Source organism: Camelus dromedarius, chromosome 5 (assembly GCF_036321535.1).
Source record: "Camelus dromedarius isolate mCamDro1 chromosome 5, mCamDro1.pat, whole genome shotgun sequence".
Classification (NCBI taxonomy): Eukaryota; Metazoa; Chordata; class Mammalia; order Artiodactyla; family Camelidae; genus Camelus; species Camelus dromedarius.
The window spans coordinates 5,840,519-5,895,958 of NC_087440.1; the positions used below are offsets into that span (position 1 = coordinate 5,840,519).

Here is a 55,440-nt window from a genome sequence, read left to right on the forward strand (position 1 = left end):
GTTGCCACAAATGTCAGGGTTTCCTTATATCACATGACCGAATAACATTTCATTGTATTTACAGATATTAGTGGACACCTGTTTCCATATCTTGGCTGCTGTGAATAACGTTGCAGTGAACTTGGGAGTACAGATACTTGTTTGAGATAGTAATTTCATTTCCTTTGATATATATCTAGAAGTGAGATTGCTGGACCACATGGCAGTTCTATTTTTAATTTTTTGAGGAACCTCCATACTGTTTTCCATAGTGGCTGTACCAGTTTACATTCCCACCAACAGGGCACAAGGGCTCCCTTTTCTCCACATTCCCACCAACTTTTGTTAACTCTTGCTTTTTGAGAATAGCCATTCTAACAGGTGTGAGTGAGATCTCATTGTAGTCTTGATTTGGATTTACCAGATGATTAATGATGTTGGACATCTACTCACATATCTGTTAGCCATTTGGATGTCTTCTTTGGAAAATGTCTATTCATGTCTTCTACTCATTTTTAAATTGAATTATTTGGTTTTTTTTTTTTTTTTTTTTTTTTGGCTATTGAGTTGTATGTGTTCCTTGAGTATCAAGATAGATGGTTTACACATATTTTCTCCCAGTCCATAGGTTGCTTTTCCATTTTGTTGATTGCTTCTTTTGCTGTGTAGAAACATTTTAATTTGTTGTAGTCACACTTGTTTATTTTTGTTTTTGTTGCTTGTGCTTTTGGTGTCATATTAAAAAAAATCATTGCCAACACCCATGTCAAGGAGATTTCCCCTATGTTTTCTTCTAGTAGTTTTACAGTTTCAGGTCTTAAATTTAAGTCTTTAATCCCATTTCAAGTAATTTTTGTGAATGGTCTAAGATGGAGGGCCAATTTCATTCTTTTGCAGACAATTATCCACTTTTCCCAACACCATTTATTTATTTATTTATTTAAAATTTATCTTACTGTGTTATAGTCAGTTTACAATGTCATGTCAATTTCCAGTGTAGAGCACAATTTTTCAGCCATACATGAACATACACATATTCATTGTCACATTCTTTTTCACCGTGAGCTACCTCAAGATCTTGTATATATTTCCCTGTGCTATACAGTATAATCTTGTTTATCTATTCTATATATACCCCTGTCAGTATCTACAAATTTCAAACTCCCAGTCTGTCCCTTCCCACTCCCCTCCCCTGGGCAACCACAAGTTTGTATCTGTTCCCAACACCATTATTGACGGGACTATCCTTTCCTCATTGAGCATTTTTGGCTCCCTGGTCAAATATTAGTTGACTGCACATCCTCACACACACACTTTCATCACTATTCCTAAAGGGCCAGTGCTGCTGCTTTGGATCAAAGGAAATGTTAGGTGAAAAGATAAATAGTTCATCATACATTATGCCTATCTCCTTATACCTTTTACTCTATAACATATTTGACTTCTCAATATTTTAATTATAAACATCCCCTTGTGCAGTATAAATTGCATAAAGAGCAAATGTGTGGTTTCCCTTAGCCAGTGCTGGCAACGCAGTCTGATTAACAGCATCTCCCCTAGAAACTGCTTTTCTTCACAAAATGTCCTGGGATTAAATCACAGAAAGAGGTAGGAGTGAAGAATTATTTGGTGCTTCCCATGTTTGTATTTAAACACTCGTCTTCATGTGATAAATAAAAATAATCAAGGTCCTCAAGGAAATAAAAGCAAAGCACAGCAATGTCTTTGTGCTTCGCGCTGCAGGGTAATGATGGGAGAAATACAATATCCTGTGTGCCAGGCGGCCTCCTGAGTATCCAGCACATCCAGCAAAGCCAGATTCCATTCCGATCTCAGGCCCCCTGCGATATTTCTAGGGCGAGTGTCGAACCACAGCACCATCAGGGGAAAGGCCGCTTTCTTCCTTTTTTTTTTTTTTTTTTAATGCAAAAGGTAAATCAGCTGTTGGAAAGAGGATTTTTAAAATTTGTTCATGTACGAACAAGCTTTGGCACCTTCTGCAGCTCCAGAGATGTAAACATAACTTGGAATTTGAATCTGGACAATTCCTAACAGGAGCCATGATTTGGATTTGGCTGAAAATTCTCTGTCTAATTTTCCAGGACAGGCTGATGATGGCTGCTGGCCAGCACTTGGGCCTGGCCTGGCAAGACCTGCTCCTCTCCCCTCCTGTCTCCCTCCCCTTGCTTGGGCCTCTGAAATGCCCACAAGCCAGCAGCTGACGGAGGCGGGTGGGCAGAACAGCCTGGTGCGGACAGGTGGCCCCACCTGTGTCTCAGTTGTGCCAGCTCCAACAACTGGTCACTCGGCTGGGAGGTGGGCAAAGGGGTAGAAAGACAAAAATGAGGGTGGGTGGAGGGGAAGCCACAGTGACAGGGGGAGTTTGGGAGAGGAGTGAGGATGGGACGAAGCCTGTTTAGCTGTGTTAGCAAGAAGGGTTTGGCTCCTCCGAGGGACTTGCTGGATTCCCTCAGCACCAGTGAATCAGGCCTCATGCAGAAGGCAGAGTGAACAATAATTCTCTTTTGAAAATATGGCCACCTAGGTAGTATTCTTAAACCCTCTGATCCTGCAATCCCAAACAGGTTTGAAACCTGATAACCATTACTGACTCCACCAGAGGTAAACAGACCACACACACTCCCAGGCCTGAGGGTGAGCTCCACGCTTACTCCCCTTAGGGGGGCAGAACATCTCAGGGAGCGCTGATTTCAGACAGCCGTGGCCAAGGCCTCCAGGGGAAAGCCAGCAGTCAGGGCAGCATCATAGCCGAGGGACAGACAGGGCTCTTCAGGGTCTTGGCCGGTTGACCCAGCCCTGGAATTCTCCTGTCGCTTCTTCTCAGGTCAGGCCGTCAAGGGCAGGGTAGGACACCTCTGCGGCTCCATGTGATGTTTTACGAGCTCCTCCCCAGCCTCTGTGAGCTGTGACTTCAGGTCCCTGTGACTCACGTGTGACTCTTCTTTGGAGGACTGCCCTGGGCTACTGGACAATTTGCCCACCTGCACAGAGAGCTTGGAAGGCCCGGGCCCTGAGCCCATGGTTCTGGAACCTGGTTCCCTTGTCTCAAGTCAGGACAGAGTCTGAGGCACAACTTACCCTCCGGAGCTCCCCTGCAATATCAGATTGAAGTTACCTCCTGGAGAATTTTGTCTGAGCTCGCACCTGTCAGGGAGGAGATACGATTTTCCCTCTACCCTTCTAGGTTCTTCGCTGAGACCCTACCCCAACTCCCCCTTAATAAAAGATACGTGAACAAGAGAAAAACAATTTAAATTACGTATGCACATGTATACCATGTGGGAGCTTCGCGAAGATGTGAGACACAAAGACGTGAACAGGCCAGAAAACTTTTATACCTTTTAGACAAAAAATAATTAATTTGTGAAGAATTGACAAGACAAAGGGGTTTGGGTTTGAGATAGTAACATGGTGAAGATATAACACAGTTTGTTTAGACAGCCTTCCTGGCCCTAAATTCCCTGCCTCTGGTGATAAGGATGTCCCCCTTCCTCCTGGTACAGGGAGGGTACCTTCCACATGGGAGATTTATCCCTGGCTTTCAGGGAAGAAGGCTGGGGTCAGAATGACCTTCCTGCTTCTGCTGGTTTCTCACTATGCCAAGGGTAGCGTGCCCTGAAACCCATCACATCTTTCCCTGTCCTGTTCCCCCTTCTCTTTATCAGTTTCTTTTGGAAGCCCTTTGGTAATACATCATTTGCACCTGAATTCTCTTGGCATCTGCTTCTGAAAATCCAGGTGTCCCTGAGAAGAGTAGCGCCTTTAAGACATGGACAGGCTGGCTCTGATAATTTAATAAGAGCAGTTCCATTAAAGTGTTTTCCTGGACAAAACTGAGCTGAGGATGGATGACTTTTCAGCCATTCTTTCACCTTCCCAAGAAAGTCTTGTTGGAGTGGGGCAGTAGCTCAGGAGCAGCCAGAGGCTCTGACGGTTTTGTGGGTTGGAGGCTAAAAGAAGACCTTTGCCCAGGGCTGCCTCTGCCCAGGGGTACTGAACACAGGTGGGGTCCCTGCACACAGGAGGGCTCAGTCAGTTATCTGGGGACCACTAGGCCAGCCAGTCAGGGTTCTAGGCTGTGATTTCAAAGCAAAAGAGCTGCCCACTTTTCTGGCTACTTTTAACCATTACTCTGATTCTCTCTATAATGAGAATGCAAACTAGGAGAAGTTCAAGGCTGTATTCTTTTAATGACTTTAGCAATGTTTTACACTCTCTTAAAAGCATAGCCTATCGCAGTAATGAAAAAAAATCCTTTCAAATGGTCTTTTCCTCTAGGCACACAGGTGTTTGGTTCTTAACTACATGATATTGCTCTGTTATATATTTTTAAAAGTGATGTGTAAACAGGCACCATTTAGTGAATATAAAGGGAACCCATTTGACTTGAGCAGGGCAGGAAATATAACCAATTTATACCTTGAGGCGCAAGTGAGAAATGGTAGAAGTTGAAAAGTCTGAATCAGTGAATCAATTCACATTTATTTTAAGTAGCTTGGGACCGAAGCATAAAGAATGTGATGTTAATTTAACTGAAATAAGTACCTGGGGCTGAAAATTCACGGTTTTGTTTTTAAAGTGTGAGGAAATCTAGACTAAGTTAATTGTAAAGCCCTAGGTGGATATGACTGCTTATAATTTTTTTGCTCAATGTGAGGTTGGAAAAAGATAAGGGTGTTAATAGGACGTGAGATCTTTAAAAAAAAACTATTTTAAAAAATTGTTTTAGTGAACACCAGAGAACGTATAATGCATGTGTGATAATCTGAAGAATAGAAATGGCACGTACCCCTGTGTATGCTGCTCTCAGCATTAGAAAGAGATTATACTAACACTTTGGAAGATCCTCTGGATCCTCTCCTCTCTCACATGGCATCCTTTCCTCTCCCTTAAGGCATAACAGGTGTCCTAAACTCTGTATCAGTCATTCCTTTGCTTTTCCTTATGGCTTTACACACATGGATGGAGACTTTAGTAATATATGGTTAAGCTTTGTATGTTGTAGACCTTCAAAGAAATGGAGTCACAATGCGTTTTTCTGTTAGCAGCTTTTTCTTTCTTTCAGCATTGCTTTTGAGACATGTTACCAGCAGTTCATTCATTTTCATTGTACTACATTATTCCACTGTGATTATACCATCATTTTAAATCCGTTTTAGTCTCGGTGGGATTTAAGTTGTTTCTTTTTGCTTTGTTTTGTTTTGTTGGAGGGGAAGATAATTAGGTTTATTTATTTGTTTATTTTAATGGAGGTACTGGGGATTGAACCCAGGACCTCATGCATGCTAGGCACTCACTCTACCACTGAGCTATACCCTCCCCACTGAAGTTGTTTCTGATGTTGTGAAATTACAAATCGGGTTTTTATGAATGCTTTCTTGGTGAACAATTTTTAGCTTCTCTAGGGTAAACCTAGGGGTGGAAATGCTGGGTCCTAGGTATGTGCAACTTTAATTTTGTGGACAACGTGTGGATTCCAGTCAGGTTTAATGTGAGTGACACCTGACAGTGCCTTGACTCAGGTGTGTGGCACTACCTCTTACCTCCTGCTCTGGATGTTCAATTTGGAAATATGGAAGGACTTAGCACCTTCTGGGGCAAGCCTCTGACTGATGGTGGATGAAGCCTATGGATAAAGGCTCGCCCCTCCTCTCTCCACCGTCAACAGTCAGAGATGCATTTCGTCCAGCTTCTCAGTCGAGGACCCAGAGCACCTTCGGCAGCAACACAAATGCATCCTTACCTCACTCTCCATCTTTCCCTGCTTCACTCCCTCTTTCTCTCTTGCCCCAGGGAATCGCACTCTACAACACAACGCTTTGTTTTATCTGGCTGCACTTTCTGGGAAACCCAGGCTAAGATACATTTACCCTCTTATAAACCTTTACAGCTAAGCGCTTTCTTCTGAGGACGCCCGTCAGTTGTGTCTCAACACATCTTGTGGATCTTTTCCGGGGGGCAGAACAGGGGAGCTCTCAGACTTCCTCAATTTTTACTTTTTTGGGCATTGACCTCTGAATTATTTATGTGTGTCTATTTTCAAATGTATAGATTTTAAAAGTTATCTTTTAAAAAATTAATCTCTATCTTAGTTACATTGTGATTAGAGAATGTGTTCTGTTAGGCACTGACTCTTTGCAATTTATTGAGACTTGCTTTATGGCTTACTGCGTGGGCAATTTTTATTCAAAAAGCCTTTTCTTCAGTTTTGTTGTTACAATGTTCTATCTTATTGTCCTCCCCAAATCTTCTATAAAAGCTGATTGCTTTTCTGTGTGTCTAATCTGTCAGTTACTGAGAAAAGGACATTAGTGTCTCCCACTATGATGGCAAGTTTGTCAGTTTCTCTGGGACGGCCAATTTTTGCTGTATATATTTTTTGCTTTATCTGGTCAGCAAAGGTTAGTCAGGCCTAAAAAATGGAGTGGAGGTCAAGAAAATGATGGCGTCAGCATTTCAGATTCTCCTGGGCTGTTTTAAATGGAAAAAATGGGTAAACCTCAGCTGAGCTAGTTCTTTTTAAAGTAAGTAATGGGTGAACAGGTAAGGAAAACCTCATTTGTCTGTAATAAATTGTTCTATATAAATATATGGATTTTCCACACGACTGAAGTTCAGGCCAATTAAATGTCTAACCGTTAAAAATAATTAACTGTTTCCTCTCCCTATCCTTTATTTTGAAAAAATTCAAACCTATATAAATTTGAAAAAATAGTATAATGAAAGCACACAAAACATTTACAACCTTCTTCCAAGTTCACCAATAGAAATGTTTGACATGTCTGCCTCCCCTTCACCCTACATATTTTTTTTAGTTGAACCAATGGAAAGTACATTTCAGACATCGTAACACTTCACCTGTATATGTTTTAGCATGTGTCTCCTAAAAACAAAGATATTTTCTTAAAGAACCACACCATTATGACATCGAGAAATTTAATATTGATTCAACAGAATTACCTAACATATATATATATAAAATCATATTCAAATTTTTCAAGTGTCCTTTGTAGTTGGTTTTCATTTTTAAAAGTTATTAAATTTCCCATTGCATTTGGCTGCCGTGTTTCTTTAGCCCCTTTACATTTTGAACAGCTGCCTCCTCCTACCCTTGTCTTGGTCTTTCAAGACATTGACGTTTTCAGAGTCCAGGCCCCTTGTGCTGTAGAAGGTTCCGTTAGCTGGGTTTGTCAGATTGTTTCCCCATGATTAGATGGAGGTTATTTTTAGCCAGAGTTCTACAGAGGTGATACTTCCCCTGCTTCACATCAGGAAGCACATGATATCTTCCCCTCCTACCAGTTATTGGTGATGCTAATTCTTTGATTAGGTTTATTGAAGTATAATATACATATAGTACCATTCACCTTTTAGTGTAAATGTATACATTAGTTTTGCATAAATTGTATAAAAGGTATACAGTTATGTAACCACCACTTCAATCTGGATACAGAGTTTCCATCATCCCCCAGAGTTCCCTCATGTCCCTTGGACTCCCTCTCTTTCTCCAGCCCCAAATCCTAGCAGTCATAGATCTGATTTCTGTCACTGTAGTTTTGCCTTTTTGTGAATGTAAAATAAATGGAATCATACAGTTTACAGGCTTTTGTGTTTGGCTTCTATCACTTAGCATAATGCTTTTGGGTTTTATCCATGTTGTTGCATGTATCAAGCAGTTTCTTTTTATTGTTGGTTAGCATTTCTTTGTATGGATATAGCAATCACTTTTTATTCCTTAATCAGTTGATGTATATTTGGGCTATTTGTAGCTTTTAGCTATTATGAATAAAGCTGCTGTGAACATTTGTGTGGACTTCTTTATATTTCTCTTGAGTAAATATCCAGGAATGGAACTGCTGTGTTGTCTGGATGAGTGTATGCTTAGCTTTGTGAGGATCTGCCCAACTCTTTCCAAAGTGACAGTACCATTTTCACTCCCACCAGTAATGTATGAGAATTTTAGTTCCGTCACCTCCTGGGCAGTACTTGGTGTTGTCAGTCTTTTAACTTTAGCTATTTTAGTAGCTGTGTAGTAGAATCTCATGGTAGGGTGATGCCAACTTCAATTATGTGGTAAGGTGTTGTCCGTAACGTCTCTCCATTGTAACCATTCCATTCCCTCTTTGTCTTTAGTCAGTAATTTGTAGGTGATACTTAGAGATCATGCACATGTTTTTTTTTCACTTAATGGTTTTGGCGTTTATTGATGAAATTTTCCTGAATCACTTAATGCTTACTAATTATTACACTTGTGATACATTGGCAAAATAGTGATTTCAGGAAATTTCATTATTTTTCTACATTCATTAATGAATATTATTTTGTAAAAGAGAGTTTCTCCCCCCCCCACCCTTTTCCTCTTCCTCTCTATCTCTCTGGTTTCAGCATGTACACAAACAGATGCTTTTTTATATAGTCCATTATAATCCATTACAGTCACTATTAATTTTGATGCTCGCATTGTCCTGGATTTGACCATGGGAGCCTCTCCAAGCTGGCTCCTGTGTCCCTTTGATATGTCACTGGCAGTCTTTGAGCATGATTGTGATTTTGGGAACAAAAAACGTTTCTAGGCTCATCTTACACGTCCCTGGAATCAGCTGTTTTTCCAAGGAGTCCCGGTTCCTTTTAGTGAGGAGTGCTGTTTAAGAAACAAAATCTGGGCATTGTAGCTACTGGAGTGTTATTGTTTCTAAGCCCCTGGAGTGGGCAGACCTGGAATATATACTGTATTTTAAAAAACAATATTGAGTTTATATTGACACCTCCAATTAAATCCATTACCACAATATTCTTCTCAGTTTCACATTTCAAATTTTCCCACAGTGAGAACTTTGGTTCCAAAGATATCAATATATTTATTTATTTGTTCTGCCCTACAAATATTCACAAAATAGTTTCAGAATTTCTAAAACTGGTTGCTTTACTAACAACAAACCTACTGAGTAAATTCAAGGTTTTTTGTAGTTCTTTTTGTCCTCAGGATCTTTTTAACCCAGTCAGATTACATTGTTTTCAATAACTACTTGAATTATTTTTCTCTGGTGTTGTGTTAGCAATTTGATATACAGTTGAATTCATTTGTGTCTATTTAATTTTAAAGCTTGATTCATCCTTTTAAATTTAATTTGATTTTTGAATGTGGAAGATATTTTCTTGGTTTAATAATGTAGGCCGTATCTTATTTTCAACAAGACACCTGATAACTTTCTCCCAATAATTTTATAGGAAGTTATCATCTGATAGGACCATCCCAGCCAAACAATGTTGACTTGTGGGTCAATCCAATTTTGGAGGATCATTTCTCATGACAACCGCAGGGCTGTGATACTGTGAAAATGATTATCAATGTCCTCCCATGAGACAGTGAGCGCCTATGGAACAAAGGCAACAAAGGCAATGTCTCTGAATCCCCAGAATGACCAACAAATCTTAACAAATGACCAAAACATAAAATTTGTTCAATAAATCTTTATTGAATGAACAGAAGGATGAACAAACAGGTGGGTGGAAGGGAAGAGTATCTGAACAAGCTAAAACAATGAGCTAACATCAGCTAAAATAAATTTATTGAGACTGAATGAAGTGTGATATTTCTATTATAAAGGAAAAAAAAAAACACAACACATTTACCAAGGTATAGAATGTGGGAATCTTGGCTTAACAACAATATTTTTTGTTGTCTTTTTGACCTGAGAGATTTCACTGACTCAGGATATTACTACTCAAAACCCCAATACATTTTTAGATTTCATTAACATAAATATGTTTTGTATTGTATAGTATCCAGATCATCCATTGCTCTGGTCAGATGAGCCCTGAAGTGCTGTATCCAATTCCAAACTGCATACTCATGAAGCAGGACATTGATACAAAGGAAGAATTTTTAGGAAGGTGACCGTAAGCCTGAGGGGTCTGAAAACCACCTCATGTTACCAGATATAAACTTGTTTATCTGTTTTGTATATACCAGTCAGTATCTGCAAATTTCGAACTCCCAATTTATCCCTCCCCACCCCACCCCCGGGTAGCCATAAGTTTGTCTTCTATGTCTGTGAGTCTGATTTTGAGCAACTTTAAATACTGAATGATATACTCCTCTGACCGATTCACAATCAGGACATATTAGGGGGTGGGAGAAGAAATTTCTTTTAACTTTAACTCAGCATTTCCTAAACTTAATTGCCAATGTGACTTTACTTTTTTAAAGAAACACAATAAATATCTCTTCTTCCAAATTTCCTTAATAATGAAGCCTGCTTTCCTGTTTTTATTTGTTTGTTTCTATCTCCTTCCTCCAGGGCATCCCCATTTAATGCTGTTTCTGCAAGACGGCAGCCTCAAACACAATTTTCTAAATCAACCACAAGGTGGCTCTGCTTGTCTTACAAAAGAAGGCTGTGGGCTCTTTCCTAACGTCTGGCTCGCAGGGCCTTTAAAGAGGAGGGCTTGAGTCTTGTGCCAGACAAGGTAGCCAGGTGTAGGGAAGGCTGGGGTGTTACCTGTGTACACGGGTTAAGTTAGAACTGTTGTCGTCTGACCCAGATGGTGGAGTTTTCAAAAGAATGTTGTAAGAAGTGGGGTTTTCTGGCTGTCCCTTCCATGTTTCCATTTTGAGGATACGTTTCCGTGGAGTTCAGGAAACTGGACGCCTTTCTTCCAGGTGAGTGGTGAGTGAAGCACCTGAAATTTGGGGAGAGACTTTTCCTGCAAAACCACTGCATTCAGCAAAGCATCCTTTCTTTTCCTTTTAGGTCTTTGAGAATAAAAAGATGTTGAAGCAGGAAGCCAGAGCTGTTGGCACTGAGCTCTTTAGTGTCCTAATCTCCAGCTTGGCCCTCAGTGCTGATGAATCCATTCTAATTAGCAGCAGCAGGAGCGATTCAGTAGTGCTCCTAGCCTGACTGCACCGTTTCCGAAGAATTGCTTTTTGCAGGCGTATGCACTTTTAATGAACGGGGAAAAATAATCGTTGTCCTCAAGGCCAAGAAAGGGATATTTCTCACTGCATTGAAAGGGCTCATAAGGTAAGCTGTGCTGTGGGTGGGCAAGAAGGGTTAATGATTTCCAAGGGCTCTCAGTATCCTTGTGGTTGCCAAATTTAAGATCTGTGTTCATAAATGGTACCTTCAGATGTCTTCAGAAAAAAATCAATCTCTTTACATCAGCTTTTTCTGTTACCCACTCTGTTCTTTTTAAGTACTCTCTCAACTTCAGGTTTTCATTCACCCATTCACTCATTCATTCACTCGGAAGATTTAGCACCTACTCTTTGTAAAGCACATATGCTGAGTGCTACAGGGGATTTGAAGATGAATTCCCTTGACATGGAGGTTGGAGAGGGATGAGGTAGACAGATACATAAAACGCAGCGAATTCTGTGCCTAAGGTTCAACAGGACAGGGAACATACGCTGAATGTGGAACTCTCAGCTATGGATTCTAAACTGGAGCCCTGCACTCTGATGTGGAAGAGATCTTTTCAAAATCCTCTCCCAGGGGGTTATTGGGGAGAGGATTTTAAATAGAGAAGGTTATCTGGCTTATCTTTGCTTAGTCACCATTTGTCATCTTAAATTATCTACAAGTTCTCAAACAATTAGAGAGGAAAGGAGAATCAGTGGTTGTGACACTGTTTATCCCAAGGGTTCCAAGAAGGATGTTACCAACAAGAAGGCATTAATAACTAGAAGAGGAATTAGGAAATGTCAGTGACAGAAGTGTAGGCTGCTATATAAGTTGACCAAAGATAATTTTCTTGATATTTCTGCCCAGCAGGATATGATATTTGATATAGAAATGTTTAGTCTTTTTCCAAATGGCATTTTTCATTCCAATTTTATTAGTAAAACTTCTTGAACGTGTAAGAATAGTACAATGAATGTGCATTTCTGTAATACCAAGACCCAACAGTTGCTAGTATTTTGCTATATTTGCTTTATCTTTCTATATGTGCTCCCAAAAATGTCTTTTAAAGACATTTCCCATCAAATTAGGATCCAGTGAAATCTCATGCATTATGTTTGGTTGTTTTGTCTCCTTAGTCTCTTTTAATCAAGGAGAGAGTCTGCCTCCTTTAAAAAAAAAAAAAATGGCACAGCACTGACTTCTTGAAGAAACTGTAACAGTTGTTTTACAGAGTATGAAATGTTTCACATTCTAGATTCATCTGATTGTGTCCTCTTGATGTTTTAAAATTTGCTTTGCTATCCTCCTGCATTTCCCAGAAACTGTAACAGTAGATCGAAAGATGGCCCTGTACACAGTCTCTCTGGCTTAGATTTTCCAGAGAGTGCATCTTAGTCCTTTAGTCCTCTGCCTGATTAGCAGAGGGAATCTGGGATTTTGCCTGTACCTTAAAGACTTTCAGCCAGTAATGAAAAAGGTAGATAACAACGAATGTTGGTGAGGATATAGAGAAATGGGAACCCTTACATATTTCCGACTGAATACGTCTTATAATCTCATCCTAGTGAGGTTCCCCTTCCATCATCATAATAATCCAGACACTGTGATAAGCCAGAGGCATTCCTGCGAGGGAAGTGGTCATGTGTTCTTCACCTGCAGTTCAGACATAGGTGTTCTTTCAGGTCTTTTTTGATGATGTTTTCTTCTTGTGGGTGCATATGATCTATCACTCATACCTGCCTATGGGCATCAGAAATGCCTGTGAGCGGACCTGGTAGCTCCTGACATCTTGACTTCCAGGGTAACTCCTTAAACATGTACATGTTTTCCCAAGAGCCTTGCATCAATTAATAAGATAAAAATTGGAATTTCAAAGCCCTTAACTCAGATAAGGTGAAAGGGACAGCCCAGCTCTAACTCTTGAACTATGCTTTTAACTACAAGGGAGGCTGTATGAATATTTCAGTCATAAGATTTTTTTAAAAGAATATGGATTATCATCAGATGCCTTATACACACGTTAGAATGTTGTGAAACAGAGACTGAAGGAGGATAAACACTGATTAAGGCAGGTTTTATTCTCTATTTCTGCCCCTTTAAATTGAGAGTTTTGTATCTTTTACCGAAATCTAAGTTTCCTCCCCATGTCTGTCATCTAGTCATGTGACCCGGGTCAGCCATATAACCAGGGATGACATTCAGAAATGTCCCAGCTGAGCTGAGGCAGGCTCTGGCCCGACAGCAGATGGTCCTCACACTTCCTGCTGTGCTGAACATTCATCCTTACCTGATGGATTGTGGTCCAGGAGGTCCTAGGGGAGGGTCTAGGACATCTGGAGCCAGAGGAGCACTTAGGAGTCTTGGGGCAATAGCTACTTACTACTTGGTTTACAATTATTTCAGTATTAAATCAACTGATATGACTGCACTAGTGCATAATGGCTGCATATAAGCTTTCTGAGGTTATGTCCCTCCTCTGTAAAATGGAGATAAAATCCACTCTGCCTGCTTTATAGAGTTGTTGAACCATGTCTGTAAATAATCTATGAGCACAGTAGAGCCCTGTATAACAGAAATATGAGATTAGAGTTCTGGTTATAATTGTTTCCTTTACTGCACTAGCTTTCTGTTTCTGGAATTATTGAGTGCCCTTTCTCCCAACTATTAGTTAAAAAAATGTGTATATATATATATATAAATTTTCCAATACCTCCCAAGAACCTCTCACTTTTCCATGTGCTCAGTCCTGTCGGATAACTTATCCATTTCTTTTTTTCCTTCTCACTCACACCCAACCTGAAGACCTTCCACTCAGAGACCTCTGTTTTCCTGCTCCAGTCCAGACGGGGGGCTCTGTGGGCCTGCCGCACAGCTGTCACGCTGAGATGACGTTTTCCACCAGCCTGGGAATGAACACAGCCTCTTTTCTACGTAGGTCCTCTCTAACCTGAATCTCATCTCTTCCTCTTTATGACTGTGCTGGGTATCTTCGATTTGTCTCTCCAGATCCATTCTTGATCCTATTCTGGGCACCAGAAGGTTAACTTGTACAGACTTCCCCCAAATGCCTCCTTGACCTCCAGATTCTAGCAGGAAGCACTGGTAGGAGACTCAAGGGAAGGAGGAGAGTGAGGTAGGGTATGAGTACTTCCTGGCCAGATTGCTGTGAATTGGCTGCATCCATCCCTATACTTTCTTAGGATTCTAAGATCTGTTCCTGTGCCTTGCTCTTTCAAGCTTCAAGTGGTAACTTCCTAGGGGTATTGGACCATTCCTTGCAAATTTCCTTACAGTAACAATCTAAATTCCATTGCATTGTAGCATAGCTTCTACAGTGACCACATTGAACTCATTGCATTCTTTTGTCTATTGAACATTTATTAATGAACCAATACACTCAACATTAGTGTTATAAGTCAGTTTACTGAGCACGTACTGGCATATAAAGTTAACAACTCTGAGACCTGCTCTTCAAATATGACTTGCTGAAACACATAATATCATCTTTCAAGGTCTAATTTGATTTTCTGTTCTTCAGGATTGCACTGCATCTCTTGATCAACGATTTTTTAAAATGTCCACTGGGGAAAAAAAAAGCATTGTCAACAACCTCTATTCCCTTCTTCAACACTGCACATGAAAATTTCATTTGCTCCCATGCTGGAAGAATATTTAGTAACTCCACGTAAAAGAATGGAATTCTTTAGGGATGAAACCATTTCAGAAGATAGTCATGGTAAGTGCCATAATAATTATCCACGTCAAGTAGGAATTTCTTTACCTGTTTATAATCTTCCTTTAAGAACATCCTTAACACTGAAAAGGATAAAAAATTTTTCTGCCAATGCTTTCTTCAATGCCTTCAACAAATTCCTATAAATAATGGAGTTCTATAAGAAAGATATTTTCTCTTCTTTCAACATACATAATCCTATTGCTAACGAGATACTGAAAATTATGAACAAGAAATAAGTGGTCTTCACTCAGTGGATTACTGGAGCCTTTTCTTCAGCATTTAACTATTACTTCAATGCTTCAAATAAACTGGCATTCTCACAACTACATTTGTTAAAGGGAGCCAACAGGGTTTGAACGATAGAGAATTGCAGAATCCTGAATGGTAACTGAGTCAGGGGTCTGCAAGACCTCCCCCACACTCAGAAGTTTGCTAGAAGAACTCATGGGCCTCAGGGTTTAGTTGTGTTCATCACTAAGACTTGTCACAGAGACGTGGTAGGAATACATGGCCAGGTCATAAGGGGAAAAGACACCAGTGGAGTCTGGAAGAATCACTGTGCCGGCTTCCCTATGCTCTCTTCCTGACACAGAATCCGCTCCTCCCCTGGTAAATGTACGCAACGTTCTTGACCAGGGAAAGCCATTAGTGTCTCCGTGCCCAAGGGATTTTTTGAAAATACATTTAAAATTTTAGAATAGTTTTACTTATTTATTTGGGGGGGGGGTAGGTAATTAGGTTTATTTATGTATTTATTTAATTTAATTTTTTTAACAGAGATGCTGGGGATTTAACCCAGGACCTCGTGCAGGCTAAGCACGTACTCTACCATTGAGCTATACCCTTCCCCCTAGAATAGCTTTAGATTTACAAAAAAATTATGAAGATAATAGAGTCCCCAAATAACCATTTTCCTCTATTATTAACATCTTACATTCATGTGGTATATTTCTCACAGTCAGCAAACCAATATTGATATGTTGTTATTAACTAAAGGCCATAGTTTATTCAAATTCCCTTAATTTTTACCCAAGTCCTTTTTCTGTTCCACGATCCCATCCAGGACAGCACATTATAGTCATCATGTCTGCTCAGACCCTTGCTGAATGTGACGGTTTCTCAGACTTTCCTTGTGTATAGACCCAAGTCACTTCTAATTAACAGTGGTTATGTTCTTGACTTGGGATTTTGGTTAAAGAATAGTTTCTCCCTTTCTTGAATATGAAAAGTAAGTGGTTTCACTTGCCAGTCCCCTCTTTTGATGCTCCCACAGCTAATTCTGCAGGAGAGAACATAAAGAGTGGTCCAGATCTTTATTTAGGAAGGATGTGTGTGATTTTTAACTAGTGCTGCCATTTAAGTGATGCAAGCACCAGTAACCGTGGCAGAAAAAGCTCTAATTGCCAAACTCTTGCAATTTATTGTAAAGAAAGCTGAATACGAGACATTCAGGGCATTCTGACAAGGTCAATATAAGATGCAGGGCAAAATTATATGGGAACTATTATGCATATATGCATATGCTGCATATACATATGGGGCATATTCTGCATATACCGGATATGCATATTTTCTGCATATCTGGCAACTCTTTCTTGGGGTCACCACCCTGGGACCTTCCCCAGGCCCAGACAAGGCTTGTTCTAACCCTGAAGATGGAGGAAGCCTGGGATACAGGGTGTGGACCGCCTGGCTGATCCTTCATTGCAAGGAAGCTTTGTCTTTTTTCCTGAACTTTCTGGCCCTGGTGCGAACCTTGCTGACATCCATGGTCTTTTAATGTTTTCTGTTCCTAGCTGTATACAATATTTCACCTCAAAAATGCATCCTCCCCTTCACCAAAGGGCACGCCTTTCCAATGAGAGCAACCGGGCTGGGTGATTGAAGGTGACCCACCTTGTTCTGGGGGCTTAAAGGAGGCCCAGCCCAGCACAGTGGAGAAAAAGGTGGCAGAAATATGTCTCCAGACAGAGGATACGACCTCCTGGGCCAGCCTGAAGCCTCGTGGTCCCACTCAAAGCCCCACTTGAAGCCCAGATCCACTGCCAGGAGGGGGCCACTCGCTAGTCCTGTCCCCTCTGGGACTCCAGTCCCACCCCTCCCACTTGCCCTCTGACCCCGGTCAGGTGGCTTCATTTCTCTGAGCCCAAGGGAGCCCACCCCCATTTTCCTGAAAATATGACAGAGATGCCTGAAATCCACTGTCCAGGTGGAGATAAAGCACTTCGAAAATGCTGGCGAGGGGCCCTGCACGTGTGCCCTGTGACTTTCCAAGCCAGTCCTGCCTGCAGACAGAGGCCTCTGAGCCACCAGCCTCCTCAGACACAGGCCAGGCCCCAGCAAACCTGCCTGGTGACCCCTCTGCTGGGCAGCCAGGTCCTCCCCAGGGGAACCGAGCCTCCCTTCCCCAGACACAGGCCCTGAGCCCAGAGAGTGGAGCTGGGGGCCAAGGTCACCCTGCTCCCGACCCCCGAGCTGCAGTGAAGGGCAGCAGTCACTGGAGAATTAAGCAGGGAGAGGGCCAGGTGCCCTGTGGGGAGAGGGGGAGGGTGTTCGGGGGCCTGCTGGGGAGAGCGACATCTGCTTTCCTTGTCCTGGGAGAGGATCTGCAGAAGGTTCCACAGCCCAGAGGAAGAAAACAGCTGGAGAGCCAGGCGCCTGGGGAGGGGCGGGGGGGTGTGTGGAAAAAACACACTTCTCACAGTGGCCGCGCTCACCCCGCAGCACCTGGGCCCCACGCGCCTGGCCTTGGACAAAGACAGGAGGAGGGGTTCTCTCCAGGGGGCAGCCCAGCCAAAGTCCAAGTTCCCAGACCAAGGCCAGAGCCCTCAGCCTCCTCGGGCCCCAGGTTTGCAGCAGGGCAGGGCACAGGCCAGGGGGCTAGACTGCCCTGGGAGACCTCGGCCATGGTGAGAGGAGGCTGCTGGTCCTCAGCACCTCTGGTCGCTGGAGACCCTGTTCAGGGCTTTACTCACAGCCCGGGTCCCAGGCTCCTGGCTGGAGGGAGGGAGAGGGAGGGAGCGTGGTGTGGGGGCTTTAAACCTCATGAGGGATGCTTGTGGTTATGAGTCCTCAAGGGATGTTCTCCTTCCCCTTCAGAAGAGGCAGTTTAAGGGAGGCAGTTTGCTTTGCCATCTGTTGGGAAGTGGTAGTGCTTCTGTGGACCTTCCATTCGCTTTTGGGGTCCGAATTTTATGGGGGTAGAGTGTTATTAGCTCCACCACCTTGAGTGCCCTGGGTTTCTCTCCTATCATGTCACCTCCATGAAGCAGGATTTGTCAGCTGAAACCCCTACATGTGGCTCAAGGTTCCTCATAGCTAGCTTAGAAGGTACGTGTCTCAAGAGAGAAAATAGCAAGTCTTTCTAAGTCTCAAAATATGCCTTAAATCTGTCTACTCCCCTCCATTTCCACTATCACCACAGCCATCAGCATCTGTCACCCAGATGACTGCACCAGCCTCCTAACGAACCCCCCCCCCAGCTTCTACTCTTACCTGCCTCCTCCCACCCCCGGGCCCTTCTCACAGCAGCCAGAGTGACTTAAATTAGATGAGGTTGCATTTTTGTATGGCTTAATTTATAGTTGACATACAATAAACTGCACATTTTAAGTGTACAATTTGATGAGTTTTGACATATGTATGCATCCATGAAGCTATCCTTCCAATAAAGATAATGAAGGTATCACTCTAAAAGTTTCCTCATGATGCTTTGCGATCCAAACTTCCCTCCTTCACCTCCCATCCCTAAGTAACCACCAATCTGTTTTCTGTCACTGTAGATTAGTTTGCATTTTCTAGAATTTTATATAAATGAACTTATATAACATGTACTATCTTTGGTATGGTTTAATGACTTCATTCTGTTACCAATAGTTTGATCCTTTTTTATTGCTGGGTAATATTCCTTTATATGAATGTACTGCAATTTGTTTTTTCCATTTACTTATTGATGGACATTTGGGTTATTTCCAGTTTTTAGCTATTACAAACAAAGCTGCTATAGAAGTCTTTGTGTGGACATATGCTTTCATTGCTCTTGGGTCAACAGCTGAGAGCTGAGAGCAGACTGGCTGGGTCATATGGTTGGTGTATGTTTAACTTTTTAAGAAATTGCCAAAATATTGTTCCAAAATAGCTTTACTATTTTGTATACCCTCCTGAAGTGCTGAGCCTTTTAGTTTCTCATCCTCTCCAATACTAGGTATGGTCAGTCTTTCTGATTCTAGCCTTTTTAATAGGTGTGTAGTGGTGTCATCTCACTATGGTTTCTATTTGCATTTCCCTGAAAACCAAAGAAGTTGAGCTTTTATTATGTACTTATTGTCAGGCTCACACACCAGACAAAGCCAAGGCCTGCATGATTCAACTTGTAAGGATACAATGAGCCACTTTTCAGTTCAGACAATTACTTAAGAAGGTAGTGAGTGGAAGAATAAACCAAAGGTGCCAGCTCCCCGTGGTCCTTGCCACAAAGCATGATACAGAGACCAGAGGGGCCGGATGATTGTGATGTAAAATATGGGAAACCCCACTGCTAAGGAGCCAATTCTAGACTATAGCTCAGGTTTTATATTCTGCAACCCTATTCTGATGAAGTGGGATCTCCCAGGAGAGATTGCCTTGAACTTCTCACAAGCTTCCTATCCTCTCCTGTTCTGGGAGTACCCTAAGGCATTATGTCAAGACTCGGATAAGCTATTGTTCAAGCTTTTGCCTGTGGGGTTGCCAGGGCACCAGGGCGAAGCTGTTTCCCTATGTTTATTTACTGTTCGTATTATCTTGATGAAGCATCTGTTCAAATTTTTTGCCACTTTTAAAATTGGGTTGTCTTACTGAGGTATAAAGGTCCACTACATAATCTTTATATAAATCCTCTGTTGGATATTATGTTTTGCAAATAATTTCTCCCGGTCAGTGGCTTATCTTTACATTCTTAATGGTGTCTTTTGGAGAATTAAAGTTTAAAATTTTGATGAAGGCTAGTTTATCAAAATTTTCTTATTGTTACAGTTCTTGGACAACATATCTAAGAAATCTTCGCCTAGCCAAGGTCACAGTTTCCCCTCTGTTTTCTTGTAAAATCGAGAAGGTTTAGCCCTTTCATACAGGTTTATGATACATTTTGAATTAATTTTTGTGCATAACGTGGGATAAGGGTGGAATTTCATTTTTTCCCACACAGATATCCAGCCAGTCGTTGGACCTTTAGAGTTGGTTCCCAGCAAGGGTCCTCCTGCCCGGTGTGGGACTGAAGACGGGGTCTGGTTCAGAAACAAAGAAAAGCTTTCTTCTTTGCTGAGAGAGTGGAGAGGCCGGAGCTCAGGCTCCAGGGTCCAAGCTCAGGAATCTTGTCAGGGGGGAGGGGGTGGAGTTCTCACCAGGCAGACGCATGCGTACAACCCACGTCCCAGCCGGCAGTGTCGCCACCTTGAGCTGAGGGATGGAGTGCGCATGCGCAGCGCTTCCTCGGCTGTGCACGTGACATCAGTCTAAGGACAAAAGAAGAGGTTAGACCGTCATAGATTCTCTTATTTTTCCGGGACTTTGCTGGTGACAGCACCACGTTGAAAAGATTCTCCTTTCCCGTGGAATTGCCCTGGAAGACCAATTGGCCGTGTATGTGTGGTATTACTTCTCTCATATTCCCTGCATCTGTATGTTTACCTTTGTGCCGATACCACACTGCCTTCATCACTACAGCTCTTTCCTAAAACTTAAAACCAAACAGGACAAGTTCTTCAGTTTTATTGTTCATTTGAAAAAGAGTTTTGGCCATCCTAGATTCTCTGCCATTAATGTTATTCTTCCTTCAATTTTTTTTTTTTTTTTTTTTTTTTTGTGATAGCTTTCCTTCTTTTTCTAAGTTCTGGATGTGTTAGATTGTTCCTTACAGTTTGTGTAGAACTACTCTGTGAAACTGTCTGGGCCCAGTGCATTTTTGGAGGGTAGTGGTTGCTTTCTGACAGTTTCCTGGAAAATTATTTCACTCACATTTTCAAATACATTTGCCTAGAGCTGAGTAAGAGAATCAGTTGCGATTCTACGTATTATTTTTTGGTGCTTAATTTTTTTACTGCTTCTTCTTTTGGGTATTTGTACCTGTTCTTTTCTTTTTTTTATATAAACATTTTTTTTATTGAGTTATAGTCATTTTACAATGTTGTTAAATTCCAGTGTACAGCACAATTTTTCAGTTATACATGAACATACGTACATTCACTGTCACATTCTCTTTCGCTGTGAGCCACCACAAGATCCTGTTGTACCCATTCTTTTCACTAACTAGGTTATATAATTCGTTTTTCAAAAAGTTAATCTACTTTTTAGTCTTTCAAAGGACCAGCTCTTGTATTTATTAGTTCTGTCCTTTTCCTGCTTTTTTTGCTGTAATGATTTCCATTTTAATATTTATTAATAACGTCTTCCTGTTCTCCAGATTTTTGAGCTGAATGCGTAATTTGATAATTATTTTTATTTACTAGAAGAATTTACGTCTATGAAATAAAGTTCATAGTTTATTCGGAGAAAAGCTTCTGTAGAATCCTACAGGTTATGATAGTGGGTGCTTTCACTGATTATTTTATGGATATTCTACAGTTTTAGGGTTCATTCCCTGCTGTACTCAGAGCTAAGGGACTTCAGATGTTTTCCACGTGATGGTCTTTTTAATCTCTTTAGTTTTGTTAATTCAGAGTATATTATCTATACAATTTTCAATACAATATTTCTACTTTGGGGAGTTTATTGAGTTTTTTTTTTTTTTGTGGTATGATAAATGATCAGTTTTGTGAACATTTCAAAGGCTTTTGAAAAGATGTGGTCTTTTTTTTTCAATGAACAGAGTATAATATATATCAATTGAAATCTACCAATCTTGAAATATAAAACCTGAGAAGGTATTTTTGTGTTTAGTATAATAGACTAGATTTTTGCTTCACAGATGTTTAGAAATCATGAAGGTTTTATCTGTTTTTCCCTTACTTATTTGTTTTCCTCTTTATTTCTCTTCTATGTATCCTATGTGTAATAAGTAAATTAGTTTTTTTAATTGAGTATTTTATGACTGAAAATAATGAATGTTTTGTGTTCTTAAGTCAGAAGGCAGGTGTTGAATGGAATAGTTTAGAGTTCTTCCTTTATAAAGGAAAAGCATATAATGAGTAGCTGTTTTAAATTCATGTGACTTCCCACTCCTTTTTAAGAGATAGTGGACTTGCACATGTACAAAAAATAGCCTATTGAGGTGGATGTCCTTGTAATGACCCTAACAGGGTAACAACCTAAGGACCCATCAGTGTATTTATAGAGTAGCATGTAGCTGTCAAGAAAGGAGAAAGACCCACCTACACAGACAAGCAGTCATCTCAAAAATGAGTAAAGAGTGGAGTGTATGTACATACATGCATGTATATAAAGACAGAAAAGACATGAAAGATGGACAAGAGGTTGTTGGCAGCTGTTACTTTGGAAGGATAGGAGCTAAATGGGACATTTTGCTTTTTACTCTAAATTTCTCCTAATTTCTTGATGTTATATGAGACCATATACATTTTTTAAAAAATCTTTTTAAAAAACGTCCAGGCTGTCGAAAGTGGAGGAGAAAGGTGCTCCATATGTGTAGCCTAGGTGGAGCGTGGATGGCAATGCCGTGGAGCACGTGGTTTCCTCTTTCCGCTTGTCAAGAGGCCTTCTGATTTCTTTTCCACACTCCCTTTCAGGAAAGTTGTGGCAAACACACTTCTCCTTTTCACCTGTCTTTGGCATCCAAAAGTCATCCACCTTGATGTCCTCCCTTAGTGATGGGAATGGCAGTGTTAAGATACAGCCCCCACTCCTTTTCTCTGAATGGAATCTACCTACCCTTATCCCCTTTCCCTAAAATTCATTTCTTTTTAAGTGAAAATGGGTAGTAATGACTATCCTGAAGCTATTTAGAAATAGTAATGATCTGTGGGTATATTTTGAAAAGCTAAATCATTACCTAGCAACAAGTTAGGTAACATATCATAAACCCATAGAAGGTCCACCTGACCCAGCAGAGCACGAGTGCACATTTCTCAGAGGCTTCTGCTTCCCTTTCCCCAGCCTGGGAGTTGGCTGCTGGCAGGCCCTGCTTTCTCCTGCCCAGGCTCCCCTCCTGTTGTGTTAGTGGTCCCCTTGGACTTACATGAGCACTCAGCTGTTTGCAGGGAAGTGTTGATGCTCCCCAGCCAGCCACTGATGGTGCAAGTCTGAAGACACACTCAGGAATGTCTTCTGGCTCAGGCACTGATGGCCGGGAAAGGCCATGCCCTGCAGAGAAATAACCCCGACGTTTCCATCCCGGGTCTCAGCATAGGGGGCCCATCCAGTGTCTGGTTTATCAGAGGTTCTTGGAGCAGTCCTCCTGCTTCCTTCACCCTGGAACTTTCTGAGCAGCAGACTCGCTCTCAGATCATTTTCATGGATGAAGTCCCTGGAATCTAGAAACCTTAGGCACAAAGCACCTTTTCCTTGCAGCTCTTTTTCATTTACAGTAGGAATGTAGGTCTGCTTTCATCCTGCTTCCTAAGAGAGTTATATTATTTTAGAGTTGTAGAGGGACTTGGGGAAACCATGGGCTCATCCCGTCATTTTACGCACAAGGTCATTGAAGGTCAGGGAAGGGAACAGTCTTGCTCAGGGTCAGACAGCTGACAATAACAACACAGGCAGACCTGCAGCCTTGCCCTTCAGCTGGTGGGCAACTGCATAATCTTACGCCAGTGAGCACGTCACAGATTTTTCCTCATTGTTTCAATTTCAGGTATCCTGTCTCACAGTCAGACACCACCATTAAATTTGCTAGAACCTTAGACTCACAAGATGAGAGTGACTTCTGTTGATGAATTCAAAGGTTGAACTCTCGAGTTCCAAATCTGAAACTCTTTAGATGTTGGAATCTTTTGGGGAATCCAACAGAACCTATGAATATTCTCCCCAGAAAATCCTCCCCACACATACAAATACACTTCTGCAGGCAGTTTCAGGAGTTCTACAGACCACATAGAGCCCGTCAGTGTCTACGGAGTATAGGTTCAGACACTGAAGAAGAAACTTCAGTATCGGTCAGAGAGGATGGAAGCGCCGTGGGGGACAAGGATGTGCCCATGTGAACTGGCAGCACTCAAGCCACAGTGCTACAGTGACAAGGAACGTTATGTTTCACACCCTAGAGTGAGCCTTTTAACCTTCCAACGCTGTATGGTTAGTAGCAGTAAACCAATTTTGTCCATGAGGAAATAGAGGATCAAAAAGTTCAGGGGCCCATTCCATGTTGCTGGAAAATGGCAGAATCAGAACCAAAACAGATCTTCTCTAGCACATGCTAGGTCCTCCAGCACCTTCGTAGCTGAACTATTGCAGTTTTATCTCAGAATCTTTGCTGAACAACTGAATGCCAGCCTTTTTAAAAATGTAGCTCTTTTTAGGGTCTTATTAAAAAAAAACCTCGGAGAGCAGTTTCAGGACAAGGCAAATGAAACCTCTTATGAAACCAAAAGCGTATAAACCTGTAGGCATAGCTACCCTGTGGACTTCCTTTCCCTAAGACCCCAGGAAGCTCTCAGGTCAGACTGGTTGACCCAGGATGAGTTCCCATAGCCACCAGGGCAGACTCCCCAAAGGCAGGTGACTCACAGCGCCCCCTCCACAACTGTGCTTCCCCAAGGGTTATCCCAAGCAGAGATGCCTGATATGCAATCATTAGAACTTTATTGCTTTGGTTCTAAGGACTGTCACTGTTTCAAAAGGAAAAAATATGGATATTTTCTATCCTATTCTGAGTTATCTGGTGTTTTCCCCAAACGATTTAAAAGTGGGGAGAAGACAGAACATCTGCCAAAATCTTAGCGAAGGGGAGGTAAAAGAGCAAGAAAACAAAGTTTAGTTATCAGCAAAAAGAATTCTAAAGCGGGACAGTGGGACAACATAGAGGTCCTTGTCTATGAAGTCAGAGATTTCAAAAGTGGTGCTGATGACCTTTCCTATAACACTTCTCACCCAGCGAGTGGGAAAAGTTCAGGTCACTTACAAATTTGGGTCTCGCTCACTGGACCCCTCACTTGTACAGTCTGAATAGACAGAATGGGGAGCTGCATGCTTTTCCCACCTTAATGTGAGTTATGCTGGCCTTACGCCAAAGGACAGCTGGTGGTTGAAGTGAGCATCCCAAGAAGCTGTAGCTCGCATTAGGAGAGTGAAAAACATGGAAGGCAGGGCTTAGTGGGGAGGTGGAAGGCCAAAAAAGCAACCTTCTTTATTTCATAAATAGATCAAGGGCAGTCCCTGAAAAAAGATTCTACACAAACCTAGAGATCCTCCTCCCTGCGGAGGGTGGCAGTTCCCAAAGCAGAGCGCATGAAGACCCACCCGTGGTCGGGGGTTTCAGAAGCGACACCAGTTCCTTCTGTCCTATGACGGGGGAAAGCACAGATGTCTGGGTACCTCAGGCCAGATCCTTGGTGACTGCACTCTCTCTTTGGCGACAGCTTGGAAAGGGGAAATAAGAGGGGTGGGGGACTTTGTGCACATTTTTCACTTTCATTAACTGGTCCCTGCTCTGAGGATGGATGAGAGCTGGTTCTGATAGGGAAGTGGGAGATGGAGGGGGAAGGCCCTGAAGGAGGGCTGGAAAATGATGCAGCATCAAGATGGGAGGTGGAGAAACTGGAGTAAGTAGTCAAAACTCCTCTGCAGATCTAGGGCAGGCTGCAGGAGAACCCTACACAGATCCTAGAGACACCCTCTGCAGAGAACGTGGCAGAGCTTCAGGTTTGCAGGACAAGGTCCTATAATCTATTTATAAATACGATCATTTCAAAAATGATATTGTTAACCCCTCCCATGAGAGAGAGAAAAGCACAGATCCCTAAGAGCCTCAGGCTGCGTTCCTGATGGGCCCTGGTTTCTCCCTCAGGGAAATAGCGCAACACAACACCTGTGGTTGGGGAGGGAGCCGTGATCTTCCCCTTAGTGAATCCCCTGGCCTCTTGGAAAAATGACAACTTGCAGTTAGTTTTGCACAGGTGGGAGGGAGAAAATGGATACCTAGGGGGTGACAGCTAACAAAGGAGAAAAAAGTGCACAGGCAGTAGCTGGGAGAGCAAGAAACAAGCTGCTGTATTTCCTACAAAGTCTCGAGCAAGTCGTGGGACACAGGTTCTAGACGCCCCCCAAATACCTCCTGTGGTCGGGGTGGCGTGTCTCAGAGCCAGGCAGGATGAGGACCCAGAACATTTCTTTTGTAAATCAGAGTTTTTTGAAGGTCATCACCTCCCTTTCCCCTAGAGAAGGGAAACAGACCTGTGTAAACCCACTGTGAATTTGAGCCTCTGTGCCTTACAGGCGGCTCGGAGAGGCACAGAGGGTACGTGGGACTGAGGCGGTTTCTGAGGGGCAGGAGCTGGATTAGTGTTGTGGATGCTAAATGCCAATCCAAAGACTGAGGAGGAGCCAGGGAAATGTTTCCACTGAAGCAAGCAAAAGGAGGAAAGGTCAAACCGTGTACTGAGTTTTAAAGCCAAATTGTTCCTTTTAAAGGCTTTTCCGTATTCTGATAATTAGTTCTATTTTATGGTGTCAAAATGTTTTTCATAAAATGACCTGATAATACAAAGCTGCTTGGTTTTATAAATTTTTGTTAAATGTCCTTAGTAGGCTAGATCAAAGATGTCAAACCTACATTAGTTTTTAAAAATTTGTTTGTTTTGTTGTTAAATTTACTTGTCCGTGAACTCTAAGTCTGAGACCAACTGGGTTAGCTCACGGTATCCTCAGCTGACTTTTAACGTTACATCAAAGAAGGCCTGAGAGAGTGGGGCGGGAAGCGCGTGACCACCTCTCCCACATCAGTCAGCGTGCACCTGCCCTTCCCTTTGTTCTTACCTCCTGTGGCAAATGGGTTTTCTGGGCACAGGAAGCACCTGCTGGCCCTTCAGGCCTCTAGGATGCCGTCCAAGTAGAGACTCACTTCTTTCCCTGCCTTGTCTCCATGAATTGTACCTCATTCCAAACCTTCCCTGTATCCCTGCCCTCTCTATGGTTAATATGTAGAAGTAGACAGATGCTGCTTAATATTTTTTTCTCTTTTCACAAGGACATTGAATGTAATGGAGATTGAGATAAGAAGAAACAAGAACCAAAGGGAGGAGGGGCACTGACTATCCACAATGAACAATTCCCTGAGGTAAGCAGGAGCCTGTCCGTCCGTCCCTATGCTTGCCCCAGTGATCTGAAGGGCCCCCACTCCCAGATGAGCTGGGCTCAAGCCAGACTAAGGACCCTAAGGTGCCTTCAGATACCATCAACTGGAGCAGGTACCATCGAGAGATTGCTAAGGAAGGAGTAACTGGTTTAAGCGCCCGACGCTACAATGCTGTTTCCCAAAAAGGCCCCCTTTAGGCAGCCCGCAGTCCCCGACCATGGCCTGCATCTATACTCGAAGCTGAGACGGAACACAGAACTTGACTCTCAGAAGCAGGACTCATCTGAACACCCTCTTCCTGCAGTCCCAGCCCAATCCGTGAAATCACACGGACGTCTCCAAGGAAGTCTCACGGTAGCCCCTGCACCCCCCAGGATTCTTTCCACAAGGAGGGAGATCAAGGATAAGTGTCCACCTGACCATGAGTTCCACCCTCGTCGAGTGTTCCTCATTCTCTGCGGAAACCAACGTGAGCAAGAGTCCTCGACCCAGGGTCCACGTGCATCCTTAGGAGTTTAAGGGCCTGCAAATAGGGCTCCAAATACACATACACATTTTCTTCTTTTCTTCTTTAGTGTGCTTTCTATTACTTGGGGTGAAAACTGATTTTTATTTTCTTCCTTTTTTGTATTCACCAGATTTTCAAAAACTTTCCTCCCTTATTCTCCTCCATTCAGGAAAGACCAGACAGTAGAATGGCCAGAAGAGAAGGGGCCAGAGGACAGGCCTTGTGGTCTGTCTTTAAATCCCGAGTAAGAGCAGAAAACATCCATCCCCTACTCCAGGCTTTTACACAGCAGCCCTAAAAGTCACCCTGGTCCCTGCAGGGGACATGCCGGCACCTTCAGAGATCTGACACTGCAGCTGACACCTACCTCACCTGACATCCTGCCAAGACACTTAGATCACCTGGAAAGGTACACTTGGGCCTCACTGTGGGATGGCATCATCTCTGGTCCTTCTTCCACCTCTGACACACACACACACAGCCCCCTCCAAAATGCCATCTTGGGAAAGCCACCGCCCTCTGCCATATACTTACTCTCAGTTTAGCCCAAAGTCATCTATCAACCAGAGATTTTGTAAGTGATACATTACCCTTCTCCAGAGATAGGAGGAAAAATCCCATCACAATATTGGTTAAAAAAGAAGAAGAAGAAGAAGATTTTAGCTATCATGACAGTTATATGACTGCTTCCCAAAGAGTAACTGAGGGTTGGGCTGAATAAGGGAGGGAGGGAGAAGGGGACAGAACATAAAGGCTCTAGGCATCTGAGAGCAGAGCACAAGGAGATCCACTGCGGGGGAGGCGGTAAAGCCAGAAGGCAGACACCCAGATGTCATAGAAGTACAAGCTGTTGGAGATGCCACCTGCCACGGGGGGCAGGTGCCAAAGCAGGAGGGATGAGAGCCTGTAATACACTCATAAGTCAGGGTTTCAGAAGTGACACTAATTACTCCTTTCTAAAAAAAGGAGAAAAATGTGTAGATCCCCATAAACCACAGGCCATGTTCCTAATCCCCAGAGAATCCTCCCCTGGGAAGCAGGTTGCAAGGGAAAGTAGAAATCCATGGATTTCTCTGACTACAGTGCTGATGCTCTGGCCTCTTATGCAAAGAGCTTAAAGTGGATTTTGACAGGTTGGTGCCGAGGACACCAAGAAACTGGGCATGAGGCAGGAGGCTGCCAAGGAGGAGGAGGAGAGAGAGCAGAGGAGAGGGGAAAGAGAGCAAGAAGACAACCTTGTTTCTTTTCTCAGAGACATTTAGGGCAAGCCCTGGGGAAAGGTTCTAGCTATATTCTTGGGCTACAGTATGGCATATCCCAAAGCAGGCGCAGTAAGAATGTGCAGTCCACCTGTATTTCAGGGTTTTCAAAATGCATCTGTTCCCTCTCTCCCTGCAAGAGGGAAAATGTGTAGGTCCCTGTAAAACCGGGCAACACTCCTGTTGGCCGTCGCAACTCTCCCTTGGGCAGAGTCAAGATGAGGAACTGTGTTCTTTGTCACCTTGGTGTGAGACGCCTGACCCCTTGCGAGAGGATACCTGACTTCTGATTTTGATGGAGGAGGAGACAAAACATGAAGGTGCTTGTTGACTAAAAGGAATCCTAGAAAAATGCTTCCGCTTTGAGAAGGGACGTGGGAGGACTAGGAGATAACCACGCTTCACAGAAGCTCAAGAGACAAAGACCCCTCTGTATATATGGCCCAAAGATGCCAATGGCAAGAGGGAGTGGTGTGTCCAAGACCAGGCAGCCTGAGAATACGTCCCCAAGCCAGAGATTCAGAAGGGACAACAGCTGCCCTCCCCCACACCCCGCACGCCCCCCAGGCGAGGAAGGCGCATCCTTGCAGACTTAAACCTCCATCTTTGTCCCCATATCCTCGCTGGAGGAGCAGCTTGGAGAGGCAGCAATAGGAAGGTTTTATTTGACGTCCTGTGAGTTATGTGGCCTCCTGCCAAGGATGGCTGAGAGCTTATGTGGGCAGGGGGGATTATGTGAAGATCAAGGAACCGGGTACTGCAGAGGACCGTGCTGCGGAGAATGCTGACAACGTCAAAAGGGCAGAGGAGGGGATGGAATACAACACCCAAACTTCATAGACCCCAGGGCGCATCTTGGGAAGAGCTCCAAATGTCACCCTAGTGGTGCCATCCACAAAGCAAGGGAGTTTCAAAGAAGATGGGATGCAGAGCCATAATTTGGTGTTGAAACGTCTTTTATCAAATTACAGGGATAGTACACAGTTGTGTGCACGTGTGTGTGTATATGTGAGTGTTGTTTAATCCCTTTAATAGATACTAATTCAGGAAAAGTAGAGGCAGTCTCGTAACTTCTCCCACAACGTGTGTGAGGGTGCAGCAGGCACAGGCCCACCAGTTCCAAAATACCCAATTAACACTTTGAGGGCAGCCAGGAACTTTAAAAGTCTGAATCTTAAGCCACTACCCACATCACTGGGCCCCCTGTCCCCTACATCGTCTCAACGAACAAGACAGATGTGGACCCAGATTCGGGGCGATTGAAATCAGTCTCTCCGCAGTATGCAGGTAGAATGCCCTGCCCCCGCCCAGCCTTGCTCCCAGCCATCCCAGCCACAGTCGAGCTGCAGGAACACTATTATCCCCGCCCTTCGCAGGGGATCACGTAATTCGCTTGAAGGAAACTTAAGAGCAAGGCATTGATCTCACTCGTCTTATTCCTCCTTTTTCAAGCCTAGTGCATGGGATAATCAACAATCAAGATTTATTTATTAAAGGAGAAAGGGAGAGGAAAGAGAGGGCATTGAGAGAAACCACGCTTACGTGTAAACACAAGGGAGAAAGGGTACTGCCATGGACTCTTTCTGTCCCGTCTTGAAGAGCTCTTTCTGACCCCTGCCTTTTTTCTCTCCTTCTTGCCCAAATCCTTCTTCCAGTGACTAATTCTTTCTTTACTTCTCGTATCACTTAATCTTTTCCTGTTTTGGCCATATTTCTGTCCTTCTTGGCTTTCTAGACATTTCTACTTTTTTCTTTGTCATTTTTTGCATATCTCATCAGTTCTCTGTTTTTTTCTGATTGAGCTCTTATTCCATCATCTGACAACTTTTTCTTTTAAATGGGAATGTCAGGGCTTCAGGAGAATAACGGGGCGAAAGAGTAGCTAAGAGGGAGGATGTCATCTAAGAATTCCCCGTGGGGGTGGGGCCCATCCGTCCTCCTCCCCTGGCTTTGTCCCAGGGAGTCAGAAATGACCGTTCAACGGCGGTCCTACCCCCATCTCCCTCTGGGCTCTACTTAGTGGCCCTTGGGGTCTACCAGTTACCATTAACAGGGGAGCTAACCTTTCAGGCCCTACCCAGCTTTCGTCCTCTGCTGCACTACCTCAGAGAGGCAGCCCCAGGCCCTACTTCTCAGCCTCTCTTCTTCCGTGAAGACCTGTTCGTACAAAAGTCAGGAGAACTCCCTTCTCCAAATGGAACGTCTTTCATGTAATTCTTTTTTCCACAGTAACGTTTGAGTTTGGGGGTTTAATTTAAGGTCACCACACGCTGATCCTATGAATAGGCTTCCTAGACTCTAGCAACTGACACACACTCTCACTCTGAGGTCAGGGTCTTTTCCAGGCCGCACCCTGCACAGGAACGTGTGGGCCCAGCTGCAGTTCAAGTGCTCAGCTACCACGGTTTTGGACTTTCCAGTTTGCTGTTTTCTAGGGGGAGTCCCCTTCACAGTAGGAGTGTTTTAAAAAGTCAATTATCTTTACCATCTGGTCTGAACCAAATATAACTAAAGTAACAGGCATTTCTAGGAGACACCACTCCCTAAATTCTGACAGAAGGCCGGAGGTCAGCGCTTGCTTGGCTTCCTGACAAGTTTCCTGGCAGGGGCTACCAGATGTCCTAGTGATGTTGTCAGGTTTTCCAGTTAGCATCTCAGGGCTTCTTGGCAGGAGTTCTGGGCTCGCTGGTTCATTCAGCTCAGATAGGCCCAGCCCCTCCAACAGGTCACTCTGTCATTCATACACTTGCTCTGTGTCAGAGCACCTACTACACGCCTCTCGCTGAGCTTGGCAGTGGGCATATGAGAGGACAAAGTGAGGGAACTCATGGTCCGTCACTGCTGACATCCCCAGGGCTCTCTCCTGCCTGTGGCAACTTCCAGAAGCTGTTCTGTCTTCAGTGTTCTGTGTTCACAATGTCCACAGTGTTTCTTGTCTCTTCAAACTTGCCAAGTTCCTAACTTACCTAACTTCTTCCTGCCCTGTAGTTCCATATCTTATTTTAATTGTGGTAAAATATACTTGATATCAAATTACCGTTAGTGACATTTAAGATATTCACAGTGTGGTGCAGCTGTCGCCACCATTTAGTTCCAGACCATTGTCATTACCCCAGAAGGAAACTATACTCATTATAAATGGTCACTCCCCATCCTTCCCTGCTTCCTCTCCCACCACCACCCCGGCAACCACGAGTCTGCTGCCTCTATGGATTTGCTTATTTTAGCTATTTCTTAAAAAATTGAATCATGCAATACAACCTTTTGTGTCAGGCTTCTTTTACTCAGGTAAAAGCTTCAGAGTCCATCCATGTGCTATCATCTGTCATACTTCACCCTTTTTTTGACAGAATAGTATTCCATTGTACAGATATACCACATGTTGCTGATTTAGTCATCAATTGGACCACCTTGGGGTTGTTTTGCTTTTTGGCTATTATGAGTAGTGCTGCTATGAACATTCATTTACTAGGTTTTGTTTGAACACCTTCTTCTTTTTTTTAAATATATTTTTATTGAAGTATAATCAGTTTACAACATTGTGTCAATTTCTGGAGTACAGCACAAAGCTTCAGTCATATAGGAACATTCATATATTCGTTTTCTTATTCTTTTTCACTGTAAGTTACTACGAAATATTGCATATAGTTCCCTGTGCTATACAGTGCAACCTTATTTATTTTATGTATATTAGTATCTGCAAATCTCAAACTCCCAATTTATCCCTTCTCACCCCTTTCCTGCCCTAGTAACCATAAGTTTGTTTTCTGTATCTGTAAGTCTGTTTCTGTTTTGTAAATAAGTTCCTTTCTCTCTTTTTTTTTCTTTTATATTCCACATATGAGTGATCTCATGTGGCATTTTTCTTTCTCTTTCTGGCTTACTTCACTTAGAGTGACATTTTCCAGGTCCATCCACATTGCTACAAATCGCATTATTTTATTATTTTTTATGGCTGAGTAGTATTCCATTGTAGAAATATTCTACAACTTCTTTATCCAGTCATCTATCAATGGACATTTAGGTTGTTTCCATGTCTTGGCTACTGCAAATAGTGCCGCTGTGAACATTGGGGTGCATGTGTCTTTTTGAATTAAGATTCCCTCTGGATATATGCCCAGGAGTGGGATTGCTGTATGATATGATAGGTCTATTTTTAGTTTTTTGAGGAATCTCCATACTGTGTTCTACAACAGCTGCACCAAACTATATTCCCACCAGCAGTGTAGGAGGGTTCCCTTTTCTCTACACCCTCTCCAGCATTTATCGTTCATGGACTTTTGAATGATGGCCATTCTGATTGGTATGAGGTGATAACTCATTGTAGTTTTGATTTGCGTTTCTCTGATAATTAGCAATATTGAGCATTTTTTTCAAATGCCGATTGGCCATTTGTATGTCTTCATTAGAGAATTGCTTGTTAGGTCTTCTGCCCATATTTGGACAGGGTTGTTTGTATTTTTATTATTAAGTTGTATGAGCTGTTTATATATTCTGGAGATTAAGCCCTTGTCAGTCTCATCTTTTGCAAATATTTTCTCCTATTCTGTAGATTGTCTTTTCACTTTGATAGTGTCCTTTGATGCACAAAAGTTTTAATTTTGATCAAGTCCAATTTATGTATTTTTTTCTCTTATTACTTGTGCTTTTATTGTCATATGTAAGAAACCATTGTCAAATATAATGTCAAAATATTTACTTCTGTGTTTTCTCCTAAGAGTTTTATGGTTTTCACTCTTATATTTAATTCATTTTGAGTTAATTTTTGCATGTAGTGTGAGATAAGGGTCCATCATCATTTTTTGCATGTGGCTATTCAGTTGTTCCTGCACCATTTGTTGAAAAGACTATTCTTTCTTCATTGAATGGTCTTAGCATCCTTGTCAAAAATCAACTGACTTTTGATTTATGGTTATATTTCTGGGATTTCAGTTCTATTCCAATAATCTATATGTCAATAATATCCCAGTACCACACTGTTTTGACTACTGTAGCTTTGTAGTAAGTTTTGAAACCAGGATAAGTGTTAGTCCTCCAATTTTGTTCTTCTGTGTCAAGATTTTTTTTTGGCTATTTGGGGCCCCTTGCAATTCTATATGAATTGTAGAATAATTTTTTCTATTTTTGTAAAAAAAATGATCATTGGTTTTTTGATAAGGATTGCATTAGTTCTGTGGATTGCTTTCGTTATGATTGCCATCTTAACAATATTAAGTCTTGCAATCTTTGGGGTATCTTGTCTTTTCATTTATTGATATCCCCTTTAATTTCTTTTGGTAATGTTTTGTAGTTTTCTTTGTGCAAGTCTTATATCACCTTGGTTAAATTTATTCTCAAGTATTTATTCTTCTTGATACTATTGCAAGTGAAAATTTTAAATTAATTTCTTGTTCGGACTGTTCATTGCCAGTGTATAAAAATACAACTGATTTTTGATCTTACAAAAATTTGCTGAACTAATTTATCAGCTCTAATAGATTTTTTATGTACATTTTTAAGAATATTTTATATATGTATAGGATCATGTCATCTGTGAATAAAGAGTTTTACTTCCTCCTTTTCAATTTGGATGCCTATTTTTTTCTTGAATAGTAGCTCTGGCTGGAACATCCGGTACAATATTGAATAGCAATGGCAAAAATGAGCATCCTTCTCTTGTTCTTTCTCTTTAGGGGAAAGATTTCCATCTGTCATCATTGAGTATGATGTTAGCTGTAGGCTTTTTCATAAATGACTTTTATTATATTAAGGAAATCCCCTTCTACTATTCCTAGTTTTCTGAATATTTTTACCACTAAAGGGTGTTGGATTTTGTCAAATGTTTTTTCACATCAGTTGAGATGATCATGTGTTTTTTCCCCCCTTCATTCTATTAATGTGCTGTTTTACATTGATTGAGTTTTGTATGTTGACAAACTTTTGCTTTGTTGAGATAAATCCCTATATCCGTTTATTACTCTTTGTTGTTCCATCTCTCCTATCTTATTTGTTTCCTGCTGTATCTTGTGTATATTATTTCTGTATCCGTCTTTCTCCACGTTTGTCCCTCTCTCAGTCACTGTTCTTTCTTTTATTGCTTCTATGTTTTGCTATCATTTTCCCTAATTGCCTTATATTTCACTGTCACAGACAGATTAGAACCAAATTAGCAAGGGAGGCCAGAGGGAGGGCAGAAGGACGCAAAGGAGGACACTGGTTGAGCAATTATAGGAGCAGAGCCCATTAACCCAAGTCAAGATGAGATCACTATGTCCATCTTTTCTATGCCTCATAGATCAAGAATGCTGATCCTCCTGGAATCTTATAAAATTCTGTCCTAGAAGAATGGTGAGAAGAGCTACCATCCTTAGGGTCTTTATTTGGACTGTTGAGAGTTTCCTTGACCAATGAGATCATGTCTACATTGCAGCATTTGGGGAAGTTTAAAGCATCAGGAAAGCCTCACTCCTTAAAAAGGCTAAACCAACCCTTGCTAATAATGCATTAGAGTATATCACTGCAGCTGTATTTCCTTAGGTGAAAGAACTGGACCTTCTTAGAAATTAAACACACTGGCAGGTAAATCATTAGATCTTTTATAAAGGTATATGTGCAAGCTCTGAGAAGAGGAGAGAGAAGGGGAAGGTCAGGGGTACATGGGAAAAGGTTTTAGGAAAAGGAGAAGAGTGCACAAAAGAGTAGGCTGAGAAATCTGTAAGCACACTTGCCAATTCTATACATAGCCCCAGGGTGAATTCTGAGAAAAGGTTCCAAAGACAGAAGTTGCCTTCTACAATCAGGAGTTTTCCTTAAAGAAGGTAAATGGGACCATTTACCAATTTGTCCAAGAAGATTCATGAGACACAGGTTTCAGAAGGGACACTAGAAAAATCTCTCCAGAATGAATTAGCAGTTCATTTTCCTGGTTCCAGATAAGGTACACTAAGGCTTCCTGAGTTTCCATCAGCAGGGGAATGAGGATAAAGTATTTTCAAGAGTCTGAATTCTCACCTAACACAGCACCACCAGCCCAAAGCCTTTCAACATAAACCTATCGAGTCAGTTTCTGGCTCTAATTTCAGGTCTCACTTTACACTCCCATAGATCTGACTGCTCTGAAAAATCCCTGCTCCCCCCCCCCCCACTTTTTTTTTTTTTCTAAAACTAGTTCTTGGTTTCATCAAAAACTCTCAAATTCTCATAAGATTGTCATGGGGAAATACTAACCTTAAACCAAAGACATTAACTGTAAAAAATATCAAAAAGATCAGATTTCAATCACGTTTTCCTATTTGAGATTGCCTTTAGCTCCTGATTTGTGGTCATTCCTTGTTGATTCTAGGTGACTGAGTCATTTTTCTGCTGACAATTGGATCTAATGCCAAGGACAGCTTCAGTAAAAAGTGCCATGATGGCCCCGTCTGTGCCCAATGCCTGTAAACCAAGGGAATGAACACACTCAGCCCTGCAGGGAGAGGTGAGGACACCAAGAGGGATCCCGCTGCCATGTGTGTTCTGCAGGTGGGAAACTGGAGGGGCTACATCCCTGCGTTTAGGAGGCAAGCCACCTCCAGAGCTCATTATTTGGGACTCTCCCTAAATTAAAGGGTGGATTTAATGTAGTGTTTAAAAATAACTCTTTCACACACCCTGCAAGCTTGTCTACCTCAGTGTGATTTTAGATCCCTTTATATGATTGAAAATGGAGATGTAGAGGAGAGGGATGGACATAGATACTTAAGAAGTGGGAGGAGGGTACTGAGAGAATAAAGTCCCCCGTTTCTCCAGCTCATCTGCTGATGATGGCGAGAGGAGGCCCCCAGTCATACAGAGCAGGTGCCGCTAACAACCAGAGGAAGCCCTCCTGAGGCAGCCAAGTCCGGGGCCTGTTTCAATCAGGTCGTGGAGGTAGAGAGGGATGTCAGGTTTCAGAAGTGTCACCAAGACCCCTCTCCATGTTAGGCCTAATTGGGAACACTTCTGACAACTACCAAGCCTTCTTTTTTTTCTACAGTAGAGCTGCTCAGCAGCACCTATACCGTTTCAGATCATTCAAATGGTCCCTAAGGTGTGGACTGGATTTCAGCTTCTTAGCTTGACTAGAGAGGAAGGCATATGGGGAACACATCAGCTCGTGCTCACCCAAGGCACCTTGTGCGGAAAAGGCTGCTCCTCTGGAAAAGCCTGTGTGCCAGGCTGAGCCGCCAGGAACCTGGGTTCTGGTAACTTGGATTTAAGGTTCCTGCCACCCTAACCGATTCGAGTGGCTCACTATTTATACATCCAGTTTGTACAAACAGTTTGGTTTGTGCTGAGCACCTGTGTTCCTTCTGGGAGTCTGGGATTTTGCTACACGGCAGGCAGAGGATGTCCGTATGACCAGCTCCCAATAAAATCCCTGGGCACCATGCCTCTAACAAGCTTCTCTGATAGACAGTATTTCAAGTGTGTCATCGTAACTCATTGCTAGAGGAAGTGAGCATGTCCTGTGTGACTCCACTGGGAGAAGACTCTGGGCATCGTGTTCTACATACTATCTCCTTTTGCTGACTTTGCTTTGTGTACTGTTGCTGTCATGAATCACAGCTGTGAACCTGACCATGTGCTGGGTCCTGGGAGTCCTCCCAGCAGCTCACAAAGCTGGGGTTGGTCTTAGCCCCCCATATGCCACCTAGTTCTTCTTTCCCTTCATTCTATTAGATCTTATGCCTAGAAACACATTTGGGGAGGCTGGAAGAGGAGAGGAAGGAGAAAGGAAAATTTTTATCCTTCAGTCCCAGTATATTCCCTTGTCCCTTTTCATTTCTGCCTCATTCAGACACACCCCTTAAGCCACTTGTCTTTTCTCATATCTCCTTTTTCTCTCAGAATTACAGAAAGTCTTTCTAAGGAAGCTCACCAACTATGACAGAGATGCCTTCCACCATCCAGTTGACAGCAGTGCCCTGCCTGTGTGTTGGTTTCTGATACTGTGAGCCGTGATTTCCCAATCTTTACTGCCTCCTTTTACTTTAATATCCCTTTTTAAAATTTGTGTTTTTTTTCCCTTTCCCTCTGCTACAGGATCTGTCTACATTTTTTTTCTTTTTCTGAAGCTGTCCCTGCATCTGTCTCTTATCTCTGACATGAATGTTTTTCTCTCTAACAGCTAAATACATTTCAAAAATGAGGACCAGCCTTCCCAAAGTCCCACCATCTTGATAGGAGATCTGGGAACTCCATGCCCTGTCCTTTTGGGATGGGCCTTCTGGGTCCAAGTGACTGGGACACAGCCACTGCTATTAAAAGAAAACGGTAATAACCTTCCTTCCCGTCCCCTACTCCAGCAGGAATTGTTGCTGCAAAGGCAGAGACAACGCAGTAATGCAAGCTTGAGAGGCTGTCCGTCACCCTGAGCAGCACTGCCAGGGCTTCCCAGCAGGGCTCCAGGTTTCCTGGTAGGGATTCCAAGGATTTCAGACGGGGGCTTCCAGACTTCCTTTTAGAGGTTTCAGGATTTTATGTTATGATTTCAAGGAATTCCCCGGAGGAGCTCTAAGACTAGTTGCCAAAGTTTCCAAAGCTTCCCCTCGGGTCACAGGGCTCCGTGGCAGAGGCCATGGCTTTACTCTGTGGGCTGTTTAGAGGCTGCAGGCAGCAGCTCATAGCAGTGTCTTCAAGGACTCAGGGAGGAGCTGATTATTATTAGTCAGGGGGGTTTCTAGGCGGTCTCATTAGCATATGCTTTTCTCAGCCACCTCCTTTCATCCGTTCAGCAAGCACTTGGAGCACGTCTACCACACCCTAGGGGCTGAGCAGAGTCAAATTTATGACACAAAGCATCAGCCTCAAAGAGCTCACAGGCAGAGCTGCTCCAAGGCTTTCCTGCTGGTGGGGGCTGCCACCACCTGTCCCTGCCTTCAGCTCCCACGGAGCCCCTAGTCCATGTCGCCTTGGTTCCCTTCCAGGCTCAGCAGCTCACCGCTAACCTTTCAGTTCCATGGCTGGGGCACAGCTACCCACTGAGTCTCTGGGAGCAGCTTTGTTCCAAGCTCCTTCAAAAAGTTTACAAACACCTCCTGTGGAGCGGCCCTAGGAAAGCAAATAAATCTGTTATCACTCCGCCAACTACAATTCTTGGGACCTCTGGCGCTTCTTTGGCTGCACATGGAGGCAATGGTCTTTACTCTGCTTTCCCCTCTCCAAATTTGAAGATTTGCAAACATCTTTCTCCCCTTCCCTTGGAGCTGAGAACTGAGGGAAGAGAGAGGTCTGCTTGGGCAAGAGAGCCTCTCCACAAGGTCAGGGAGCCCGTGTGTGGTCAGCAGGGTCTGAGCTCTAGTGCCTGAACCTGCCCCGAGTTCTTGGGGGCCCCTGCTCTCCTGCCCTCTCCCTCCGGCTCCTTGACCACACTGTCTTCCATAGCTCTCTTCTGCTGTCACTCTCCTGGCCTGTGGCTCCTCCCACCCCATCCACTGTCCATTTCCATCTTTTTGTTGCTTTATTTGTTTTTCTCTGCCATGCTTTCTTTCTTCTGATACATGTTTATGTCTGAAATATTTTTCCTCTGTTTATTTTTTTCTGAATGTATCTTGCAGAAGACGTGTCTGTGCTGATTTATTCTTTCGGGGAAGCCAAGAGGGGAGCAGGAACTAAGATTAAAAAAAAAAAAAAAAAAAAAAAGGACACTGCTTTTCTCTTTTAACGTGTTTTAAAGGCCTTTGCCACTCCTGCCCTCAAACATGCGCCACTGCAGCCATAAGGAACTTTACTTTTTTCCCTAAATATGCTCTACCCTTTGCAGGTACCATTCCCTCTGCTGGAAAGCCTTCACCACCCTGAAGCCACTGTTCACCTACTCCCATTCATTCTTCAAGGCTCAGACATGGCTTCCTCCCGGAGGCATTCCCTACCTGCACAGCTGTCTCTCTTTTATGGGCCTCCACCCTGTATTTCTACTGTTAAAGCAACAAGCGTGTGTTTTCTATTTGCCTGCACTCTTATATGCCTCCCCATGAGACTTAGCTCTTTGAAGGCAAAGATTTATTTCCATACTTACTTCCTCTTAACAGAATACAGAAAAAAAAGGCTGTTTCTGGCTTCCTTTCCCACCAGCTATTCTTGCCCCACATCATCTTCTGAAATGTTGGCTCATTTTTGCTGATTTGGGGATTCTGCAAGCCCCAAATACTATCCGCGTCCTCCTCCAAGTCTCAAGATCCTGTGGGGGGTGTTTCTTCAGGACCATCCCAAGTCAACTTCTATTATTATTACTATTTTTATTAATCATGGAAGAAAGTGAAGTTAGATAGAGGTTTTCTGGAGTCCTTGCAATAACTACCTAGCTGGCTCCACTTACGGTAGGAAACTTAGGTGAAACCAATCACATATCAGTTAGCCTTACCCACTGTTCTGTAACAACAATGTGCTTCCCTCTAAGGGAGCCACCGTGTCTCAGTCTTTCCCTCCCTCTCTCTGTGCCCTGAAAAAAGTTTATCCATTCACATACATATATGTATATATGTGTGTATGGGCATGTGTGTGTATATATGCATATATATATTATCTAGATATATATATATGTAGATAGATCTTCTACATGACAGGTTTCTTTCACAAAATATGCATTGAGTATAGGAGTATAGGATAGGGATGGGGATAGGAGTCCTAGACAGCAGATAGTACCCTGGCTTCTCTGGTTGCCTCTGAGAAATTGTGAGTTTGGGCCACGAGCTGGGTTCTGAGAGGACCCAGTCAGTTCCAGACACCGTTCAATCTGAGCCGTGAAGTGTATATAACCCCTTAAAGGAAAACGTCTTCTCCTGCAGCTGTAGCCAAAGAGTAGCTATGTCACTGCCTGGCAGAAGTGATCCCCCTCTACCCTGCCTGTAGGATCCGTTTGTTGAATGAATATTCAAACATTGTCCAGTCAATTCACATTTCTTTATTTCTTTGCATGTTCTCCAACCCTAGAGTGAGAAATCATAGCCATGGCATTATTTTAAATTTTCTATTGCTAGTTTCGCCACCAGCCAGAGCCACCAGCAGGGGCGGCTCTACCCTTGTCTCCTTCCTGGTGGAGGCCACCCTGCAGCGCCCGTGCAGCCACTGAGAGCTGGGAGCTGCCCTCTCCACAGCGGTCCCTGGCTGGGGCGACCCGCCAACCCTCCTGTGCCCCAAGCCCTTGCATTCAGCAGCTCTTTTGAGGACCTTATCCACATCTCACGAGGTAAGATCCTCAGCAGTCTTCCTCTACATGATTTTCTTAGCGATTTTAGACATGTGCTCTCCCACATCAGTTCTAAGATCGTCTTATCTAATTTTGGAACAATAAACAAAACAAGAGGATTCTTGGGGTATTTTTAAATCTCCCATCATGGCTGTATTTTGAAATCAAGTTCTTGCGTGGCTAATTGTTTTTGCTTGTTACACTTAGCTACTGTATCCCTAGATGTATATAAGTTTGTGACATAATTGGGTCAACCTTGCCTCATAGTAATACTCCTATTTCTGCTTTCTTGTTTATAGATTTGCATTTGACCTTTTTTTTTTTTTTTTGGCTTTCCTTCTTTTCCATTATTTTTTCTCCCCTTTCCCCTGGCTAATTTAGAAGTTCTGTTATTTTTCCATTTGGCTTGTCATTACCTCCCAGTCCCTGACACTCATGATCAAATGCATGTTTTTTATTTTTGTAGTAAATAAAAAAGATCTAAATATTCCTCCGTTCCTCCCACAAATTCTGCACATGTCACGGAGAGATGGCCTCGCCCAGCTACACCTGGCTGGGTGGGGGAGGGTGGCAGGCAAGCAGCGTGGGCTTGGACCTGAGAGTGGGACTCCAGAGGCCCCATCAGAGTCCCTGTCTCCATGGACAGACTAGAGCTGACAATTGCCAATTACTGACACCCAAAACCCTGCTTTTAAAGCTGGAGATGCCTCTTTCGAGACTTGATGCCCCTGTCATCAGACCCCTTGGAACTTGCCAGATGGGGGCTGATTTAGGAGGAAGAGATTAAAGAGGCTGCTCCAGGACACTGGGAAGGGGACAGAAGAAGTGGGGAAATGTGCTGAGGGAAGCTGAGGGGGTGACGCGTGACTGCAGGGCTCCTCTGCCTGGTAAAAATCTCTCTCAGCAGGTACAGAAGCTCCCCACATCAAAACCTGACAAGGCACTGGACAGGATGAATTCTGGGGGCCTCAGCACTCACAGGGAGAAGGTAAAGGCATGAAGGGGAAGAGGACCTTTGAGGGTCCGGGCCAGGGAAAGGGCAATGGTGAGGATGCAGTGGGAACAGAGGTAGATGAAGGGGCCCTGCTGGGGAGGCACAACTGACTGAGATCCACACCCGGGGCCTTCCTGCCACAGAGGAGGTGGGATTTTGACCGGGGAGGACAGGACCCTGGGTCTTGTGCAAGTGTTTCCTCTCAGGGAGCATCAAAGTCTGGGGCGGTCAAGTCAGCCTCGGATTGGGAGTGGGAGGCCCATTCACCCTTGGCCCTCAGCTGGGCACTGCTCATTTAGGAGGTCAAGTCAGAGCCTGAGTGGGACTCTCCATGCCCCCTGGGTACGATGGACCCTCCAGCTCTGGCCAGATTCCTCTAGAGACCCAAGATCTTAGACCCTGGCACACCCTAAGGGACTGTGAGGATCAGGGGGCACCCTTCCTTAGGGTCTGCAAAGTGTTCTGTGAAAAGGAAAAAGATCTTAGCTATCTACGATTATCTAAGACTATCTCATATTGAGTCCATGTAGAGTGTTGCGGACACAGATGGGAATAAGGTGCATGCTGAAGGAGGCTGTGGGCTCCGGGGTCTGACAACGGGGGGGAAGCAGGAAGAGGGCTACTAACTCTCATCAGCTAAGCGTTGACAACGTGACAGGTGCCGTGATGTATGATGATCCTTCTGGCGAGTATTATCACTCGTGCAGAGATGGAAAAATCAGGGGCTCTGTGTTTGGATGGCTTGCCCAAGGTCACACACCTGATCAGTGTGGAGAGTTTAGATGAAAGCTGGTCCTGTCTGATTTCACAGCCGGAGTCTTAACCCCTAGGCTCTCCCAAATTATTTTGAATACTCTGGTGGCTGTAATTTGGAATCCTGCCCTACACTTTCCAAAGAGTGGGAAAGCAGCCTGAGGATTGAATAAACAAAATATGGGATACCCCCCTGGGGACAGAGCAATCTGCTCCCAGCTCACAAGTGCGCAGTGTCACTCGGCTGGTCCCTCTCTTAGGGGAGGTACAATGAATCGCTCAGGTTCCTCTGCCCCAAACCATGGTCAGAATCCCCACTAACCTTTTCCACACCAGTTCCCCTCCGTCTACCCTAAGCTGCCCTTGCCTCTTCTTTCGGTTAGGGCCACACTGTGTGGGAAAGGCGTGCAAATGTCAGGGAAAATTCCCTGAAAGAGCAGACACATGTCCTTTCATCAGATTGTCAAAGGTTTTGATTCCCTGTTCCCACAGTCTCTTCATGTCTCTTTTAAAAAAGGCTTTAAAGATATATTTGCTTTGTAGAAAACATAGATAAATAGGAAAATGGAAAGCATTCATCTCATCGCTAACAAATAACCACTGTCCCTGTTTCGGCATCTCTTTCTCCCTCTGCCCAAGGAACGAGTAGGTGTAAGAAGCAAAGCTCAATTGTTGCCTTTGGGGAGGTGGGGAGTTATAAAGCTATTACAGTTTTGGTAAGAAGTTCAAGTTGTGTCTGCTGTTTAAGCCACCGAAGTGTTCAAATGACTCAACTGTCCTCACTTTGTAATTTAAATAACATAGAAGATGTGTGTTAAACCCGTAATCAATAAGTAAATGCTCAAGTAAAAATGTTTTTCAAGATGATATTCATTAAATGTCTGAGTTTAGTAAGCCAAGCACAAAAGCCAATACAGACAGTGCCAAGTGCTGCTTTCCGGCAGCACATGCCCTTTGGACCTGAAGGAGTAGCAAGTTGAAGGATGTGTGATGACTGACACCTGGGAGAGAGTGATGACAGGACAACATAGAGAATGCCAGATAGACCCAGGAGGGACCAGAAACATGGCAGTGACAGGAGCACAGATGCCTCAGATGCTTGCGAACAAGGAGCTGCTTGGGGAGGGTGGCAGGATGGCCACCTTTGCTCAGCCAGAACCTCTTTACCCCAGATGAGGGCAAGAAGAATGGGTGGGCACAGAGGCAGGAAGAAGCGTGGTATGAGAGCCTCAGCATGGAGTGGAGGAGGGAAAGAGTGAAATGACTTCATTTCTGGGGAGGACTGAGAGGTGGTAAATGGGCACCTGCCCCAACCCCCATGATCCAGAAAAGTCTAAGATGGCCCAAGCAATTAAGATGAAGAAAATGAAGCCAGAAGGGCTGGTTAGGGCAGAAGGCTATACCACTGCCTCCCCACGTCCAGGTTGAAACTGTTCATGTAGCACCAGGGACCCTATGTGGAGCCTGTGCAGGGAAATAGGAAGGTAACTGCAACTGGAAGCCACCGCAGGCGGGACAGAGCCTCGGGGCTGCCACCAGCCAAACCTCCAAGTGGCCCCCAACGTTTGCAGGGCTCAGCCCAGCGCGAGCCCGGAGGAGGGATCCGTGCACCGAACTCCAAGGTCACACAAGTGCAAGGAGGCGGGGCCGCCCAGGAGAGCGGCCACCGGCCAGCGGAACATCAGCCCAGCCGTTGGTCCGGCCCCTGCAGGGAAGCCCTGGGATCCCTGTACACCAGCAGCGCCCCTGCCCAATCGCCGGGAGACCCCCGTTCGAGCCCCCCCCCCCCGGCCCCCAGCTGCCGTTGGAAGGCGTTGGCCGCTCTTCTGCCCCCTCCCAGCCTTCCTTCCGTTAAGCTCGCTGCGGGGGTCGAGGTGGGCACAGGCTCGCACACTGTGTCAGGCAGGCTGGCCGGCCAGGAGGCTCTGTAGATGCAGGGACGCGACCACCTAGGCTGTTGCTCAGGCCTTGAACTGTAGCAGAGCCATATATTCTTGTGGTGACAGTGGCCTTAGGAGAAGATTCTGTATCTAGGATGATTAGGTCGGAGCTGCACAGGCCTTCTTAAATAATGCAGCTGGCCTGTGCAGTGGCCTTGGGGGAACCACTGGAACATTTCAAACCTTGTCCTGGGCAGAAAGTTATACAGTGGATTCTAAATTGGGTGAAATTTGCAGTTGCACCCATAAATACTGAGTTCTGAGTTTCAGCTGCCAGCCCGGCAGATGACTTCTCTTTTGCTCAAGGCTGAGGGTTTTTAGCCAGCTTTTCTGACTACAAGAAGGGAGCAGGCATGCTTCCTGCTCTAAGTGATCACCTTGGGACTGTGGTCATCAATTTATTGAAGCCTGCAACCAGTCAGGGTTGCACGGACTCAGCCTCTGCACCCAGATCCCTGTCTCAAGCCTAGGGGTTTCTGCCATCTAGGCCATTTCTATTTACCTTCTGTTCCTATCTTTTCCCTATCAGAGCCCTCTTATTCTCTCATCTCTTAGGGGACGATGTATTCCTTCTCCCCATTCTTAGGAGACAGGAAGAAAGCTATTTCCCAAAAAGACTTTTAAGTCCCTTTGATGTCATTGGAGAAGTCACTTAACAATGTGCTGTTGGGTTCAAGGGGTTAAACAAAAGAAAATTTCCCTCTGAGACTTCTCTCCCTCGTGGGAGAGTCTGCTTTTCTCTCTTACTAGCACAGGCTTTCTGGCTTGTAGATTTAAGCACATGTGTGAGCTCCAACGGGGCTCTGAAGTTTTGTCTGTTAATGAGGCAAACATTGGTGGTGTTCCCAAGGAGGAACCCTGAAATGATATTAGACTGGATCTAGGTGTGGGTTCTCCAGAGATTCTGGGCATTTTGGAACTGAGGGGGTGTTTTTCCTGAGGCCAGAACTGGGAAAGTGAAGTAGATACTAACTGGGGTGGTAAGAAAGGCTGCCTTGAAAGTCCTGTGGGCGGGGCACTCTTAAAACCTATTTTAAAATAGGCTAAGCCTGCATATGGATGTTCATGTCCATGGTGGTAGTGGTTAGAAGAGACTTACCACAGTCCTCACAGACCCAAAGGAAAAGAGGGTAGGACATCGCTGGATAGTCATTCCTGACCTAAGGGACACGTGTGAAATTAGAGGAAGATTGCTTCTTCATTTCTCCTGAATTAGTACCCTGTCTCTTTAAGTGGGCCTGGGGAATAGAAACAATATTGCAGGGACAACTAAACAGCAGTCCAAACATAATTCTAAGGGCTGTTAAGAATTTGGGATCCAACCTTGAAACTGAATACCCCTTAGTATTCAGGATCTGGCAAGTGGTGTCAGAGTCGCTGGAGTCTTTGGTTGAGAATGAGACATGATATTCATTGTTAGGCAGGTGGTCCCAATGGATGGCATTCCCCAATAGGAAGGACACTAGATGTACAATGTCAGTGATACATCTACATTCTAAACTGGAAAAGTCTTTTTTGGTTATTTGCTTCTTTGACCTCTTAGCTCTCCCGTCTGTTTTAGCATCACCAGAGTGCCTCCAGTTAGCCTGGGCTGTTTGTCCCCAAATCGAAAACCATACCTTCTGTGCTGCTAGACTAGGTGGTAGGGAGTGCTAGATTCTAGTGGGAAACTGGGATTTTGGATTTGTAATTCTCCTAAGTTTTATTCCCTCCTCCAATTGTGAGATCATCTGAGGAGGCCCAAAACCTTTGGAATCCAGATTTGGAGCTGGGAAGAGGGAGTTTGCAGAGATACCAGCCCCGGGGGACACTGCATTATGGTCAGGAAGTGGGGGAGGGACATGAGGCACGTGACAGTGGTGCTGAGCAAGGACTCTTCCCCAGCCTCAGGGTGCTAGCTGGGGCCTTTGCTGTCACTCATATAAACAGGGCCTGGGGTGGCGGCCTGGGAGCAGTGTGCTGACAGACAAAGGGCCAGGTGTTCCCATGCTGAGCAAGGATACATACATACCCTTGAAAAGGTCCGTTTCTAGGTTGATGGTAACTGGAAGAGCTTTTGCGGTAACTTTGAAGAAGCTAAAGAATAAGTTAGAAAACATATAAATAGAAATTTCTTGTCCTTTGTGATAAGGGAAAAAAGGAATTAATGGCTTCTTTTTGCTGGGCCCATGGGCTTGGGTTTGTGGGCCTCCTCCTCTTAGCTATTTCCCCTTTCATCATTTTGTGGCATTCCTCTTTTCAGCATTACTTGCCTTTTCACTTCCCTTGGGTCTGTTGATCCTCACCATAAAGGAAGCCAAGAAGAATGACGAAACTAGAGCAAGCAAAGGAGAAACCAAGAAAGTTATAGAGAATAAAAGTGTTAGGGAAGTTAGCCTGCAGCAACAGAGAGAGGAGAAAAATAAGGGGGAAAAAAGTAGAAGAAACACTGATTTAGGTAGAGGTTGTACAAAAGGAAAGATAAATGAATATTGAGGAAAGGGCAAAGGCTAAGGGGAGGGGCGACGGCAATGGAAGAAACACACAAGAACCCACAGAACAGGAAACAGGAAACATCCCTTCCTGTGCTTCAACGTTCCTGCTTTCCTCCCTCCTTTCCTTCCTGTAAATGCGGAGTGCTGACTACATGCCAGGCACTGTCTAGGTACTGGTGATAAAAGATGAACATGAGTCCTTCTGTGCTCTAGAAGAGCTCGTATGTAGTGGGGAGATAATGTCATGGTTGCCTGTAGGGCATGGGGTGAGAAGTGGGGTTCCGAGTACTCCCTTTTCTGTGTTTAAGAAAAGGGAGGACCCCAGAATGGGTCCTGAAGTCTTCTTGTAATTGCTCTTGGGCTGAGGGTGGATGACAAGCTGTCGTGTATGGTCTAAGGATACATGGCTTCCCTCCTTCCCCAGGGTGGCAACCCGGGTTATGGTGTTACAGTCACTATTCTGAAGTGAGTCAGGGATAGGACGCTTTCTGTGTCCTGGCACCATACCCGCAGGCACGGAGTGATGGGCCGTATTCTCTCCTCTCCTCTCCTTGAAGTACCTCTGTGCTGTTGTGAGTGGTTCAGTTGCGACTCACCTCAGGCTCTCGCTTGGCTGTCATGCTGTGTGAAAAATGGAGGAGAAGGGGGTTGTGAGAAATTTGGAAAATGCAAAGGAAGAATGAAGAAGCATCCTTATCCCCAAATGACCAAAAAGAAGCTGAAGAAAAACATTTTGGTATCTGAGTTATGGGTCCCTAAAGTCCAGAGAGCCCAAGGACCCCTCTTGTAGAAGAGGCTACCACTATGTGAAGGGTGGGTTAAGGGTCTTTGCTGAAGCTGGGGGGCCTTCTGAGGGAGTCAAGGTTTGCTGTATGTGTAGGTTTGGTTTTACAAAGCAGACATTGAAAAGTAGCTGTGGGTTTCCAGAGTTTGAGGAGGGTAGATTGGTAGGTTATGATGGGATCCGGGAACCCTTTCCTACGTGGTCTGTTTTTAAGGTATTCATTTCTGCTGAAGATAATTGGCAAGGGCCTTAGGGTTGCCTGGCCAGAGTCCCAAAGACCCTGGAACTAAGGCACTGGCTGGGTAGGCACTCTGATACATACATACAAAGCTGGGTGAGGGAAATTGGCTCTATTACTGCCATTTTACCAAGCGTTTTGAAGAGTGCTTTTTGTACTAAGGTAGCACAATGGTGGACGGTGCTCTCATTTGGATAGATAGATTCGTTTACTAAAACAACAGCACCACCATAGTTTTCTCATTTGCTGTGGACCGTTGAAATCTTTCAAAAACCTGCCACAGTCCTTGGACAGCATTTAATTTCCACTGATCCAGCCCAGAAACAATGGCATGAACTTCCCTATCTTCGTGTCTTTGAGCAGATGGCCAAAGGATGGTTCTGGGTCATGAAGAATATGACCAGAGACTTTGTGGAGATTCTGAAATCTCTGGCTTACGGGTTGATTAGGGTTTCTCACCCCACCTTTCCCTATTGGAGGTGTTTCTCTATGGCCATTTATCAGGTTTCCAAGCATCTTAATCTTTAGGTGAAGTTTGGATATTTGTTTTCTGGCTCTCAGATTCCCATTTTGGTGTATGTTCTGCCTTTTTGAAAATGTTTTTGGGTCCTCTCCCAGCTAACTTTCAGCTCTTTGGGGAAAGAGCCAAATAATTCATAACTATGGTGAAAACAGAACCAAAACCAAACCTGTGTGTCTTGCAACTTCTGGCACCTGCTTTGGTTTTGTTTTGTGTTCCTTTGAACGGTGTTTGTTGTCTGGACCCCAAAGCCTGCAATTCTAATGACATCCTTTCTGGTATCCCTGCCCGGGAATGATGCTCAGGGAGTGTGTCCACACAGCTCACTGGGCTCTGGTCTGTAGCCTCTCATAGTTCCCTCTTTGTTGAAAGGGCTTGCCAATGAGTCTTCCCTCGGTAGGATCTTGATTCCCAAACTGAGCACATTACATGTAAAGAAGTTTTGATCAAGGAACAAAAAGCCCATCTTCTAGTCCTGGCACTGCATGCAACTATTAGCTGTGTGAACTTTGGCAAGTCTCTGAACTTCTTTGGGTTGTGGTTTCCTTGTAGGTAAAACTGGGGTATTAATACCTACCTCACAGGGTTGTTGTGAGGATTAAACGTGCTCTGTAATCTGTCATATAAATGTTGGCAAATTTTTGTTAGGATTTAAGAGCTATTTTAAAATTGTCCCTGACCACATGGCAGATAGGCTGATTTCTGCTCTCAGAGCAATGGTTTTCACAGTCATGTACTGCATGGTTAATTCACTGGAGCAAAATTTTGTGTTTCTCTGGAAATATTTTTGTGTGGAGAGGGCCCATAAGTTTCATCAGTTTCCTAAAGAGAGTTCATTGCACTAAAAAGTTAAGAATCAGTGCTTCATAACTGGAAAGTTGGATTCAGTAACAGAAGTAAATGTATTGCTTACAGAAGGTCCCTCTTAACACATCTGCAGTAGCAGTTGCAATGTTAGATAGTGAAATTCTTAATGTGTCCTGATGACCGTACAGGACATTTGAAATCGGGATTCAAAATCTTGGACACATGGTCATGGCAGTCATTTGATTATTCAGTTGCCTAATATGGTGGCAATGGTGGATGTGGAATTAACTACATTGCCCTACAGTAGTCACCTTACCTCATGGGATCTGTTACCTCCTTTGTAAAGTAATGGATTTGACCTTGAAGATTTCCAAAGTTCCTAGGTTGAATTCTCTAGGAAAGAGAGATCAAAACTGGACTTGGATGGAGACCTGCTGTGGCAGAAATGAATCAAGTTTTGTGGAGGAGGGAAAAGAGGGAATGTCGGAGCAAGGAGGCGGGGCAGAGCATCCAAGGAGCTCATTCTGGATAAAGGTGGGAAAAGCAGGCCTGCAGAGGTGAAGGGCCTGGTAATTGGGGCAGGAAGACAGCTGGTGGGCTACTTAAGATCCAAGACTCTGATGGACCAGAGGCTCAACCTCCACCTTTCACCGTGGGACGGGCTTGCCAGAACCCAGGCTCCCTGAGCAAACACATCGTCTTCCTCGCACACACAGAACTTCCGGTTCTCAGGGGAACAAATGCCTGGAGTCTTCCCACTTTCTACGTCAGGAGGTTTGCTTACTTCTGGAAAATGCTGCTTTTCAGGTGCCTTAAGACGCAGGTAAGTCATAGGAATCGCAAGGCTGTTTGGAGGGGTTAAGAGAGCCTCATGTCTGTGCTTTAGGGAGGGTGGATTTGGAATCCCCACCCCCACATGAGGAATTTTAAACATAAAAATCTTTATAATTTTAAACTTCTATTGATACGTTATTCTTAACTATAAGTCCATAGTTTACATTAGGGTTCACTATTTGTGTTTTTTTTTTTTTTTAACTGGGTTGAGGCTATTTGTGTGTGTAGAATGAGTGGCTCATCACTTGGAAAGTATGCATTTAACAACCAGTGAAACTACCAAACTGTTCTTTGAATTGGTAGTTCCATTTTGCGTTCCCACTAACAGTGCAGAGTCTGGCTCTGTATTTGTACTGTGCTGTTTCCCTGGTGCACCGAGTTCTCCTGTCTCTGCCTCCTCCCTTTGCCACCCCTTTACCATTCTCCTCACATCTTCTAGGTTGTCACAAAGACTGAAATGTTCCATTGACACCCTACTTAGTGAACTACAAGATTTATAGTAGTTTTTAAGCACTGTTCTATTTTAATTTGCAGTACAACACAGTGCCTTGTTAATCTTCATTTAAATCTTGATTTAATGTCTTCAAGGATTCAAAACCTTACGAGTGAGAAGGGCTAGAATATTTTAGAGAGGAAGAAAGAAAGAGACAAGAAGCATGAAACTGAAGAAACTAAGAACTAGGTAAGTTTCCATCCTTCTCTATTCCTCTTACCTGAAAATAGAATTTGAAATTTGGAGGTAGTCATAGAGCCTTCCCTAGTTTAGCTTCCTTTGGATCAATTTTAACCAGATTGTTTTTCCAAAGGAACCTCTCTGGGGTAACCATTGACTGCATATTAATTATGACATGACTAATTTTAAAGGTCAAGAATCAAAATAACCAAAATCATATATTGTAAACCACATTCATTCATTCATCCTAATGTGAACATCTCCAGAGACACCGATCTTCTTCTTTGGGAATGGGTTGGGATGCGTCTGTCCCGTGCTCAGTTCCACACAGACCCATACTACTGAGTCCTTCCCGTGGCTGGCCTCCATCAACGGCCCTGGGCCAGGCCTGATTCGGTGCTCCCACAGGCTCGTGGTTCTTGGTTTTCCCCTTTCAACGTAAGTGCATTGTTCTCTTATCAGGCCCCCAGTTGTATGGCTTAACGTGCATACACGCTGGCGAGGTAGTGTGGGCCTCTTTTTGCCCGGTGAGGGGCCCCGCATTTGACATTCAAGGGCTTCAGGGACAACTGCACTATGATCAGGCCTTTTCCCTTTTTCCTGAGCTTTCAGGGAACTCATGTACCCTCTCGTGTGACTAAAGGCTTTTTCTTTTACCCAAATTTGTCCTTTCCCAAGAACCCAGGCTCTAAAGTGGCAACTCTTAATACACTAACTCTTAAGTTCCACCCTGATGTCTTCAGCTATTGATAACTCACATTCATTGTCTACGTAAACCAGCTTCAGCTCCATCTCTCAGTAGAAGCATCTACTTCTTGAGAGGGAGGGGCTCTACTGTAGAGGCAATACACCTTCACTTTGGTAAATCTAGAAAATACAGATAAGTAAATAGAGGAAGACTAGGATAATCGGTGGTCCAGCCATGCAGAGTCAACTTGCCGGTGACATTCCACAGTGGTTGCCATGGGTGCTTTTTTTTCCCTTCAGAAATGGCATCACTTAATACAATTCTGGTTTGTGGACTTTTTAAATTTTTCTGAGCTTATACTCTTCTGGATTATAAAACATGGATGTTAATGGTCTCTCACACAGTTGTGCTTTAATTTATTAACGAATCTCCTGTTGTTCACAGGTCCCATCCGGGAGGTTTTTGTGTAGATGATGAATGGACACCAACTAGAGACACTGTGCACGAGGCCCCCATGATGTGATGTTTGGCTTCTCCTGATGGGGAGGGCAGATGTGCTTTTGTGGTCAAGCACAGGATGTTTGGGTTCCGTCGTGTGAGTTTGCTTTGAAATTGTGCGTTTTCACTTAAGAAACAAGTGGCACACCCAGCACCAAGTGTGTTAATGTCTTATTGAACCTTCCTGAGGTGTGTGCTGTCTCACAACGTATATACTTCAACGTAATCGCAGGGCATTATAATAAAGTGTACTTCTGGTGACGTATGATCTGACAAAGCATTCGTATGGAACATGTCTCAAAGATGACACACGTTGAGTAGTATTTAGTCCTATATGAAACAGATAAGGATTTCTTGATACCACTTGGGATACAAAAATGTCGTATTATTTGAAGCCCTCTCTTGTAAAGGGCACCAAGGAGTGTTCTGTATTAATCACTGAAGGGTCCGTCACATTTCAGGCTGTACCAGTGTCGCTGATAAGTGCAACTGGTGTTCCAGGTTCTTGCCCCGTCCCAGAAAGAATTCAGAGACAAGAGGTAAAGTGAGGATTTATTAAAGGATGGATAGTACACTCTCAGGGGAGAGCTGGCAGGCTCAGGTGAGCAGCTGCCCTGAGTTTCTTTGGCAAGTTAGTTACACAGGGTGTAAAAATGAATGGGCGGAGTATTCACTGGGGAGGGAAGGGTTTGGGGTCGTGTTCCCTGATTATCATCCCAACTCCACCTTCCCAAAGGGAGGAGGGAATTTTGTCCTTATTTAGTCTGGATCGGGAGTGTCATGGCGTCGGTGTGTGATGGGTACTTCTGATCTGCAAGGCTAATTTTATTGAAATGAGGGCATAATGAGTAAAAGGTTACATTTGGACACTGGAAATTCCTGCCTTTTCTGACCTTTCTTTGTTGGTCTCCAAGCCAAAAGGTGTGGCCACTTATCAGCCCAAAGATTCCAGCTTTTCTTTCTCTGCCCAAGGGTCCCTGCTGCTCACATGATGTGTGGTTTCCTGCATTTGGCCTGTGCCCCTCCTTTCTGCCTAATTCCTGCCATTTGGTCTGTGTCCCCCTTTCTCTGCTCATATCTAGCTATCTGTCTGCTCTAACACCAAGAGCCAAAGTCTTAACTGCGAGAAGTCAGGGGACTGTAGGTAGCTTTGTTCTTCAGTCCATTGGTTTGCTTTGTAGATGCACCTGTTCAAGCCCTAAAATTGTAAGTTGAGGCAGCACCTCCTGTGGCTGCACTGAGCCGGGCTGTGCTGGCTACAGGGAACTTACTTCTCTGCTGCTCCCAGCAGTTATGCGCATGGTGCGCAGCCTCCTGTGGGGCCATGATGGCTACTCCTTTCCAAGATGCCTTTGCTTCAAGGATGCCAAATGGGAGTAGAGTGGTAATATTGGCCGCTTTCAGGACTGGAAAGCCCAGCTACCCCAGTGGATCCAGAATCTGTCTTTTCTTCAAGGTGGACAGTTCATCCTCAGAGCCTTGTCGGGTCTCTGTCATCCAGTCAGATAGTGGTGAAGGAGGGGGTTGTTCAAGTTGGCTCGTCCCCTCCTGGCTTGAAACTTGCCAATGGTGTCATTTGAACTGTGAGCAGGAACATATGATTCAAGGCAAATGTCAGACTGCACTTCTATAGAGAGAGAAAGACTTTCAACTTTTGTTTTGCAAAAGAACCACAGTCATCTCTCTTAAAAAGAGTCCCCGTATGGCACATGGAACTTTAAAGAGTAGAAGTCCCAGGGACATGGCACATTTGAATTTGAATAACTTAAATTTACGGGAAATGCTAATTGCAGAGAATATCTGGCATTTTAAGAGAAAAAAATTTCTCTAAGCTGAACCTTTGCAATGTTTATTATGGAGAGGGAAAGACATTTTCACAGCCCTTTGTTTCCTTAAGCAGCAACTGTTGTTCTTTAAGCAAATCTGGGGAAAGGTTCAGGGGTGAGGCAGGACCCTGGCCAAATGGGTGCGTTTTCACTTTTCCCTAGGGAAGGAAATAGATTTGAAGATGATCAGATGCTCAGATGAGCTCAAGTCAACATCTGGTGTGTGGGTGCCACGGGCAGCTCCCGGGCAGCACCCCGTGACAGGCATGAGGGCTTTTCCCGGGGAAGATGCTAACGGCTGTCTACAGTAACACTGTGTTTCCTTAACTCTCCGTGAGCTGATAGAGTACATTTACATGGATCAACATGCACGCTGTTAAGTGGTTGCATTTAATGGCCTTGTAGCACCTAGAGCTCGTTTTTGTTGTGCTCATTTGTCAACCAACTGCCCTTTTCAGTGCTGGTCCTGTGAAAGCCCCAAGTAAAACTAAGGTTAGTGGGTATCCTGTGAGGCAATCACTCTTTCAAACTGCTTGTACTTTGGGGAAGTATTTCAGAGAACTTGTGCGTCCTGCCAGATGTCTAGACGAGTACTGTACAAAAGAAACAGGAGAAATTATTTTTAATATTATATTTTATTTTACCCAATATATTCAAAATATGATCCCCTCAAGATGTACTATTAAAAATTATTACTGGGATATTTTACATATTTTAACACTAAACCTTTGAAATCTGTATTTCATATTTAAAGCACATGTCAGTCCAAACCGGCCACATTTCCAGTGCTCCAGTGGTCACACGTGGCTGATGGCTGCTGTTCTGAACAGCATAGGCCTAAGTCTCCTTCTCTTACCCAGACTTGTCCTTTCCTAAATCTCCCAGGCTCTGAAGTGGTCACTGTTAATATTCAAATTCCATTTAAAGTCCTGCTCCTGATTTCTGTCCCTGGTGATTAAACAAATTTCACTATTAGATTGATCTAGTCACAGGGCCTTACAAGATGTGTCTACTTTAGAGGAGAAACAATTTTTTCCCTATTACAAAAGAAACATGCTTTTTAGGTTGATCAGAAAATACATCTAGGCAAAAGGAGAAAGATCAGGATGATCTGGAAGCCCACCATCCGGAGATAATTCCATCCTCTGGCTTAGTGGGCATTCTGATCAATTTTTTCCCCATGTGTGTATCTTTCCCCAGAACTGGGATCATATGGTGCACACTTTTATTTTCTTTTACAGTCTTCTACAACTTCAGTTTTAATGACGTAACACTGATGTGCCTCAGGCAACATCCATATGCTGTTGCCCACAGGCTACCAGACCTGAGAACTTGCCCTCAAAAAGGGGTGGTTATCACCTGGATGTACCCTGAGAGCAGCCCCGCAGTGTAATGCACACGTGTCTCCAGCTGGGAGGAGTGCCTTTGTGATGGAATGAGGGGTGGCTGGGTTGTGGTAAGTGCAGGAATCTTTGGGATTGGATGTGCCAGCGCATGCTGAGTGGCCACTGTGTACACTGAATGCATCAGGCCCTGTGGTAGTGCCATCCCATGTCACCCCAGAGTGAGAGCATTGTCGTGGTAGAGG

At 43.9% G+C, this 55,440-nt stretch overlaps 2 long non-coding RNA genes across 2 annotated transcripts; both read left to right on the top strand.

The window, feature by feature from the left end:
• The first annotated feature begins 10,156 nt into the window (after positions 1–10,156).
• LOC116153418 (uncharacterized) lies at positions 10,157–44,347 on the top strand. Its single transcript, XR_004137141.2, has 7 exons — positions 10,157–10,663; positions 10,755–11,027; positions 14,446–14,643; positions 26,762–26,851; positions 35,958–36,092; positions 40,615–40,823; positions 41,728–44,347. It is a non-coding gene; the product is annotated as an uncharacterized LOC116153418 (long non-coding RNA).
• Positions 44,348–45,130: 783 nt separating this feature from the next.
• On the top strand, positions 45,131–52,277 carry LOC135321269 (uncharacterized). Its single transcript, XR_010380836.1, has 3 exons — positions 45,131–50,156; positions 50,756–50,849; positions 51,973–52,277. It is a non-coding gene; the product is annotated as an uncharacterized LOC135321269 (long non-coding RNA).
• The last annotated feature ends 3,163 nt before the right edge of the window (positions 52,278–55,440 follow it).